The 68,765-nt window shown below is 37.2% G+C and overlaps 1 protein-coding gene across 2 annotated transcripts; it reads left to right on the forward strand.

Annotated features, from left to right (window-relative positions):
* Nucleotides 1-3,943: 3,943 nt before the first annotated feature.
* kcnq1.1 (potassium voltage-gated channel, KQT-like subfamily, member 1.1) lies at nucleotides 3,944-59,449 on the forward strand. 2 transcript variants are annotated; one of them, XM_088004447.1, is made up of 17 exons: nucleotides 3,944-4,808; nucleotides 12,994-13,084; nucleotides 20,600-20,726; nucleotides 21,177-21,255; nucleotides 22,710-22,806; nucleotides 35,471-35,611; nucleotides 41,799-41,909; nucleotides 43,429-43,524; nucleotides 43,707-43,823; nucleotides 45,135-45,273; nucleotides 47,367-47,390; nucleotides 47,557-47,613; nucleotides 50,836-50,965; nucleotides 54,390-54,465; nucleotides 56,117-56,211; nucleotides 56,422-56,656; nucleotides 57,547-59,449. In XM_088004447.1, exons 1-17 carry the CDS (start codon nucleotides 4,453-4,455, stop codon nucleotides 57,811-57,813), a joined length of 2,238 nt encoding a protein of 745 aa, XP_087860573.1. In that variant the 5' UTR covers nucleotides 3,944-4,452; the 3' UTR covers nucleotides 57,814-59,449. The 2 variants fall into 2 exon arrangements, with proteins under 2 accessions (XP_087860573.1, XP_087860574.1); XM_088004448.1 differs by lacking the exon at nucleotides 47,367-47,390 and having other exon boundaries at nucleotides 56,422-56,468; nucleotides 56,595-56,656.
* Nucleotides 59,450-68,765: the final 9,316 nt, after the last annotated feature.

Raw genomic sequence — 68,765 nt, forward strand, 5'->3', positions numbered from 1 at the left:
ATTGTTTTTTATAGTTACAAGTCTAATGCTGGATTTGCCTTGTGTTGAGCCTTTTTCTTCCCATTTTTTACCCTGACAACAGAAAGAGAGATAAAAGGAGGGACTTTTGTTGCCACTGGCACTTCATGTCTAGTTGGTGAAAAGCAAGCCTATAAATTACAATAATGTGTTATACAGCCTTGAAAAGAGTGTTTCTCATGTCGGGTGTTATTTATAACAAAATGTAGATACTTTTTAACCTAAGCCAAGTTTTATCTCAAACTTATTTGGAAAAATCCAAGTTTAGAAGGAGTTTACACTTTAAATACATAGTTGCAGTGTTAGAGGATGTTTTCCACATTTCTCAGAAAACGAAGATTGAATAAATTTCAAATATATGAAATATATTATTTGATAAATAATCAAACTGGATTGAAACAGTAGAATATTCAGAACAGTTGTGTTCTTTCAGGACTGGTAGTGACAGGCTGGTCACATGGATGCAACACAGACTAACAGCGGGGAAAAAATCATTTCTTAATTTTCAATCTAATGCAGGTCAAAGCAGGATAAAGTTGTATTGCAATATTGTTTCATCAGGCTCAAATGGAAATCAATGAAGGTTGACTCTTTGTTTTTTTGGTTTCTAATGTGTTTTTAGCCTGGGGATTCTGCACACTGAATGAGAGTTGCAAAGGATACAACAGCTCTGCCCTTTAGATTCAAGCAAAAGTAAGAACGGTTTCAAGCTGCATTCAGAAAAGTCTTTGGAAACGAATAGTCTTGTCATTTCTGGAGACTTCAAAGAAAACAGCTACTGAACAAGGCCGCTCTAGCACAACAGAGTGAATTTTGTGATGCACATGCTTGAGACACTATCATTATTAACTGGGTTATATGACAAAATAAATAATCTACAGTAAAAACCAATCTTTACACATCATATGCCTCGGCTTTATTAGTTATAGCTTTACATGAATAGGCTTAGTCACTGGTACTTTGTTTATACGGCCATAGAAAGACAGATCCCATTTCCTTAATGTGTTTTCATTACTCATAAATACAGGCACAATAAAATTTGAGATCCCATAATTTCTATTGGCTGTACTGAATATTTGGATAGAGACTGTTTAGAAAGACTCCTAACTCCGAATGTAATAAAACATTTCTACATGGTGCGACTGTTAGTAAGTGAAAATAGTTTTTAAAAAGAAATAATTCAAATTCGATAACATAAATAGAAATTGTGCTTTCTTGTTTGTACTGTTTTTGTTGTTTAAAATGACACTGCTCCTGTTGTTTCTGTGGTTGTTTTCTTCTTCTTTTATTGTATTTCCTAAACTTAGTTAGGAGCTGCAGTCTCAGCTGGCATATGGAATCCCATAATCTCACCTGAACCACACAGTGTAAATACCCGTTAATATCACATTTCCAGCTCCTCGTGTCCTTTAGGAAGGTGGGAAGCATCTATGTTTGCCCATCTATACTGCAAAGGCGTAGTGCAAACTCACACAACCAAGAGTGTAAACAAAATAAAGCTTAAGAAACCTTAAATACAAAAAAACACTCTTAAGAATGTTATAATCTATCACAGAGGAAAGAAATAAAAAGAATAGAAAATGTTAGTATAATGATAGAACTGGCCGTAGTCAAGGCCTGACCTGCCACCAGGCTCCAATGATACCCAAATTTAATTCCCCTCTCGGTGAAGGACAGGACCAATTAGAAGCCTCCTGTTGTCTTTTTAGGCTGAGCCTGGCCTTCCCCCAAGAACCACAGCCCAACCACCAGGTGCTCACTGGCAAGGTCCCACAAATGTCTGACTCTATGGTGGTATAAGAGTACCTCTATTCATGACACAAAATGCAGAGTCTGGCTAGTGTAAAAACCTTTCATATCATACTCTTGATTCACTGTCTATCTGTGTTCTTTATGTCTCACAATCAGCTGAAAGGATCAGATACAGAATAAGGGGATCAAAGTGAATCCTCAATAACATATTTTTTGCTTCACCACTTGTGGAAGGAAGTTGTTGCACACCCATACTGTCAGCTGTAAGGCTAAGACAGGGAGAAGAGGAAAAAGAGTGGTGTAGTGACAAAGCAAAGTCTGCAGTAGCAGCACAGCCCAAGGGTACAAACAACAGAAATGTCAGATGATCATCCAGTGCTCATCTGATCTCATTAATACATTGATCAATAGATCTTGATGTGGATAAAAATGGGACCATAAAACAATGAAATGCCCAACATTTATTGAATATATGTATATATTACTCAAGTGAATGTTGCTCAGCTGCAGATTATGCCCCTTTGGTTCATCCATCCCATGGGAATAGTCTGCAAACACACAGGTCCAGTGAACTCACCAGATCATCTTGTATAATATGAACAAAAAAGATCTGCAAAAGGGGATTTGTGGCTAGGTGTCTTTTTGAGGATGGTAATTCTGAAAGGGGCTTCTGCTTTGTCATGCAGGGGGTTTGGCATAGAGCATGAGCTCGTTCTCATCAAAAGGAGTCAGTTGAGGTGTTTTGGGCATTGACTCAGGATATTTCCATTTGGATGTTTTCCAAGCTTGTCCCACTGAGAAAAGAACTGGGACAGAAAAAAAAAAATCTTCATCTGTCTCTCGTTTTTGGCTTGGGAAGGTGTTTGGATCCCTCCAGAATAAGCTGTGACAAGAAAAATGGATATCTACATTTCTCTCCTGGATGTATTAAACTCAAAACCAAATACTGGATAAAATATGAAAACAAACTGCACCGTTAAAAACATATGTTTTGTGCTCACTATTACAACAGACCTAACAAATAATTATGTTTTTAAACCTTAACTCAATATTCTTGTAGATTGTTTTTATTTTAACCCTCCTGTTGTCCTCGGGTCACTTGACCCAAGGACAACAGAAGGGCTAAAAGAAATGTTACACTTTTTACCTTTCAAGTGGGCTTTTAAATCATTGAATGAGAATTCAGCTTTTAATCCCTGACTAGACCATTTGTAGGTTTTCCCTTTTGTCTGTCATTTAGCTGTGATAGAAATAGTGACTTTCAAGAGCAATGCCCTTTCTGTACAACAGACAAAATCTGAAATGATATGGAAGGCATCCTGCTGCAAAAGTCTGTATGACTGGTGCTTAATACTTACCTGGCAACAGATCCTGTCGTCACATGGACGACACTCGACTCCTATTAAAATGTTCTCCGGGGAGCTTGTTTCCTCTCCGTTAGACTACCTGAGCCAAGGTCACAGTGGGAGAAATCCACACAATAACCTTGATAAACTGACCTCAATGGGTTTCTGCCTATCAATACTGTTATCTGGCAAATAAATCTGGAAACTGGGACAACCAGGGATATGTAACATTAACTTAACTCAAAATATGATCACATTTTTAAACGTCTCTGATAACTGAAGATTTTCTTTCCGTTTTTGTTTATTTATGTTTTACTTTTGAATGTGAGCCAGGCTAAGAAGAAGAGGAAATGTGATCAAATGATAAGTCATAGCCATGTAGACGGGATTCTTTGTACATTTGTGTCCACGTTGATCTTCCTGCTTATTTGCAGCTTTAGTTGTGAACTCCATGGGTGAAAGTCAAGAAGAATGAAACTAAATTTACAGTAGTCTTTCAACCATGTCAAAAACTTTAACTAAAGAGCTGTTTCACAGTTCTTAAGTTTTTGAGAAAATTTAACTCATAGTTGTTAATCAGAAAACCACTTAACAGAAATTGAAGTTGTAACACTACACATGCTTACACTGAATATTTTGAAAATTTTGATTGGACTTAATAAGGGTGATAAGGGTAGTCAAATAATGATCTACAACTAAATACAACAAATATGAAAGTTGACCACAGCAAGCTGTTTTAGAGGTGACAAATTATATCTAAAGTGAGGTTAAGGGATTTTACAAAAGTCTTGCCAGTTTATTTAACTCTACAAAAATGTGACTTCAACAGCAAATTTGAAATGTTCATTTATTGACCCTACTACAAACATCATATAAACAACGTCTACACTTTGGGAGGAAAGTGAAGTATGTAATGCTTATTCTTTGGAGAGGCCAGAGTTCATCCTCTGCATTGCTTTTCAACGGTACAGCCATACAGTTGGCAAATGACCGAACAGCTGGCGGCTCACAGCGCACCGCCTGGTGACAGCACTCCGGGCTGATAAGCGCTCTAAAGAGGTAAGAGACACCCATTCAAGTCTGGGACCTGTCATTTCCTGAACAACCCAGAGAACTGGGAAGTTATTTCCAGGAAGAGAAAAAAAACGTCCTTGTGATCTAGAGCATTAATAACAGAGTTTATAGCCTCCTCTAGTTTTATGCGTCTTGGTGCGATCAGGCGCGCAACAGAAGGTGTGCGCACATGGGCGAACATTTGTCATTTTAACTCAGTGACCGGAAAAAAAAAAAAAAACTGTGAAAAAGTTAAGTTATACAAGAAAGAAGGAAGATCGAGATGTCTACTTCTTCTACTCCCGGGCGGGAGAACACGAAGAACTCCAGGAAGTTTTCAGGAGTGGCACGTGGAAAGAGACCACCGGATCTGGAGCTCTCGGAAACCGCCTTCAATGGGCATGAATCAGGAACAGCTGCGGGCAGCAACGACACAATGCAAGGAGAAGGCAGATCCCGTGTTGAAGCTCCCCCTGTTCACCTGGACCCCTACCTGTCTCATCCCCGGATGTCTGTGCGGATGTCGGTGTACAGCACCGGGGTTCGCCCAGCTGTTACCCGCGCCTACATCCAGGGACAGGTGTACAATTTTCTGGAAAGGCCGTCTGGCTGGAAGTGCTTCATGTATCACTTCACAGTGTAAGTGTTTTTCTTCAAATCTTCTTTATGTATAAGCCTCTGGATCCGCGGGGTATTTCGTGGGGATTATTATAAACAGATTCAAATTACACAGGGAGTTAGTTGCACTTGCAAAGTGTTGCATTGGAAGGTCTTACAACAAAGAGCTGTTAATCTTTTGAATTTAAGAAAGATGCTGATCAGACAGCCATGCAGCTCTAGTTTCCAATGGGAAGGATGAAAGGACTAGGCTGAAAATAAATGTGATCCATTAAAATGTATGAAACCTTGGGAGCACTGTGATGACACTTTTACACACATTTTTAATTTGGAAACATGTTTTTTTTTGTCTAAGCACCAATCTGTATTTAATTTTCCAGAGTTGCTTTAAGGATTGACTGTATTGTACTCAGAGATCCTTTTAAAAACACACATAATCTCTCCTGCCAGATGCAATGTTATTTTTCTTTTCTTTCTAGTTTCTGTACATCACAGATGAAATATCAAGTAAAGTCTCTGTTTATGTTTTGAATTGATGCAATCCACCTCCATGAAACTCACAAGCTTTAAACTGGATGCATGTAATGGTAACCAGCCAGAGGTTTTGGAATGGTTTTCTAGCACACCCCCATGTGTGCTGTCCATCCCTGCTTACTGGCACTGATAGCGGGCAGCTAAACTTGGCAGGGTGCATGCTGTGGAGGAGGCAGCTGCCCGGTCTTGCCCTGCTACTCTGTGACCCTCTGGTGTCGGTGGGGACACAGAGGAACGCAGCCTGTCGGAGCGGGTTAGAATCTGAGTGACTCAAAGGGAACATGAGCGAGCGTAATGCAACTCCAGCATATTTAAACGCCAAGTTCACAGAGCATTTCAGAAAGGAAATTATATGGTTAAACACTGTTCTTTGTTCAGTTATGCATGTATGTAGCCTTTATTCAACCAGGTATGTCTCGTTGAGATTAAAAATGTCTTTGTTCAAGAGAGACCTTGAATTACTGGATTTTTAAATTATATTTCTTAAAAAACAATCTTCCTGCTTTTGTTGCGTATAGTTGTTGGTTTTAAATTATGTGTTTGTTAAATCTACTTATGTTTAGAAAAAATGTGCTTACTCACTAGTTTCATTACATTTCTGGGGTCCAATGTTTCTGTTTGCTGCAGCTCATCTCCTTTTCTCATGACAGCATTCTTTGCCATGTTACTGGAAGGTTCTTGTTTCACTAATGTTATGACTTTATTGGCCTAAGGGTTTAATGAAATTGGCCTTTCTCTGCACCCCCTAAAACAAATATGATGTCAATGGCTTTTGTATTGATTGTAGATGCTTAGCAGTGTGAGAGACTGTAAAAGGTTGGTGAGAGTGATGCAGCAGGTTGTAGCATGAAATTGCACATTTGTGCTAAAAGTGGTGATGGAAGGTCTACATGGCTGATTTCTACGTCTCATATTTCCAAATGTGTTTGTGTTAGCCAGCTGTGGATAGAAACAAGGTCAGAGTTAAATAAAGGATATATTTCATGGCCTCTTCAATTGACATTACGGGAAAATACAGCTTTGGTTGGAGGGACAAAACAATTGAATTCACATTTTCTGTTCAAACATATGAAACCGCATGCGAGACCTGTCAAAAGCATTTATATATCTTAAACTTTTTCACATTTTGTCAATTTCTCACCTCAAACGTTAATACATTTTATTGGAATTTTATGTGATAGCTCAACACAAAATATTGTATAACTGTAAAATAATAAGATAAACAGATAAAGAAATATGGAGGCACATGGTTTTTAAAAGGTTTTTCATGAATAAAGTATACCTTGCATTTGAGTCGATATTATTTAGAGTCCCATTTCAACAATAAAAAATCAAGTCTTTTGACCTATTTTATCAATCTCCCTGCTTTGCATAGACTAAATTGTTGCCCTTTCTTCTTTGCAACACAGTTGAAGTTCATTTAAATAGATTTAGAATATCTGGAAACATCCATTTTGAATGGCTTCTCAACTGGATGGAGATGTGGACTTTGACTAAGCCATTCTGAACAAGAACATGTTCCCATCTAAAGTTATTTGCTGCTATAGATATATGTTTAAGGTGGTTCTCCTGCTAAAAGGTGAACCTCTGTCCCATTCTAAAGTTATCCCCACACTTGAACAGTAGAGGATTTCACTCTATTTAGCTTCCTTCATTTTTGTTTTTATTAGTAAAACCATTTTGAGACATTGCATAACTTTCATTTTACATCCCAATTATGCACTACTTTGCATGTGTATCTTTTAAAATTCCAATAAAATACACTGAAGTTGCATAGAGTCTGAGAATATTTTGTGATAAAATGTGGTAAAGTTCAAATGGTAAAAACATTTTAGCAAGGCACTGTGCAAATACTTATTATATAAATTGTAGCTAGATCATAAACAGATGTGTTGTGATATGAAATCTTCCTGCAGGTATCTGGGGCTCAGTACAGAACTTTGTTTTGCAAATATTTGGTAGAGGAGCAGCTATGAACAACCATGTTCTTGTCATTGACCCAGAACTCAAACATCAAAGTGACCCAAAGCCTTATCAGAGTGTTTCTTGTGTGTTTGCACTTGGATATACATAGGTTCGGTGATACAGTATACCTATGCTTTAGATCTGTTCCATTATGGTAAATATTATGAATAATATGTTTTATGTACAATGTATGTATGGAAAATATGTAAATATGTGCAAGTACATATTTAGCTTCATGGAACAGATACAATCCATTGCAACACTGCAGCATAGAATGGTTATAGATATTTAGTTCTCCTTTTTGTTTCAGCAAAACTTTTTTCTTTGTGGTTCTGTGGGAGTGACAAACAGCTAAATGGGATGTTTTGGTCAGCAGCAGCATGGATTCACCCCACATGCTGGGCCTAGATGCGTCAGCTGGGAGAGTTAAAAGAAAACGGATATCTCAAAGTGTTTTCCAAACTCAGCTCTATTAAACTAAACTACTTATTCTGACAAACAGTCAGAGGCAGGACGTTCAGACATGCATCAATGATTTAACAAAAAGACTAAGAGATCACAAAGCGTTACCCGTCTTCATTAAAGACACATTTTGACTTACTGTTAGTATTTTATTTTATTGTTTACTGCAATTGTGTGATTTCTCTCTTTTCAAATTCAAGGTGCTCCAGTTTTCTCTACACCTTGTTAAACTTAACCCTAAAATATCAGCAACTTATCTCAACAGATTCTCACACATTTTCAGTGAGCCACAGTAACAACATTCTTTCACCTATTATTTACATACTAGCTGCACTTTGGACTGATAATTTGACAAAGACTTACACCATCTATGTTTCAGCCTTAAATCAATTTAGGAATTATTTCTTGATGGATTAAACATAATAGTAGCTAGTGACATGGTCAGTAGGGTAACCCCAAGTTCTTACTCTATGCTTTTCTACACACAGTGCAACAGAGTGCAAGTGAACCTGTCCATCAATAATAGATAGGTGGAATGCTTTGAGCTTTTGTTTAGACTTCAGTGGAGCCTGTGCTGCTGAGCCAATGTATTATTTTGTCTGTTGCTACACCAAGCCCTTGGGTGTAAAAAGAGACAGAGGCTGTATTTTCTAAGGGCCTTGAGGTAAAGGAATTGTAGTATGATGGAGCAGTTAGTGGTGAGGGAAAGACAAGTTAGAAAGTATTTGCTAAATAAATAGTGAAGCAAAAATCAAAGCTCAGGATTGTTTTACTGTTTATGCTTATTGTCATTGCAAATGACAAAAATAAATTAGATAGGGCTTCACTGAAAAAAAAAAAAATAGTTATCGCTACATCAGAATGATTATTTGGAGATTTCCCTCTGCTGTTGTCTCTTTTCATTATTTTTTATTTTTTCACTGCTTCTGTCACACATATAGTAACATAAATATGCATTGACCAGTGATTAAATATGTATTACAGCTATTTTACTTTTCACTTTCCAGAAGACAAACAGACTTTCATTTACATATGCAACATCCTGGGGACAGAATTTAGGGGACTCCAGTGTCATTTTTACTGTGTTGTTTTGTCTCCATGTTTAGTCATTTCAGACAGGACCATCTGCTTTAGCGGTGTTATCCAGCAGCCCTGAGCAGATCCCTCCTCGGTCTTTTATCTGTGTTGACGTGTGGTGTGCACGTTTTTCACTGTGTGTGTATGTGTTAGCTCAGAGGGGGGGCATTTGGATTCCTGGCGGGACTTCAATAAACGGGGAGCAGTAGCAAGAAGTGATAAGGGTCTTCGTGGTGCAAACAAAACTGTTGCTACACATACTTTCCATCAGGCCTACTCGAAGAGGATTAACTCTGTGATGACTTGTGGTTCTTTAGTAAAAGTTGAAATCCTCAAAGACAAGACAAAGGACCACATTTTTATTGATGTCATAAAATGTTATGCTTTATGCAAGTATCACTTTTTGGCTTACAGATACACTATTAGAGTTGCAAAGGTTTATGCATTTTCTCAATTTGACATATTGGCAGTGTTTAAATGGAAAAAAAAAATAAAAACAGGTAAAAAAAATTGATGTTGGGTAAAATTCCTTGACTTTGAAGTATCACCATGTGTCAGGAGATAGACACAAAGTTGAATTGTCTTTTTCTCCATTGTTCTGCATTGAAGCTTTTCTGGATCCATTGTCTTTTCCATTGTTTTCTTTTATAAGCCTTTCTGTTGCTTTTCCTTATTTGCTGCCAATTTCCTGAAATTTATTTTAGTTGTACCTTCAACTGTTGGCGTTTCAGAGATCTTAAAGCTGTTCCCTTGGTTTGACTCGCGGTAATTCAGCCGGCACTTTGACATTTATGACTTTTTACCTTGATATTTCAGTCTTAATTGTGTAGATTAAGTCTGCAGCTGTCACCATTTTAAGCTTCGCTCACAGATGTCATCCAGGTGCACTGAGAGAATAATGTAAATGTTACAATTTGGATGCTCACAGTTATGTATGGGATCCATGTCCATCTGCTCTGCAGTGATAACACAGAGTGACTCTGCAGTGAATCTAGTTAATGTTATCATTTTCAAACTCAGCAGTGTTATAACAGCCACATGTTCTCTGCTCTGGAGAGCAGCAACTCATTGAGATGGTGATTATTCTACTTGTTCAGTAAATTACCATTATCTACTGTATGGGTTAACAAGAGTAATGGGGATCAAAGGGACAATCTACATAGTCTCTTTATTAATCCTGAAGCTTATAGCAGTATGAGATATTCATCTGAAAGTAACATGATCCACAGAATCTGATAATGTTCCCTTAGCTTATAGCTTTTTAGCTGTGTCAGGGTGAAACCTGAGTGTTTCATTATTTTACAATGAAACTTTTCGCTGAGTTTCATTCATATGGGATTTATTTTGCGTAAATATAATGTTAAAAACTGTTACTTCCTAAGACCCAAGTCTGAATGAGCAATGAGAGCAAGAGGTCCAACGCTTACTTTAAACACTGACTAGGGTCAATTTTGACTAAATATTAGAATAGGCAGCAAGTAAAACAGTAGTAAAAATTACACATAAAAAAATCACGCTCACGTTCTGTGAATTTCTTTGTCTATTTCCACATCAATCATAGCTTAGTAATCTCTTTTTTTGGGTTTAACACTCCAAAGACTTCAGCATGGGATAAAATTGGGATGGAGCTACATTTTTTCTGTCAAAATTGGGGTTCATGAAGATTTTGTTTTTTGTTTTCAGAATTACCTTAACAATTCTTTTGGGGGGTTTTCAACACAGCAAGACACTACATCCTCTGTTTTTTAAATGTGTTTTTAAAATGTGATGTGCTTAATTTCTGCCCTTGATTCTAAGAGATGAGTGCATTAATTATATGCAGATAAGACAACCCCTCACAAGTTCAGAAAAGACAATGCTTAAAATTCCAGCTTTTCTTATTCCACAAACAAAGCAGGTATTGAAATGATCAAAGATGAAGGGGGTGAAAATAAATTAAAACAAAGTTCTGACCTGTCTAATAATTGCTGAGTGATGCCTGTTTCTAGTTCACTGCTGCAGATTTAAAAAGGCAGGGGAGTCTATTAGATTGCAAATATATTATATAACCACTTTGCAAATATGTACTGCACGTACTTGTTTTACTTTGTGAAAAAGAAATCTGCTTGTGATTATGACCTGGTAGTATTACTTACTAATAAATTATTGTTGGAAAATATCTGCCTTTGTTTTTAGTTTCAGAATCAGAAGAACGCAGTCGATTAACCAGAGAATTATTTCTTTAGTTGCATTGATTACTGCAACAGTGTCTTCTTAGGTCTGCCTGAAAAGCCTGACAGATCAGACAATTTTCTAATGACTACTTCCACGTCTAAGCTAAAATGGCCTTAAGGTAGCTTCTTGAACATGACAGTGAGTTCACTGCACTCCAAAGGCATCCGCAGTCGACAAATCTCAATCCAACAGAACACCTTTGGAATGTGGTGAAACAGAACATTCCTATCAGGGATATGCAAGCAACCAATCTGCAGTTACTGCATGATGCTATCGAGTCAATATGTACTAAAATATCTGTGGAATGTTTCTGACACTTTGTTGAATCTGTGCCGTAAAGGATTCAGGCACTTTTGAAGGCAAAAGAGAGTCTAAATGAGGTGTATCTAAGAAAGTCAGTGTGTGTGGCTATACCACGTGATGATATGGTAAAGATGATATCCATGAAGATCCTGTGTTTATGATAACTCACAAATATGGGACACACATCATTAAATATTGGATGATTCAACATTTTAAGGGGATGTGTGGAAACCCTAAAGCTAGGATAGGCTCCAGCTTCCTAGTGACCTTGACTAAGATTAGATGGGTATAAAAAAAGAATTGATGATGTCATTACAGTAATTTCTTTTACACTCTTGTCAATAATAGACGAAGAAAAGCATCTGGCAGATCGTTTCTTGTCGGCTATTATGCAAATGACATTTACTTCTAATTCCATGTTAACTGCATGCTGCTTTCTATGTAGGTCAATGAATCACAAGTATAAAACAAGCCTTTGGATTTATTCACAATCTCCTATTTCATTCACTCGTTCAAGCTTTTATCCTCACATTTCTCACCACCTCTTGCCAGCAGAATAATGAGTTTGTCCTTCCTTCAATGTCAACCTTTCTGCAAAATTTCATAAAAAGTTCATTTTCTATTTTACCTGGTAAATAGCTGAACCGCTGAAACACCTTCATCCAAATTTAGCCCAAACCTAGACAAACCTGAAGCAAATGAAATGAAAACAGGAACTCTGGTCCTACTTGGTGGGTTGAAACACATGAGAGCGAGGAAATAAGTTGAGATGGGCTCGTGAGTTATATTGCAGTTCACCCTGCTTGCCCGACTTCCTCTTCTTCGATTGAAATTGAAAAGTATCCCTCATATTGACTTTTATGAACAGCTCTGAAAAATGATATACACAGGGTAGCAGACTGTATTCCGACTTTTATTTCGGGTTGCAAGTTACTACATTTGAATTTCAAAAACAAACTGCTCTTTTTATTCAGATCTCAAAAACATGTTCATAAAAGACTCATGAAATCCAGTTCATCCCTAAATTTGTAATCTCTAAGAGTCAGAACTGGATTTATATTGATGCTACTTCTTTCTGTGGTGAAGTGTCAAAGCAGCTTCAAGCCTTTACTTGAAGAATTGCGTTTTTCTTTTTTTTCTTCTTATAAGTAGCTTGAAGGGTTTTGAACATCTTTTTGTTGTCACATTTGAAGCACTTTTCAACTCAAGAGGGATATTGGTCAAAGAGTAATTTAGTACTTAGAGATAGTGTAAGTGGGTTGTACAATTCAGTATAGGAACATATGACACATTCTGCATGTTCTTTGCATTTATATGCATACATTTTCTAAAAGTTCAGTTTTCCCTTCAGAGAGCACAGTTTCCTCAGTTTTTGTCAGATACTTGAACTAAACACCAAAGTTGAGTTAAGCCTTTTCACTTTTGATCAGAATCTGAAACGTTGACATAAATATGAGCAGGGATTGAGGAGATTCATGTTTGCCTGACAGACTGCAAGCAACATAGAGCTTTGATTTGAGAAGTGTTTTTTTATTGGTGTAGAAGGTTTGCTTCAGCTTAATTATAGACTCAGCTCCCACAGGAATATAGAAAGTGACTTCTAACATAAACAACATTTCAATCAAGACATTTTCTGCTTTGATCTATACAGGTTCCTCATAGTACTGGCTTGTCTGATCCTCAGTGTCCTCTCTACCATCGACCAATTCCAAGCTCTGGCTCACACAACTCTCTTCTGGATGGTAAGTTTAGAGAAATATTCTGACATTCTTCGTGGAAAAATATAGCAAAATGAAATTGCAAGTCAAGTGTCAACAAAACATGAAGATGCTACTAATAACAACCCGTAACCATTAAAAACACAACAGTCATAACATAAAAAAGTATCACTTTTGTGATCTCCTGAAGGATGGAGATTTCGTTCAGGTGAAATCTCCATCCGAGTAAGAAACTATTTTTGAAAACATTACAAAGTGTGACAAACTCAACTTACATGGGATACTCTGGTAAACCTAAGCTAAAAATGCCCAAAAAAGCAATAATCATTGGCATTCAGAAAAAATGTGACAAAAAACATATTAAAAACATATTGGCTTAGCAAGTTTATTTTCTTTGGAGTGATGTTAGTTCACATAGTAGCTAGTTTTGATTCAATCAGTGAAAAAAACAAAGTAGGATTTCCTTTCGATCCGCACATCCACCAATGTCATTCATCTTTGTGAATTTCATCTAGATAATTAGCATCACCTCTAACTAAATGCTGTGTTGTAGAGCAAAGAATAACCCTCTTGAAACAGAGCTTGAAGGTGAATGTTAAAATCTCTGCAAGGACAGAGATTTTAACATTCTGTGAACGAACTTCCCTTTCAATGTAGAGTTTATATCTTTTGTGTGTGGGATTTACTCGAGGTTTTCCGGCTCCCAGCCACAGTCAGACCACTATTTGATGGTTCAAATTGCCATTATGCATGTGTTGACGGTTGTTTGTCTTCTCATTGCTTGGAGTTTGTCCTGCTTTACACTCTTGATAGGATTAATCAAGTAAATAAAAAAGATGTGTGGATGAATACTCTGTAAATATGAACACTCCCTCTGTGATTGAATAAAGCTAAATTCTGATATAGAGTATGCCAGTCCGAGGTAGAAAACTGACTCTCTTCCTCACAAAAAATAATTACCTATTACTTGGATGGAAATTACTTTAATAATTTTTGCAGATATTATTTGCTCAGTTGAGCTAAGATTAAGTTCATTTTAGACTTTTGTCACTGGGTTGTTAATAAGTAATATTTGAATCGTATTATTATTATTATTATTATTATTATTATTATTATTATTATTATTATTATTATTATTATTTTGTTTTTTCATTAACTGTATGTGGAAAATCATCATAATCAATAGAAATAAAGCCACGGAAACATCAGTGTTCAATTAATCTATATGATGTGTTTCATGTAGATAAATGAGCTGCTGAAGTATTATTATGAACTATTCATAACATCCCATCTTAGTGAAATACCATGGCACACAGCGACAAAAAATACACACTTTGAGTGTGAAGGTCTGTCAGCTGAACTACATGAATGAAGAACTAAAGCTCATGTAGAAGGAAAAGTACCAATTTACAAATTGTGTTGGTGCAAATTGATTGGGTAATTGTAATAGTTTAAAATGAATTGGTTAAATGTTTAATATAAAAATTACAAATATCAAATCTCATTTCCCTAAAAGTAATATTAGTGCTTAACAGGCTCAAAAAACTGACTCAAATAGAACTGTTTACATGGAACTGCACAACACATTTTTAAAAACAATTTCAGTGTGTCCTGGTGGCTTGACAGAGCTAACGCGACTCCTCCAAAATCAATATTTAAAGGGATCAACTTAACCCCAATCTTCTCAGTCAGGGAACAGTTGGGTGGTGGCTCCCTCAAACTCAGATGAAAGAAAACCCATTCAAGGAATAAAAAAGAGCTGAGGATTTGCTGTGTGTAGAAATGAAGAGTGCTGCATGTGACAAGTTCACCTTGGACTGAGAATATTTGGATGAGACGAGAACAAGTCCTTCATGAGCTGTTATAATAGAGTGCCAGATCCTAGAAGTATATTATCAGCTTCATGAGGAAAACAGTAAAACATGATTGTGTGAGCGGGATCTGTAATTAAAATGAAGAATTGTTAATTTTGTCATTATTGCACAATCAGGAAATATACATTTCCTTTGCAAAAATATTTTCCACCTTAGGTTCCCCCTGAGGAGATGTTTAATCTTCCTATTCTTCTCGACTCAGATAATGCATAATTAATATTTACGACTGAACCTCTAGAAATCCCAGACAATCATCTGTTTCGTTCTCTGACCCAGGGGGACTGTTTAGTGCTTGGTGCTTTCTAGTTGGGAGATTTTCTCTGACCCTCCACCCCTTTCATTCATTCCTCCTCTGTGACATAAGCCTTTCTTTTTGTCTTCCTTCTTTCTTCCTTCCCACAAGGTTAACACAGACCACACTGCTCTGTGCTTTGAGATGCAGCTCTGGCTGATGTGCTTTTGGTCAGATGCTTGGCAGTCTGCGCCAAAGATTTTCCTTTTTTTTTTTTTTTCCCCCACTTTTTAGGATGCAAAATATGGACCATTTAAATAAATGTGTCAAATTTCAGAGTGAATTGAATGAGATGTTTCACCTCAAATTTTAATTAGTAATGGAGATATTTTTTTACCCATTGCTGATTTCCTTTTCTTCTAAGAAATTACATAAGTGGGAGTATAAACAAAGTTTGCATGTAAAATGATGATTGATTTGGGTCAAAGATGTTGCTGTGAGGAACCCTGGGACTTGGACTCTGTGTGGGGGAAATGACTTTGGGAGGAATCCTAGATTTATTGTTCTCCTTGTGGCTTCTGTAATGAGAGAAAAGAAAGAGCAGGAGCAGGAAAAGGTGGGCCTGTGATCATTATGTGACTTAGAGGTTAGAAAGATGTATTGGTTTTTGTCTTTTTAATTGTTATATCTTTATTCACAAATATGTGTCTTTCGGTGGAATTCTGGAGAATTTTCTGGCACATTCTGAAACTTTATTTTATGTCCACATTTACCACATCACAAACACAAACTTAAATGCATTTTATTTGTATTTTAATTGATAAAAAAGAGATAAAAATAATCAGAGAATGAATTGAAAAGAAGATGATACATGACTTTGAGATTTTTTTTAATTGCATGACTTTTTCCAACTTGATAATTACAGTGAAGTTATTAGCATGGCTGTATATTTTGCAGAAATGCTAAATATACAACAAAATATGCATCAGACTATGAATTGCCCAAGACACAAAGGAACACACAACACATCCCCGATGTTATGGTGATTAAAACGAGGTCAGAAAATCTACCAGACTCCTTGCAGCAACCATGTGCAGTGACTTCTGCTCCAACTTCCTCGATTATCTATGAAACTGCCTTCACAAGGCATTAGTGTAGCTTGGGCACCAGTGTTGTATATCTGTCAAATAGATTTCCTCTGAAATCAAATAAATGGGCCAGTCTTCACAACCTTTTCAGCAAGATGTCCCCCCAAGCTGCCTTTTCTCACACAGCTGTAAAATAATTTCAATTTAAACGCAATGTGAGTTGAAATTCAGCCGTTACAAAAGTTACCCGCATAGCTTAGATCACTTATTTCTTTGTTTGTGTGGAGATTAAATTTGTTACTTTAACACACTTGAAGACAGTTTCATATCGACGTCTTCATTTATGATTTTGGAAAGCAGACACATGTTTATGCAACATACGTCCCCATATATCTATAAAACTGCCATAAAATAAGACACAGAGTTAATGATATAGGCTTCTATTGTCACTATTAGGATGTAAAATACACAGCAAGGCTAAAATAAACCTCAAAACAATCTGAAGTAACTTACATTATTAAAATATACAATTTGACTTTCATTTATGATTAAAAGGTGTTTTGTTTTATATCTAAAATCTCCTCACTAATTTAATAAAGGGTTTTAGATTTTTGAGTTGCTAACCTTTTTTCAAAAACAGCTGCTGCTTTTAAGTTATAACTTGCAAAGAAAGCAAAAGAAAATGTTTGGCCTTTTTCTTTCTTCTGTTGTAAGTTCAAAGGTATCCCTCTATATAACTCATCACACACATCTTGCAGAACATTTTCCTTCTGTGCCTTCTGTGTTAAGTTATAAAAAAAGACCTAATAAAATACAGATGAAGATATTGCTATAAAGTCTCTGTTGGTTTGACTAATTTGGCCATTTGTGATCACACGTTGGCTTTCTTTGATATCTTACAGATTTAAGTGAGTGGAAATGGTTTCTGCATATTTTTTCATCCCTCACTGTTGGTGTGTTGCTTCTTTTTTTTTTTTTTTTTTTTTTTTTTTTGGGAAGGCAGCTTATTTTTCAACTGCAAAGTAAAAACCACCAGTGATTAAATTAGGAAATGAAGCAGTTGGCTGAACATTAGCTTCCGGGAGTACAATTAAACATATTATTCATCCAATTTTCTTTTCAAACGGTGCTATTTTATATTCATTGACTCTGATAAAGAAAGCACTACTAAGAACACTGCTGAAAAAATGTGCAGTTCAACATGGAAACATCATTTGTCAGAACCCTTTAGTGTTCTCCCATCACTCACTCCGTACATGGTGTCATCATAAAAAAAGAAATTGAAGCGGCTATTGACTTTCTCTCAGTTCTTTTTCCTTACGGCTGTCAAATATTAAGACGTAGCTGGATGAAACTGCATTTTACAAAAGATCATTAGTTTCTACTCACTGGACTCATCTAGTGGTCCTTCTTTATTGCAAGGTGGCATTAAACTTGGGTGAAAATAAAATAGCTGAAGTCCGTTGTGTTGAATGTATTCAATCACCATGAATTAAAAAAATGAACAGGTGGAATTAGTCAGTTTTTAGACTGTATAGAATGTTCATGCTATGCAAAATTTAAAAAAATAAAGACAGACTGTCTGTATTTTTCCATTACTGAAAAACCCTTCCAATCTAATTAGTAGACTAATTGCTATAAAGGAAACATATGCAGGGTTTTGTCATTTTCAATCATCCTTTTATTTTAGCTATGCTTACAAAAAAAAAACGAATCCTTGCCGTTTTGCACCAAATTGTTCTAATATATGACAGGAATGTTGCAAAGAATATTTCCTTGAAAGAAATAGTTGCCAGAAATATCAAAATGTTCAACATCAGATGTTAAATTGCATTATGGAAAGGGCTTAAGATTTTCAGTGTCCATCAAAAAGAATAATTACTTTCCACCTGAGGAGGGCACTAATGAATCATGTTTCCACCAATGCAGAGCTTGCTCAGCACTGGCAGCAGGTGGAGTTGTGTGCATCAGCAAGGTGAAGACTATTGGACAATAGTTTTGAGAGACCAGCGATTAGAAAGTTACTTCTATCCAATAAAGTCATCTGGGAAGGACTTGAAATATGCAGTTAGTAAGATTTTACAACAGAAAGCCACTGCAATCTTAATTTCTCAGATAAATTATCCACCTGAATGTTTAGAACATTTTGTCAATCATTTGCCTAGAGAAGAAAAAAGAACTATATGTTCTACCGTAAGTCCAAGAGTAATGTGTGGTCAGGCCTAGGTACTAACATATCATAGCGTTGCTTAGACCAATGAGGACCAACCAGAGAACTGTAAATCTTGTGAGATGTTCCCAGTCTGTAGTGTCCAGTATCAAATGTAGCTCAACAGTATCAAATGTAGCTGACAAAGTCAAAGTTCTCTGCTGAGGCACATGGGGAGAGAAAGCTGGCCCATGTGATCTGGTCCAGCACGTTAGCTTCTGCAGCTTAAATCACCGAATAAGTTAATCATATAAGGGCATCACAATATTTGCATATATGCTTCTGCATAGCTAAGGACCTGTCCGGGTCTTCACACTGAAATAAATTGTCATGGATTTTTTTGAGCAGACTAATGCTCTCTAACGTATAGCAAAAATCAAGAAATTGGTTCGAGGAACGTAACTTTAAGTTTGAAGTCTGAGTGTGATCTCACAATTTCTCAGATCTCAACCCAATATAACAATTTACACGATGTTAACAGCAGATACCATGATGTTATCTGCTGCTAACATCGTGGTATTGGATACCAAAGTGGAGTTCATGCTTTGATGAGGTCTGTTTCCCAAAAATATCAGGATCTCCAAACTACTTGGCAGGTGGTCATTATGCTATGTTTGTTCTGTGTATAAAAGTGTTCAAACTACTTTTGTATCAGTGATAAAATGCTCACCATGAGTGTTCATAATGAACACTTTGGAATCTGTTTTGTTAAATGATGCACAAAAACTTGAATCACAAAGATTCTAATGTAATACAAAGCTTTTGAAGCTTTGTATTACATTCTCATTTTATTATTTCAGATTTTATTGTTAGCTACTAAAACAATCAGAATTGAGACTGTCCATGCAAGTAGCGACCTGCTGTGCAGAAAAAAATGAGAAAAAATAAAGGGCTTAAATGGCAGCTTTAGAACATGCAAGATTTCTGCTTCATTGATTATAATTTTAGTTCGAGTCAAAGAGTTTTGGTTCACATAGCTTATTTTTCCTCTTTTTGCCAGTCAGAAGCATTGTTGTTTACATAATGTTGCCAGTTTCAATTCAGAATATTTCATTTTGAGCAAATTCAGCTTCTAAAATTCACAAAATAGATTGTAAAAAAAAAAAATTAAAACCGCCTCTCCAACAGAGAGCCATCTTGCTTTAGAATGTGAATGTGTTCTCCTTTCCTTGAAGGTCCAATTACTACAAATATTATTTTGTCCCCTGTGCAATAAAAAGCTCTTGATCAACTATGGCCAAGGTTAAGATATTATATAAAGTTTAACATTTAGATTCCTTGTTATTAAGTGTTAGAACTAAACGAATCTAGTTCAGTTATAAGTTGATCGAGAATTGAACTAGATTGTGAATATTATATTTTTTTCCTAATTTTTATATATAACTATATATATCCTCTTTTTCCTCTTATCCTCTTAGTGCTGTATAAATGCAGTCTAAGCCTTTTTCCATGATACCCAACCACAGATGTCACCTTTAAAAATGACCAAGCAGCCACTAGATATCATGCACCAGTAAATCAGAATTAGCTACATATAGACAGGAGATGAATCAAAAGACAATTCTATAATTTGGTGCCAGTTAAACATAAACAAATTGCTTATCTACTGAGGTACACTCAATAATTAGGTCATATTCTGTTGCTCCATCAATCTTTTATAAAATCTATGCCTCTGTTTACATCGGGAAATCACAACTTTCAACGATAATAATTTTCTCCAAGAGGAATCCTGATAGAAAAATCAGATGAAAAACAATCTGAAGAACCCTTCTTTAAAAACAACACAATACAGACAAATTCTTTGAACAAGCATGTCTTAGTCACATATTAATCAGGCACAAGTGCACTGCAGCCGAGTCAGAGAACTCATCAATGAGGTGACACGAATGAAACACTAACGAATGGCGTCTCTTCTGAGGGAGAATCAATAATCCTTAATTAATTGTGTTGACAAGATTAAGACAGTGTGAAAAGCTTTGCAGAGTGCTCACATTTATAATTTAACCATATTTGTTTTAAAGCAAAGGAGGCACAAACCTGAACAGCTGTTCAGGTGCTGTTGCACCAAGTAACCTGCAACAACATCTGATGTTTGTTTTTCTGTCCTTCTGTCCCTCTGCCTCATTTGTCTAACAGGAGATCGTCCTTGTGGTGTTCTTCGGTGTGGAATATTTCGTCCGCGTTTGGTCCGCAGGCTGCCGCAGTAAATATGTTGGCATCTGGGGCCGACTGCGCTTTGCCAGGAAGCCAATATCTATTATAGGTGAAAACACAATCCCCATACACTTGTATATCTCTACCCATGCACACAAGCAGACATGTCACTCCTCACCCACTCTTGCAATTTTTAAACAATAACTGGCAATGTAGCCCGAGCCTCTTCCTAAAATGAGATAGTTAAGACAAATTCGGCATGAAATTAAAACTGTCACTGCAATATTTTCTTGCGTTTAGATTCTATTGTTGAGATTTGTGCCTCCAGGTGCTTATTCTTAAATGTGCCAGTGTGAATATTATTATTACCCACACCTTCGCATTTTACCTGATTAATATAATTACTTTGAATTTTTTAAAAAAGCCAAATGTTTTCTTTTTCTAATCTGTTTCTATCCTAAGATAAACCCCTATTGTCTTATTGATGAACAACTCCAATATGTTCATGTCCCTAACTATGCCAAATTTAAACGGAGATTCATGTGCTTCATTATCACAGATCTGATAGTGGTTGTCGCTTCAATAGTTGTGTTGTCAGTGGGTTCGAAAGGCCAGGTTTTCGCCACCTCTGCTGTAAGGTAAGTAATTCTATGTGTTTAGGTAGAAAATGAAATACAAAGTCTTTAGAGTACCAGTTTAGAGTGACAGCCAGGACCCTAAGCTCTCTTCTACCTTGGTATAAATTAACAAGGTATAAATGTATCTTGTAAATTATACTTGTAAATAGTTTAGTCCTATTATGTGCCTTGCAAAAGTATTAATTTCCCCCAAACTTTCAGGTTTTCCAGATTACATCCACATAATGGGAAGTATTTCAAAGGAATTTTGTGCAACGGATCAACACAAAGTAACATATTTGTGAAGTGAATGAAAAAGAACAAGCAAATAGAAATCTGAGCAGTCTGGAATGCAGCTCCCCAATACTTTGAAGATAATCTAACATTCATGTCCCAGTCGGATTTGCATATCAAGAGGTTGAAGTATTTTCACAAACCCATTCCAGATGAGTGTCAGTAAAACATGCATTTTCAAAACTTGCCACTGCTGTATTTCGCTTGATCCACCTTCCAATCTGATCAGTTTCTTTGTTTATTCTGAAGAAGAGATTACTCACTGGATGATGCTGCCACTACCATGTTTTTTTGTAGGGATGGTGTGTTAGGGGCAATGTAGACAGCAGATGAATCTGCTGTCTACATGTCACATGAAGGCCTCATCTGAGCAGAGTACCCTGTGCTTGGTTTTCTGCATCCTGACTATGCTTCTTCCTCTATTTGGTATTTCAAGCTGCAAAGAGGAGTTCTATCGGTTTTCTTTCAAAAACTATTTTCTTCTTGCCACTCTTAAATTAAAATCCGATTTGTGGCATCCATGACCAATTTTTGTACTGTCAATAGATTCTTCCACCTGAACTATGGACATGTGGATCTTTATCCACTGTTCTTATTGGCTTTTCGACTGCTGGTCTTTTTGTCTGGCCTTTCAGTTAAAATCTATAACTAACAACTTGGTTTGAAATTGTGCCATATCTTTTTGTCACAGCTCTGTAAGATCTTTGAAGTCTGGGGTATTGTTTTAAAACCAAAACATTCTTTACAAGTCTTCAGAATGTTATCTCTGATGTTACCTCTGACCTGTCTGTTAACCGGACATAAATACACCACAGTTTTCAGATTTTTACTTGTAACATATCAAGTAAAACTTTCCTTTTACTTTACAGTTTGGCTCTTCTTTACATTGGTCTACAACATAAAATCCTACATAATTACTGAAAAGTTTGTGGCTGTAACTTGTCAAACTGTGGGCAAGATTATGATGTAGGAGAAGCTTTGCAAGGCAATGTAGAGCCCCAGGTTAGAGTGACAGCTGTCCTCCACATGACCCCAACCTTAAAGTCATTTGGTGCATTTCATTAGAAGCTTAATTTATGTAACATTTATTATTGCTTCCATTCTATTGTCTGCACTGGGATGTCTACTTGCATTTGGCAAACATATATTGTCAGCAGGTAAAAAGTGTTGCATTTTTCCAGAGGGATTCGCTTCCTGCAGATCCTGCGAATGCTGCATGTTGACAGGCAGGGAGGAACCTGGCGTCTCCTGGGCTCAGTTGTCTTCATCCATCGGCAGGTACAAAATCACAACTCTAAATGTGTTGTATATTTCAAGTCCACAGTCATTCCTGTCACTGGGGTTTCAGACTATTATAAATAAGCTGGGGACTCTCCATCTGGGGAGTAATAGCCTCTCCACATCATGTATTATTTTTCTCACTATGCAATGAAATGGATGGTCTTCACATGAATATACATCATACGGTCAAAAATAGTATTCAGAGCAGAGAAGTACAAGAAAAAGCTCAATTATGAACATGGTTGGGTTTTTTAATTTTATAGACACATTAGCTGGAAAGGATTATGTCTTTCTCCAGGGTGTCATTTAACCGAGACACAGAGGTGGCTGTGATTATCCCCAGTGGCCATGGTAGCTGCCTTTAATGTCCATATGAAAGTGATGAGTGATGAGCAGGGTGTCAGGAGTTTTACTCATTCAGGGCCACCTGCTGTTCTTCCTTGCCTTCATGATGGCTACATCACTTATAGCTGCTGAGGATTATCGACAGCTGCTGAGTTTAGATATGAAGACAGTTAATATGGGTGCAGGGAAAATATCAGAGACCTTTTCCAAACAGAGATCGGTGATGTTGACAGCTCTGTAAAAATGTCTAAACATAAAACAAAATGTTCACAAGATGTTCACCCATCCTTTTAAAATTAACAGTGCCAGATGGTGATATAATAAGTACATTGTTGTACTTTTCTATTAATCTTGAGTAATAACTACATCAGGTGCCTTTTTATAGGTTGTTAAAAGTTACTTATTAAAACAGCATAAATGCATAAAAAGCCAATGTAAGATAAAGCAGAAGCACACCGTGTATTAATCTTATTTATACTCATGTTATTCAAGTTATGTTCAAAATAATCATCCTTCAAAAATTGTTACAAGGATGACTCTGTGACACTGTGTAAGACTTATGAAGATGACGATGAAGATCTGCCTATGAAGGCCAGCCTGGGGTTTATTTGGGATTTGCATGATTCTCCATTCATGCGTAGTAGGGCTGCAACGTTTCCTCGAATGATTTGAGTACCTTGATTATTAAAATTCCTCAAGGAACATTTATCTGCCTCGAAGCTTCGTTAAATCATGTTTTACTATTTAGCACACTGTGTTCCTGCTGGATCATTATTTGTGTTGGGCAGTGTTCTCACTTCCACCTATGAGTTGTTGCTAAGTGCTAGCAGCATAACGTCCACTTTTCCATTTTATCATTTTTTGGGGAACAAATAAGCATCCTTAAATTGACCAGTGTGACAATTGGAGAATGACAGCCTTTCTCCTCCTGAGACTTGCTGGTGGCTGGTTCAAGGCAAATGGGGGGAAGAGTGCAGAAGGTGTGTTTATACAGATGAGCGTTTTGGTTGGGAAAAACTGAGCTAATGCAAAAAAACATGTTCATAAAGATGAAGAACACACCAGACAAATCAGAAAAAGATGGAGTGAAGTTTAAAGCAGTTTTACATTATCAAACAATATTTCAAGTTTTGAACACATCGTGAGCACTGCTGAATCCATCATATTAAAAATGTAAATAGTATATCTCAGTGGCAAGGCTACCAAGACATTGTCATCAAGTATGTTTGTTACCTAAGTGACATACATGGCAAGAAGCACATTAATCAAAGAAACAGCCAAGGTCCATGATAACTTAGCGGGATCCACTGTAGTCTGAACATGACATCACTATGCTAAAACATGGTAATGTAAGTGTAGGGAAGTGCTTAAATGTGTCGGCGCATGTCAGTGTTGGATTTGCTCTTTGTGTTGTGGAGCTTTGTGGAGTATGTCCTCTGAAGGACACCGTACTTGGCATTCGTTAGTGTGCGCTGGTAATACAACGGCCAGTTTCTGCTCTGCATTCTAAAGGTAGGCAATACTGACCGCCAGCTCCTCAATGTAACAAAATGTTACTTTTAATGTTCAGCTAGTTAGTTTTGTATCATTGTTAGCTTTGTATCATTTTGTCTTCTTTTCTTCTTTTTTATATATATATTCTGCATCTGTAAATCAAAAAAAAAAATAACTACGTGAATGAAAGTTGACAAGCAGTTTCTGCTCTGCATTCTAAAGGGCGAAGCCGCATCGCTGTCAGGTGGTCCGAATAAACGGTCACAACCACGATCCCAAACCGCAGTGTGTGTCAGAGTCTTGTTTCCTTCCGACGAAAACCTTAAAGAGTACACAACGCAGAGTCCAGGGAACAACGAGGACTCGACTCTCACAGCCAAGGGTTACATCTTTGGTGCCGTGACCCGGATCGTGGTGCTTCAAGATCACCGAGGCAACAACGCCAGCAGCCCCGTTACTCAACGGTTTCGTCCTGGTAGTTTGCAATAGAGTTAACGTGTGAAGCTAAAGCTGCAACTTATTTTAGTGTCACTTTTTTTTTTGTAAAAAAAAAAAAAAAAAAAAAGGGTTCGTGAACTACATTTTGTTTGAAATATTTATTATATTGTGATTATATCCTTCTTTTGTGTATGTAATCAGAATTTTGGGAGTGTGTGAAGATAACTGTTATTTATTTACCTTTGATTCTTCATAGCAACAAATATAGATAATTTCATTTTGTTTGTAATATTTATTGTTATTCTATTTTAATAATTTATATAAGTTTAACTGGAATTTTGGGAGTGATTTAACATAACTGTGCCAAACAATTTATTTATTTATTTATTTATTTATTATTTTTTCATTTACAATTAAACATAAAAAAAAGGGAGAGTTACACATACAAACATACATTTTATTTTATTTGGCTGTCTACCTTAGAGAAATAGATTTGTGAAAATAATGAATAACTATTCAGTTACCCCAATGAGGCAAATGCCCTCTGCAGCAACATCTGGCCACCTACTTACCTCTGAACCAGTACTGAGCCACAGGTCCGACTCCTCGGGGGTGCCACACACCTACCTACCTGGAGGGGGAGCAACAGCTGATGCCAGCAACCAACCACCAGAAGTGAGGCCAAAGTCATCCAACCAACCCACAGGGTTTCATGATCAGCAGCAACAGTACACCCCAGCTCCCCACCGCCATGATGGAGAAGTGCACACACAGCACACCCCCGCAACCCCAATTCTGACTCCCTATATGGATCAGTATACTTCTACACCTTGGACTGGCATGCATATGTCTGCAGTTTCACTACCACCTCAGACTATGACAGGGAGCCAAATTATGCAGCAGCCTACTGCTCCAACCATCTATCCACAGCCAGCAGAGCTTTATCAGCCAGTGAGCCAGCACCCCCCTAGTTATGCTGGCTCTCCCACTGTGCCCCAAGCTCCACTGTATTCATTGGCCAGTGGTCCCTGGGGTGTTCCTCCAAATAAGCCCAACCCTCAGTTTATGAATCACGCAGCTCACAACCATACAGATCCATTCTATGGACACAGCCGGGCTGCATACGGCGGATTCCTGCAGACCCACCAGGTGAAAAGTGTTCCTGTGTTCACCGGTAATGCTGACAGTAGGATGCTGGTGGAGGATTGGATTCGGGACATGCAATATCTCCTGGAAGCTATTGAGCTCCCACCACACCTGCGGTTTTCCACTGTGGTGCGTCACCTGAGTGGCGAGGCCAGGAAATTGGTCCTGAACCTACCTCTATATGACCAAACCCCTGAGAGGGCTTTTGAAGAACTGAGGGCTGAGTATGGGGACACACAGAGCTCCCTAGATCCACTGGCTGACTTCTACGAGCGGAGCCAAAGACCAGGGGAGTCTGCCTGCTCATATGCTATATCGCTGGAAGCTAATCTGAGAGCGGTAGAGGACAGCCAAAGAGGAGGCAAGCCATTCCCAGACCGGGACTACAAACTCACTCGGCAGTTTTTAAGGGGTCTTAATGATGAGGAGGTGTACATGAGAATCGCTCCACTTAAGCCCAGGCTCTTAAGCTTCAGAGAACTGCAGGCTGAGCTCAGAGACATGACCAAAGAAACTAAAAAGTTCCAGTCATTCCACAAATCAAAGCGGGCTCACACCCAGATCCAGACTGCATCAGGCAGCAGCCCATCTGTGTATGTGGAGAAGACCACCCATGCATCAGAGTTGTCAGAGCTCACAGAACTGGTTAAAAAGTTAGCTCTTTGCCAAGCAGAGCAAATGACCAAATTGACCAACCTTGAATCAAGAGTTGCTGCTCCATTGCCTGTCCCAACACCACAAGTCCAGGCACCCATAGGGCCTCCAATCCGAACTCAAACCTCAACTGTGACATGCCACAGATGCGGTAAACAAGGGCACATAGCCAGAGTCTGCAGAGCAGTGTTACCAGACCCCAGTCAAGTGAATGGGAACAACCCCCACCCAGCTCAGCCTTTAAACGGGTAGAGCCTGTGGTCAACGGGGCAACCATGGGCAAGCAGTCAGACCCCCAGCCACAAGACATAAAGATGACTGATGGAGGAGAGAGTACTCCATTAGTGGGCCCTAGAAACGAAGGTGAGGTGGAAATCAGTGGAATGAAGTCCAGAGCACTCATTGACTCTGGCTCTCAGGTAACCACTATTACCCGCAGCTACTGGTGCAGCCACCCCATCCTTCAAAAACAGAAGTTACAGCCCTCTCTGATACCTATAGAAGGTGCAGCCGGTCAGAGTGTAACCCACCATGGTGTTCTACGCATTAACTTGAAAGTGTTGGAAAAAGAGTTTAAGAATGTGCCAGCTTTTGTGGTTGAGGATTCAGAATATCGCCTGTCTGTCCCTCTGCTGATAGGAACTAATATTCTCCGCGCCTCCAGAACCCATCTCCAAGCAACATATGGCCAACAATTTCTCCAGCATGTCAGAGAGAGTCACCCAGAATGGTACACTTCTCTCCTGGAGGTGAGTGACGCAGAACAGTATAATGTGGAGGACAGAGTGGGTCCAGCTGTGTATACAGGCCACAAAATACATATTCCTGGGGGAAAAGAAATGGATCTAATGTGCAAGGTGACTGCCGGCCCGAAGAGAAGAACCTATACAGCACTGATTGAGAGCCACCACTCCCTGAAGCTTCCTCAAGACCTTCTGGTTGCCAAGGTCCTTGCTAATGTGAAAAGAGGATGCACCCCTGTCAGAGTGATGAACCTGTCTCAACATCCAGTCACTATCAAGCCAAACACACACCTAGCAAATGTGTCCCTAGTGGATGGTGTTGTGGATTTCTCAGACAAAAAGCAGGGCCAAAGCCATGAACGCAGGTCCAAAGACACATGTCTGAGTCTGACACAGGTAATATCGAGTTGTTGTGTTGACCTAAGTAAATCTGCGGTCGAGAACGAGGACCAGCGCTCCACTCTTCAAAAGCTGGTAGAGAGGAATGTTGATGTATTCTCCCAACATCCTCTAGATTATGGTCACACAAAGACGGTGCAACATGAAATTCCACTAGTAGACTCTAAGCCATTCAGGCTCCCCTACCGCAAGATTCCCCCATCACAGTGGCAAGATGTCAGGAAGATGTTAATCGAGATGGAGGTGGCAGGTGTAATAAGGCCCAGTAGGAGTCCTTATGCTTCACCCGTAGTGGTGGTCACAAAGAAAGACGGCTCACTACGGTTGTGTATTGATTACCGTAAACTGAACTCCTGCAGCACAAGAGATGCTTTTCCCCTACCAAGAATAGAAGAGGCTCTGGAAGCATTGGGTCAGGCCAAGTTTTTCTCTACGCTTGACCTCACTTCAGGCTATTGGCAGGTGGAGGTGGCAGAGCAGGACAAACACAAAACAGCATTCAGTACACCAATGGGTCTGTATGAGGCCAACCGAATGCCTTTTGGGTTGCAGAATGCTCCATCAACCTTCCAGAGGCTCATGACTTGCTGTTTTGGAGACCTGAACTTCACCCATCTTCTAATATATCTGGATGACCTTATCATCTTTTCTAAAACCTTTGATGAGCATCTAAACAGACTGCAGTTGGTGTTTGATCGGCTCCGGGAACACGGTCTAAAACTTAAACCCTCTAAGTGCCAGCTGATGAGAAAAGAAGTGCACTACCTAGGTCATCTGGTATCTGCTGAGGGAATCCGGACTGACCCAGAGAAGATTCGCAGAGTGAAAGACTGGACCAGACCAACAAACCGCAGGGAGGTGCTGCAATTTCTGGGGTTTGCTGGCTACTACAGGCGGTATGTCAGTGGGTACTCTGTCCTAGCAGCTCCCTTATATAGGCTCACAGGTGGTGATCCGAGGATGAAGAAAAGAAGGGGGAAAAAAGGCCTGGCTTCTGACCCACCATTCTTATGGACAGAGGAATGTGAGGAGGCATTCCTGGCCTTAAAGCACAGACTTACGACTGCGCCAGTGTTGGGTTACCCGGACTACAACCTACCGTTTCTGCTTCAGACAGATGCATCAGGGGAAGGACTAGGCGCTGTCTTGGTCCAGGTTCAAGATGGCATAGAGAGAGTCATAGCCTTCGCCAGCCGAGGGTTGAGTCCAGCAGAGGCAAGGTATCCCGCCCACAAGCTAGAGTTCCTTGCCCTGAAGTGGGCGGTAACAGACAAATTCTATGACCATCTCTATGGGCGCAAGTTCTCTGTCCAGACAGACAATAACCCCCTCAAGTACATCATGAGCTCTGCAAAGTTGGATGCCACAGGGCAGCGGTGGGTCTCCCGTTTGGCTGCTTTTGACTTTGATGTCCAGTACCGGAGAGGACAAAGCAATGCGAACGCCGACGCCCTCTCCCGTATGTCCAATCAGGAGGTCACAGAGACTCTGCACTCATGTCCTCTGCGGGTGAGCACCAAAAAGCCCGAACAGGGTACAGATCAGTCCATACAAGACCCAGACAACTCCTCAAACCAGAACACAGTGGTATCAGCAAACTTGGACTCAGAATCACCAGGATCTAGTGAGCCATACAGAGACATGGGAATGGAGTCACTTCCCGCCATGACAAAGCAAGAGATCCGCGCAGGACAAAAAGAGGATCCTGTTATTGGACCTGTCTGGCATTATAAAAGTCGGAATGTGAAACCCAGTCGCAGTGAGAGGGACAGTGGTGGCCGACAGGTCTGTCTTCTCCTGAAAGAGTGGAAGAGGCTAGTGATCAGAGATGGTATTATGTACCGTCGCAGCCGTGATCATCAAAGAGGAGTGGTGGAACAGCTAGTGCTACCAGAGAAGCTGCGTGAGGGAGTTATGAAGGCTCTTCACAATGACTCCGGACACTTGGGCTTTGAGAGAACAGTTCAGCTGTTAAGAGAGAGATTTCATTGGCCTCAAATGTTCCAAGAAATTAAGAACTGGTGTGAGCAGTGTGAGAGATGCTGCCTCAGGAAAACACCAACTTCGGGAGTCAAGGCTCCATTGGTCAGTGTTCACAGTAATGCCCCCATGGAACTAGTGTGCGTAGACTTTTTAACTTTGGAGAAGTCAAAAGGTGGAATGGAGAATGTCCTTGTGGTCACGGATCATTTCTCACGCTACGCACAGGCATATCCCACTAAAGATCAAAAGGCCAACACTGTAGCCAGAGTGCTGTGGAGAAACTTTTTCTGCCGGTTTGGGCTTCCTGCTAAGTTGCACACTGACCAGGGGCGCAACTTCGAAAGTGCTGTAGTGAAGGAGCTATGCAAATGTATGGGCATCACTAAAACCCATACAACCCCCTACCACCCACAGGGCAATGGCATCACTGAGCGGTTCAACCGCACGCTCATGAATATGCTAGGAACATTAGAGCCACATCTGAAACCCCGGTGGCACGAGCACTTAGATGCAGTGACACATGCATATAACTGTTCACGGCATGACTCTACCGGGTATACGCCATACTTTTTGATGTTTGGCAGACATCCAAGACTCCCAGTTGACATCATCTTTGGGCTCCAGACTGCTAATGAACCAGGAGAATACAGTGCATATGTGCAGAGACTTCATGACTGTCTGTCACAGGCATACGCCCAAGCAAACCAGACCTCCCACCAAGCCAAAAGTCAACAGAAAAAGTACTATGACCAGAAGGCAAAAGGTCAGATTTTCAACCAAGGGGACAGAGTCCTAGTCAAAGTCTGCCATGTTGAGGGACGCCAAAAACTAGGGGACAAGTGGGAGTCGCAACCTTACATTGTGGTGAAAAAGCAACCCAATATACCTGTGTATGTGGTGCAACCAGAAAACGGCGATACTGAAAGAGTGGTCCACCAAAACCTGTTGACACAATGTATGTTCCTCCCAATAGACCAGGAAGAGGCAGGCACAGCAGAGGAGATCATGGAGAACACAGAGGCTATGACAGGACCAGCCTCTGGAGTGACTATGCAGGGGATGGAGGATGCAGAGCCCGAAAAGTTGGAGGAAAATGTGGAGGAAGTTGCAAGCGAGACAACAAATAAACAGGTTGAGCAGCCTGAAATGGAAGGAGTGAACATGCCAAATAGAAAATCTAAAGGATGGACAGAACATGCTACAGATGGGGGCATCATTTCAGCCCCTGGACACAGTGCTCAGAGAAGGAACATGCAGAGGAATCGGCACCCCCCAAACAGATTGTCCTGTGAGTCAGAAGTAGTGGAAAGTGAAGACACTCAACAGAAGATAAAGAGAGGAAGGAAGCTGTGGGAGAAAGCTAAAGCAAAAAAAAAAAAAAAAAAAAGCAATAAACACTTAGAAAATTCCACTTAATGGAGCACATGGCAGCAATTGACACACCACACAGCCTATTTATTTATTTATTTATTTATTCATTCATTTGTTCATTCGTTGTTGTTTTGTATTTAGTCTGATGACTGGGACGCCATCAATTAAACAAGGGGTGAATGTAGGGAAGTGCTTAAATGTGTCGGCGCATGTCAGTGTTGGATTTGCTCTTTGTGTTGTGGAGCTTTGTGGAGTATGTCCTCTGAAGGACACCGTACTTGGCATTCGTTAGTGTGCGCTGGTAATACAACGGCCAGTTTCTGCTCTGCATTCTAAAGGTAGGCAATACTGACCGCCAGCTCCTCAATGTAACAAAATGTTACTTTTAATGTTCAGCTAGTTAGTTTTGTATCATTGTTAGCTTTGTATCATTTTGTCTTCTTTTCTTCTTTTTTATATATATATTCTGCATCTGTAAATCAAAAAAAAAAATAACTACGTGAATGAAAGTTGACAAGCAGTTTCTGCTCTGCATTCTAAAGGGCGAAGCCGCATCGCTGTCAGGTGGTCCGAATAAACGGTCACAACCACGATCCCAAACCGCAGTGTGTGTCAGAGTCTTGTTTCCTTCCGACGAAAACCTTAAAGAGTACACAACGCAGAGTCCAGGGAACAACGAGGACTCGACTCTCACAGCCAAGGGTTACATAAGCATCATGGTACAGGAAAGCTTTTTACTCACCAGGGACAAGGAAGCTGGCCAAAGTTAATGGGAAGATGGATGGAGCTAAATACAAAACGGTCCAGGAAGAAAACCTATTAGAAGCTGCAGAAGACTTGAGCCTAAGATGGAAGCTTACCCTGCAGCAGGACGACAGCTGTAACACCCAGCCATACACCAGTGCTACAATGGATGGTTCAGAGCAATGCATGTTAGAATTAACCAGTCAACGTCAAAACCTCAATCTAACTCAGAGTCTGTGACAGATCTTGAAAGTTGCTGTTTGCAAATAGCATTGATGTGCCTAAGCTTGAACTATTGTGTGAAGAAGAATGGACAGAAAATGTTGCCTTTACATATGAAATGCTGACAAAGACAAACCATAAAAGACTTGCAGCTGTAACTGCAAAAAATGCATCCAGAGATGTTTTCATTCATCTCTGGATGAATGAAAACATAGGCATGGCACCCTTTAGGTTTCATCTTGTTTAATTACCAAATCTTTCCTCCTTTTTTTGAAAACAGCTGAAACCTGATGGTCACACAAAACATGGACATTTAATTCAAAACATGTTCTTCGCAGACAGAAGCTATTCACTATCCAACCCGTGTTTGCAAGGCTGTGGAAAAGGAAATTTGAGGGCTTCAGCGCCAAATTACTCTCACATATATGAGCTGGACCCATAATAGGGCTCAGTCTTCACACACAAACACCAATGGCGTCTGATAGAGGAGTGTGATTACGAGAGTGACTCTCTGAGAGGCCTTGTAAAACTCAGTTCTGATTAAAGGCATCAGCAGTCCATCTGTGTCTTGTGAAGGTGTTGTCTCTGAGAATTGCACTTTATATATATTTTACTCATCATTTCATTTCAAATTACCTTTTTACAGTAACATAATCATATGATATTCCAAAGCCCCATGTAACCCCCAAAAAACACAATGCAGTGTGTGGCTGGTTATGTTGTAGAAGTTTCTAGACTGACAATAACATTATAATGTTTTTTTTTTTTTTGTTTGCAAATATAATTGTCTAGCTTGGTGTCTAGCATATGGAAATGTATGTTCAGTAGAGGTTCCCAGGTGAAAATGGCCACTACACATTGAATAATGGTTAGAAATCTGTTAATCCATTAAGTGTTTACATGTTTTTTTTGTTGTTGTTTGTTTGTTTTTATGACAAGCAACATTTTATCTGGGTTTATTATGTTACATTAAAGCAGATGGAGTAGTTTTACTCAACAGGAAGTCATTCTAAATAATTACTACTGGGGAGCATGATTCCTAAACAGATGTTAAATCGCATAGTAAGTGATTATACGTCAATGATATATGAGAGTTTTGCCTCCTGGGCAGATTGTAGTTAGTTGTTTATTGTGAATACAATAATATGGTTTAAGTTTGTTTTTTTTGTTTTTTTTATTCAATGCAGCACATGGGGAGAGAGGATTGCTCAAAGTTTCTGACTAATTGAGGGCATGAACAAAGCTGCAGGGGTAGACATTGTGTTTCTACTATTCCCTCTTTTCATTTGGTTCCTATTTTCTGCTGTTGCAGGCAGTGGTAGTAAATACTTATCCACTCAACAAGCAATACTGGTCGTGTGTGGTACCTTCCACAGTTTTTTTTTGTTTGTTTTTTTAGAGCTGCAGTGCAACAGCTTGAAAAGACATCAGGACATCAGCCCTGAGTAATTTTAGTCCAAGAGACTCTACACAAAAATCTACAAACATTAAAGTTGCGGAAAGTTTTCTTTTTTGGAGAGTGTGAGGGGGCTCAGTTATCCAGTTCACAGATGGAAATGATGGCAGTACAAACACATGCACACTGATGTTTTCCTCCCTGATGAATTGATAAAATGAGAACATTCTGAGGAACCTCGTTTGCATTCTATAAAACATTTAACTTTACATTTCTTATTCTCTAGTAGTGGTTTATACTCGCATGCAAACAGGTGGAGATAAGGAGGCGATGTTTTGTCTTCTGACACTTTTTGCATGCTGCAGGGCTGTAGAGCAAAACCCAGAAACAGACAAGAAACAAAGTCATTGACATCAATGAAATAATAGCTGCAAAGCTATTTCTAACTATGTTTGGGTGCTTGGTTTTACAGTGACCTAGTTTAAGTCTGGACTGTAAACAGACCATTCAGACTCTAAAGTTTTCCAATGTGGCTGAATGACTACAACTCTGCAAAGAAGAGTGTGGGCCATGATTTCTACACAGCTATGTGAGAGACTCATTGCCAGTAGCTCATTGATGGCAGTTTTCGATGCCAAGGATAGCACAGTATTGAGTTTTAGAGAGCAATAACTTTTGGTGTAGGGTCTTTAATAAATTTAATAAATCAAATAATTTATTTGTGACAATAAAGCAACAAATGGAAAAATCTTCTTCATAAAGCTGTGTTGAAAGCATTGTTTTTATCATGATGTGTTTGTTGGTGAACTCTAAAATAGAGCAGGAGCTGCGAGCATGGATCATGGTGACTGTTCTATTATGAAAGAAAATGATGAAAACTTACAAAGGAGCACAGGAAGTCAGAGCACAACAAAAACAAAAGAATCAAAGAAAAACACTAACAACAGGGTATTACAGGAGGAACCAGCAAGGAGTGTTAGGAAGAGAGGGGTTTAAAAACTGTGAGGGTGACTGCTAGAACAAAAGACCCGGGCTGATTAGCTAACAGGTTGCAGGTGTGAGGGGAAAGAGCAGCTGGCAGGCTGAGGAGAGGGAGAGAGAGTACACAGGGGACTAGGAAATAAATATAAAACTAAAGAATAGCTAGGCATAAGAAACATAATTATACTAGAGTAACGAGGAATAGGGACAAGTTATGCACTGGATCAAATCAGCCTGATCAAATCAAAGAAAGAAAGAGAATCAGGAACACATAACAGTTTTATCTTTTGCCTCATTTGTAAAAGCATGGACATACTTGTTGGGAGAAGTTTTGTCTATTTAGTGTTATCCAAGATAATATTGAAGAACAATTTTCAATAACAACAGAATGACATCTGTCCTGATGTCATTCTGTCACCAGGACAGAATGACAGTCTGAAAATTTAAGTTGATTTTTAGACTGTTGTTTAAGGGTTGGCAAGTGAATAAAATGCCCTTTTGAAAGGGCAGTTTTTTACCTGATGAATGACTTACATGGGATATTTTAATCTTATTCACATACCATGTTTACATGAATATTCAAATCCATATGCCATTTGGATAACACTTATATATGAGAGACCATGAGCAAATAAGCTTAATAAAACTGACACCTATGGGAAGTGATAACTATCAGAGAGTAGTTTACCTTAAAAAGATATTTGGTGATTGAAATAACTATTGTTTTGCTTCATGTGTATTTCAGGAGCTGATCACTACTCTGTACATTGGGTTTCTGAGCCTGATCTTCTCTTCGTACTTTGTCTACCTGGCAGAAAAGGATGCAGCTGATAGCACAGGTTCCACTGGGTTTGGAAACTATGCAGATGCGTTGTGGTGGGGAGTGGTAAGACTACCTCTACTGGTTATGACTGTTTGTATATGTCTATAATTATGACAAAACTTGATCACTCCCTTGTGGTACATACGAAGAAAAGTAGCTGAGTTAATGCATGTGATTATTTGATCATCAACTAACGTAACAAGGAATTACTGTTGTCCATAAATCTAGGAAATGTTGTCAGGTTATTTCTGACTAATTTGAAGTTCATTATTTTGGAGATAAAAACAAATAATAATAAAAGAAATTGAAGTGGATTTCTCAGCAAATTCACACCCAAGTCAGACAATGTAGTATTAAAAAAATCCTACTATGGAATGAAAAGAGAAATGTGCATAAAAAAAAATAACTTCAGCAGAGTGGACTAAAGTTTCCAACTACAATGTGAGATGTAAGGTTTCTCTTTCATTTTTGTCGTAAGATAAATCTTTTTGAACGATCATGGCAGTTTTCATGATCATGTCAGTTACGAGTACACAAATATGAAATGCAGCTTTTCAAATTACTATTTAAAATGATCAAGACAACGTTTCAGTAACCAGACCTTTACCAGTCACTTTTTACAAGAAATACACTGTTTTTCAAAGTGTATTTTTAACATTTGTAATGTTATTTAAGTGACTGCTCATCTGTTGGAGTTTTTGTGCTCCCATGTTACACTTCTTGTCTGCCAGTTCTAAACCCGGCAGCAGGGTGTTGTTCATAGGAGATTATCATCTGCTTAATCACAGAGTCTTCAATTTGAAAACACCATCTCATCATTACAATAGTCTCGTGACTCAACTGAGCCAGAGCCTCATCTTTGGTGCATATTCACTCAGTGTAAAAAGATAATGGAACACACAGAGCTACATTTTAAACTTGTTTCAATTTATACAATGTTTGATCAAATAAAGAAAAATGCTGCAATTAGGACTGCACTGATTTGTAACACACCTTTTAACAAGTACAACAGTTTAAACATAGAAGCTGCTAATCTTTATCGAGGCATTTCTCTATATGACCCATAGCTAAGTGGGTTGATTTAAATAAAGATAAGCAGCATCAAAATAATGTAGTTCCTTACTAATAACTCCTTCCATAATGTAAAATTAATCTGCATTATTATCTCATTTAAAAAGACACACATTAACCACTTGAGGAAATATTGAAGCTGCATCTTCACAGCATCCACTGTCCAAATTATGATTTATTGCAGTGTGGATAACATTTTGTTTTTGCATAAACAAGCTGGTTACTTGTGCGATTCACATTGCAGAGCAAGCAAATAAAATGCCAAGTTGCTAAAGATGTACCGAACAGATTATGTCACTTCGCTGCAGAGAGGCATTCTTTTTTTTTTTTTTTTTTTTTTTTTTTTGGCGATTCCCCATTAAAATTTGCTTTTTATTGCTCAATGAATTTCATTTACTGCCTCTTTCTCACTAGTTTAGGATTTATCTAGTTGCTAAAGGCAAATTGAAGAGTGCTGAATGTCTAATTTTATATGGAAAATAATTTTTTTGTCTGTGTTGAACAGATGGCATAATTTTAAAGAAAGTTTTCAACAGGTTAACTGTCACTGTGAGTGTTTCAAACCATGCTTTGACAACATACATATTAATTATTTGTTGTTAAGATGACATGACTCTGAAAGTTACATCCCTAATTGAACCCTTCCTATAATTATCAGCCAGATGTTTTTATGTTTTAATTGATGAAATTTGTTTGGTAATGAGCTTCAAGGCTTTTCTGGCCAGTTGGCCTACTTGCCATTACCCTAATATTTAGCTGCCTCCATTGATTGTCAGTCAGAATAAAATCAGGACTTTGAAGCTTTAATATTAGTCCCAGTCAAAAGAAACCTGTTGGCTCAGTCATAGATTGATTTTAGTTAACTGACCACTCCTGGGAATGTTCACCAATACTTCACGTTTTCTCTATTTGTGGATTATAACTCCTGCTATAATTCACTAAGTTACAAATAACTTTGTAACTTTTACAAACTGTTAGAGGTCAAGGACAATATTTCTCATCTGTTCTTGAATTCCTTTTGATCTAAGCAGGATGAGGTATTTAGAGATCTTTTTATTTCTCATTATTATAAAGATTCTACATCTGTGATTTATTAACTCCAAATGTGTGGCTGCGTGGCTAACAAAGTTAATATATCATTTATGATTGTGTATATTCATATTAATTATAGTCAATTCATGATTTAGAAGAGGGCATTTCCTTTTTCACATAGAAACAGGGACGTTTTTGGATTGCTCTTTTCCCTTAGTGAGTGAAATTATTTGAAAACCGGATATGTATTCTGTAGCTCATATGGAAGTTTTTTTTTTGATGAACTGAAACATGTAACTGTGACTAAAACAGTCACAGTTACATCTGTTGGAATTACTTACCTTATAGCTGGGAATGGCTTCACTTATATTGTTGAATAATAGATTTACCTCTGATCTTTGATTATGATCATATTTTTAAAATATTGTTCTTTTTAAGGAACACTTGACTACCATGGAGCTGTATTTCTTCAACTGTGAAAGGTCAAACACAGTCTGTGTTTTCTCTGTGGCTTTGTTGTTGAAGTAGGAGTGTGTAAACTCGTGGGTAGATCCAGTGGGCTGCTAATGCAGGCACTAACACAAATAGTGAAGAGAACATGGGATGAACTTCAGCTTTCTAAAAACTTAAGGGACTCTTTTAAAAGCACACACATGTTCAATTGAGTCGATAACCTTTCTTACATAAATACAAGTTTCGGTTGATGGATTTTTTTTATCCGTTTTTACACACAGTGATTTTGTTTTCGGTTCTTCTACAGCAGAAACATGTGAGAGAGAACCAACGAGGTAAAAGTTCAATTTTGTGGTCAGGAAGACTGGGAATTTATTACAAAGAGCAAGAGTTGTCTTGAGTATTTTCCTCAAAAATAAGTTATGCTGTAGTTCTTCAGGAAGTAACTGTAACCTACACAAACAAGCTAAGCCATACAACATAAAAGGAGTGTTAATAATGCAGAACCCATGCTAGACCTTGACAGTTTTGGCCTAAGGCCTATAAACTATTCCTGTTTTTTGCCTTTTGACCATCAATGCAATATTTTATATTTTATGTTTATATCTTCATGGTCAGAAAGAAAAAAATGGTTTAGAGTCTAAGAGCAACCTGTAGCCATGAAGCCATCTAATTTAGACCTTTACAAAATTGACAATTAACTTTGTAATGGTTGGAAGGCCGTTGAAATCAGGTCACCACAGTTGTTACATATTCCACTCTTGCTTCCTTATTCCTCTTACAATACAGGCGTGTGTCCATAATAGCTGCAGACCAAGTAACAAGTAAGTTGTGCTTTTACAATTATGAGAATTCTATACTGAAACCAACTTTTTCTTATCCTGGAGATTTTAATGAGGAGGTACGTGTTGTAACCGTTAACATAAGAAAAACTTTTAATGTAATAACTGCACATGATGTAATAATTTGGCCCTTTTAAATGGAATAAAGTGAATTTTAAAATGCAATTAAACATTTGCTTTTCACAGATTATCTGTCTCATAGATTACTGTCATGACATAGTGACAATTTCAACAAATATCTAAAAAAATATATATTTTTTTTTAATAAAAGTTATATTTTGCGGCTATAACTTGCACCTGTAGTGACATGATAGTATGTTACTTGTTCAAAAAACATTTTACATTATTGGAAAGCTATTACTTTATTGGCCTCGTTATGTTTAAGTCGGCCATGATTATGTTTTTGGTAGTTATTTTACAATATTATCCATTATTATTTTATTTGGTTGTTGCCAGATGTAAGCAGCATGGAAATTTCCCATGCAAACTGCTGGACTGCAGTGTCTCTCTAGTGGCTTGTGACCAAAGTCTCCATCGTTACCTACCGTACTGGCCGACGGGTGGGGGTATTTCCCAGCAGATTACTGTGTTACAGATCCCAAATATCAAGAGGCAATTTATTCAGCACACTGCCTTAGTCAGCTATGGAAGAACTGCTGACAGACAACTAATAAACCCAGTTCAATTCAGAGACATTGTTATGGAAGTGGTCAAAAACAAAATATCTCTTTTTGACATGTGTAAATGCTCCATGTATGCCTAAATAATGAAATATTTTATTGAATAGGAGAAGGTCAGCATTGTAATGAAGACAGGACAGGTCTATTGCCTCTTACAATCAATTTAAATAATTCATAGATGTAGTGAACACATAGGTATTTTAAGGAGAAAGGATATTCAGGTGTTATAATTATCACCTTGAACTAGACGTGTGCTTCTGATCTAGCCAGCAATGTGATTATTGAGAGAGAAAAGGTACAGCATATTTTAAGAGCATTCATTCAGTGTTTTGACCCTTCAGTATTTAAAAAAAAAATACTGAAGGGTTTGGTCATCAAAACCTTTTGGTTTTGATGACCAAAACCAAAAGGTTTTGGTCATCAAAAGGTGATGACCAAAACCTTTTGATCAACATTTAAAACATCTTATGAATGTTGACCCAACCAATAACAAATCCATTATTAAAACAGAGCCACAAAATGTTCACTAAAAGCCATATAAGAGATACAGCAAGCACATAGTCTGGTCAGGTGGCAGAAAAATTTAACTTTTTTGGCTTATTTTCAAATCATATATGTGGAGTAAACCAAGTTTACAGGTCACCCTAAACATAATATTAACATTGTGGGACATGGTCATGTCAGCAAAGTACTGGACAAATCTCTCAGAGCTGAGTAGAGGATGACAGAGCTACCAGGTATTAGAGGCTGTGGAACACCTGAAACTGGGACAGACGTCCTCATATAAGCAGGACAATGGCCCTGGACATGAAGCCAGAGCCAGAATGAAATGGTTCAGATCAATCTATATTTATGTATTTGAATAAGAAAGCCAAGTCTGCGTCTAACTGAGAACATGTTGCAAGACTTGTAAATCGATGTGCACCGCTAATTCTCACAGATGGTATCCAGCCCTTCTGCCATTCAAGTCAGCTTGAGTTGTTTTGCGATGAAGAGTGGACTAAAATGCACAACTATGCATTTCTTTGTGGGAGTTAGTTTATCATATACAATAAAAAGATAATAGACTGAAGTTTTTGGTCATAGTGTAACAGAATGTGAAAAAAATGTCAAGGGAATCCATGTCCGGTGCACTGTAGGTCAACCATGGTGTTGTGACAACAGGCAACTAACATAAGCTGTTCTTTTAATCTTCACTTAGGAAACCTAATGTCCTAGTGTGAGGTAGTGTAGTCAAAGGGTCAAAACAGGTGAACAGAAAACAGCATCTGCTGGTGGTTCCAGGATCTTCTTGTGATTTTTATTGTTTAGCATTTTTTAGGCTCTGAAATCTATCTCAAGCATCTGAAATCTTAGGAGGTGATTCAGTTACTGGATTCAAGTGTGTTGGACCAGGGAGACATCTAAGAGTGGCAGGACACCAGCCCTCGAGGACCAGGATTGCCCACCCCTGGACTATACCATAATAGAACAGGTCAAACCAAATAACACATTCTAAACAAAGAAACAAGATTAAGATTATTAATATAATTTACAAACTCATCTACATAGCTGAATAGTCTGCAAAATAAAACATTTAATACCAGGCAACTCAAAAGCTGACTTTAAAGAAAAACAAACAATATAATACAAAAAAACCTTCCATTTGGTAGAACCCATTGATGCGATCAGTGACATCAGCCACCCATTTAAGCAGGAAATACTGGGCCAGCCCCTCCCACACATTTGCTCCAGCTGCAGCATCTAAAAGGGACAAACAATGGTGAGTGAAGAGAAACAAGGAAGTAATTTACCAGAAATGTACTCAGAAAAAAAAGAAACATTCATATTCATCTAAAGCTTTAGAAGTTGGTTTTAAATAAAACATATGAACGGATGTAGACTACAACATAATACAAACGCAAGATAGTGAGTGAAGAACAGTTATGGCAGAAATAAATTAAAGCATTATGACCAACTATAGACTATAGAGATATTAACTAAATCAGAAATATGTATAAGGGGCAAGAGGAAAACAAAAACTGAACCTCTTTGTCACACGACTGAACACCTGTGAAGAACAACCACATAAGAACCGCAATAAATTTACATGCATGATTGTATTAGTGGTTTTAAAACAAAAACTCTCATGTATAGATAAACATTTTTTTCTTCTATTTTTCTGTTTTAAAGGTGACTGTGACTACAATTGGCTACGGAGACAAAGTGCCTCAAACCTGGATTGGGAAGACCATTGCTTCCTGCTTTTCTGTGTTTGCCATATCGTTTTTTGCTCTGCCTGCAGTAAGTGGAAGCACTCAGTATGATTTGTTGTTTTGTGAAAATGCAAATTATGGATATCTTCATTGTGAGAGTTTGGTAGTTAAATTATTGTAAGCCATAAGCCATAATTATGGAGAAAAGAAAATTGAATACAACAGACAACACAGCTAACATAACTAACAACAGTGTAACTGTCTGTCAGAGATGGATCGTCTATTCCACCGACAGATGACAGCAAGATAAAAACCATGAGTCAAAATAATTTACATGCGACTGAAGATCACAGGTGTTTTGTCTCTCTGTGACTCATAAGTCACTAAATTATAGACTCCCAGGCATGTCAGTCAAGCTAGCTTTGCTCCCAAACATTTCTCTGTTTGCTCTCTATAACGCTGATCAGAAGAAATTTACCTGGGGGAAAAGTGTATTGACATTCATTATGGGAACTTATGGTTGGATATTGGAGCCTGCACTTTTGAGATATTGCATGTAAACACACATTTCCTTTTTTTATTTAGTACAAAATGAACAAAGGCCTATTGAAGTAGACTAATATTGAACAGGAACACTAAATAAGCTGAAACTAATCAATAGCTCAGGCATTTGTGACTGACTGGTTGCTGACCCTTTATGACCATAAATTAATTATACAGCACAGCCATGTTTCTAAATCCCAGACATTTTAAGGTCAATTTCTGTTCATGTACAGCAACTGAAATAATTATTGAACACTCCAAGCTATCCACACTTAAAAACGAATCGAGCAAAATAATCCACAAATTAAGGCTTGGGTAAAAAGTTTTTGAAAACACATGGATTAAGTATTAAAGACATGAAGAATATAATATGCAAAAAGCTATAGAAGGGCTGCTTTGTGCTCTGTTTAACATGTTTTGATCTCACCTTTAGTTTATTCTGTTACAGTTTTTGTTTGGCAGTTGCATTTAAATGATATTCATCTTAGTTTTACAAGCTTTACGTGAACATTAAATGGCTCAGGGGCTTGTCACACATTGCATGAAACAGCTCCAGTTTAAGAGAATCTAGATTTAAAATATCTGATGTGGATTTGAAACCTTGATGTGGATGATATGTTCTGAATAGTTGCTCTCATATGAAGAGTCAGTTGTTACAAAAAATAGCAAAAAACACTATTTTATTTGTTTTACAGTGTCAACTACCTTATACTCAGTTGTTGTTTTTAAAAATTACCAAATGCTTGTCCAAAAGTAATGTAAACTGAAAAGAGATATGTTTTTTTTTCTTTTTTATTTAAAAGAATTATTAAGTTTTTGTCATTAATTATTTAATAGTCATTGTCAAGTCTCTAAAAAGTAAAAAAAGACTTACAAAAGTGTTTAAATCCACGTTTGTGTTCTTTTTTCTATCAGTGTTTGCATGACTAGGAAAATGAAATGTTTTTCCTATAAACATTTCATGTTTTCTCAGTTTTTGGCCCACATTCATGCTCATATCTGTGGGATTAAAATGGAATTAATAAGCAACAAGGGAAAAAAAATCAGTCTGTTGTTGTTCACAGGGAATTTTAGGTTCTGGCTTTGCCCTGAAGGTGCAGCAAAAGCAAAGACAGAAACACTTCAACAGACAGATTCCTGCAGCTGCCTGTCTCATACAGGTATTTAAAAAAACCCTCAAAGGAAACCACAGAGAAGCTGGGGGACTGAATAGTCTCAGAGCCCAACTTTTATTACTGACAGAAAACTTTCCTGCATCTTCTTCTGTCTTTTTTTTAAAAATATGGTCAAGGATGAAGTGTATCAATCATTCCAATACATTTCTATTTCCATGTCTCCACAGACATCGTGGAGATGTTTTGCAGTGGATAACTTTGATTCTGCTACATTCAAGCTGTTTTTGAGAAAGAAATCCGACATTCCTGCATCCTCTCTTTACAGCCCGAAGCAGAAAAAATCGGTTAGTAATCATTTTAAGGATTTCACTCCTCTTCACTTCCTACCATAATTTCAGATACACAAAGTTAAATAATGCAGTTTGAAGGGAATAACCCTGGAATGCTGTGGATTGTGAATTAAGACCAGTTCAAGTGTGAAGGTGTATCTCTTTTTTTTTTTTTTTGCTGAATGTTTTTATTTTACTTCATGAATATTTTTCTGTGCTGTGAAATAAGATAAAGAAATAGGACAGCAAGTGGAGCACCATCACCAACTACATTACATAGACTTCAGGGGGTTGAATAAAAATACTGAGTAATTCAAATCCCTTGATACTCTTCAAACTGTGTCATACATTCCATTTCTTGTGGCTTGGATTAAAAAAAAAAAAAGTCATACTGGATTATGCTGATGACTTGTGACATTTAATTATTTTTCTTGAGGTAGGTGCATGTAAGGGAGCAATGTTTGTATAAGTTTCAAAAAGACAGAGAAAACATGTTTCTATATAGGATTGTTCTGGTTTTGCTTTTATGTCTTAATTACTTATTTAAGCTCATCAAGCAGGTCTTATTGTCACATAGAGATATACTGAGTAGATACAAAATAGTTTTGTTTTTTTATTTAGGTGAAGAAAACTATTGATACCAATTCACTCAATAGCATTCAACTTGTCTTTGTATTCCTTGATACTTTGCTTTTTTCTTACAAAGTAATTTGACATTCACAACTATATATTCGCTTACTGATCAGCCAAATGCTGATGATTTTTTTCTGCTTTTTTTCTTCCTTTTATGACCAAAATTTCTCTGACTAGCAATGACGTGTCAAAAGAAGATCTGGATGGGTCACAAAGTGTTTTGTCCTATAGATCTTTTTTGCCTGGGGGCGCCTGGGTGGGTACTCAGTGGATGTGTTACTTACAGCTTCTGTCATTAGATCCCATCAGGCTAAGCTATTAAGCAGCTTCACATGTCTCATTGATGTCCTGCTGAGAGGGACAAGTAGGGGGTTACAACTGCTTTAGGCGAGTACTGTAAAAGTCAGAGGTGTGACTTATCTTCAAAAATGTTTAAGTGAAAAAAATAAGTGTTGTCTAAGCGTCCTTTCCACTGCAACAAGATATACCAGGCTCACTATATCTGTCAACGGTTTTAATGTTTTATATATTTCAAATGTTGTTACTACTGTGAGTGTTTTTGTTCCAGGGGTCAAAAATGTCACCAGTACATAAGCAAAATGACAAAATAGCTTATTTTTTGACACAAGGTCAACTTTGTTTTGGGGTTATGTCATTTAAATGTCAGAGAAACACATTTGTTTACTTGTGCAGGTGAAGATGAGGAGGAAGCTGAAGAGTACTGACAAGGACAATGGTCCAGCTTCTCCCACCGTCCCCAGCATCACCTGTGACTCTGTGTTTGACAGCGGAAGGGAGCTAAGTTCAGATGTTTACAGCACTGTCGGCACAGGTACTAAAACAGAACATAGAAAACATAAAGGTTACACCACAGCATTTTAAAAAAATTGTTGGACCCCTATTCAAGTTTAGAATATTGAATATTTACTTCAGGCAATTTATTACTGGAAACCTAATGTTTTGACAAATAATATTAATCCATTTGTATTTATTTTCATTGCAATATACACACGTGTCTACTAAAATAGCGTGTTTTGTGATGTAAAAATAAAACCAAGATGTGGGAAAATATGTTACGATCTGATAACACCAAGGTTGGACTTTTTGACCATATTTTTAAATAAAATGTTTGAACACAATTTACAACAAGAAACCCCCAATGAAGCATGATGGTGGCAGCATCATTTTCTAGGGCTATTTTGTTCATGTGCAACTGGGGCTTTAGTCATTGTGGAGGGAATTGTGAACAATCTCAAATACCATTCAATGCTGGCACAAAACCTAAATGTAGTTTTATTTTTCCTATCAATAAGAAGTTGAACACTTTAAGCAAATCATAGGTGTACAGTTCCACAAATTAGCAATATTATTTTGACTGTTCTTACTGTTATAGTTACCTGAGAATCAGGTAATTAATTTGAATATCAATTTGAATATCTCTATGAACATAAATACAGTTCTCAGTAATTCATGATTTACGAAAGTCATGAATACTGTTTTTTTCATATATAACTTGCACTTCATATGAAATGTTTTTTTAATACACAAACACTAATGTTTTATTTTGTGGCCCCTTTTCACTAGAGACATTTTTACATCTGAATTTCATCACCTCTTTTTTTTTTTTATTAAACATCATTTTTGGCATTTAGACACTAACCCAGTTCCATTTGCTGCAGTTTTGAAAGTGAAATGTTTCCCCCATTCCTCTTTGACATTCATTTCTGGATTTATTTATTGCTGCTGTTTTTTGTACCTCAAGCAGTATATGTTTTAAAAGATAAACAAAGTTCAAGACACAGTTCGGTAAACACTGTTCACTTTGAATGACCTTTTGAAGTGATTTTTTTTCCAGTTCTTTGATTTTGTAACAGATGTACAGATGGACATTCTTATCATGTTTTGAAGAAGTTCTTCTCTCTCTTAAAAAGATCCAAAAGGAAAAAGGGAAACATCACCTTCATTATTCACAAACCCACATATAGGGAATAAATGGATGGGTCTCTTCACAGAGGAATAAAATAAGATATTAGAGGGGACTGTCTGTTTCAAAAGCAGATAAATATGGATACTTTTAGCACGTCCATAGCATGTAACACCTAATTGGATGATGCTCTTTGTGGTGCCTAGCTGGCGACCTTTTTCTTTTATGCCAGGCGCTAACATGAAAAGCTGCTTAGATGTCTGACTGCGGCACCAACACCGGCGTGAAACTGCAAATGGTTTTTGCTTTGCACTCAGTTCTCTGTGAAACAGTAGAATTTAATATTCCCTGTTGTACAGATGTATATGCTGACTGAATGTTCACAGTAAATCAGTGTCTTTGATAAGAAGCCAAATTGATGCAAGAGGTCAGGCTCTATGTCTAACATCTATAGCATGCTGCTTTTAACTTTAATGCATTTTCTAAATTACCACTGCTGTGTGAGGATGGATGCTGACTGGATGACGACAGAGCTTCCCATGGCTCTCTGCTAGCAGGACCCTTTTAGGGTATTTTTGCATAGGCTTTTTTGTTTAATAGCAACATAGATATCTGTAATTTCACATTCTGTCAGTTGTCAAGATATCAAACTGGTGCTCAATTCAAAAGATTATAAATGGTGAAACTTTATGTTTAATTATCTGGCTGCAGTAATATATTCTGTTTATATTTACCTCATTAATATTTTCATCTAGAGTTATTTTGGTGTAAAATTTGGTTCAGGAAATAGAGATGAAAAATGTATTTTATCAGTGGTATAATTTTTTCTTTTATTTCTATAACTGTAAAGAGAATTGATGATGCAGAGAGTTGAGGCACCTTTTTTTTCCTTTTTCTTTTTCTTTTTTTTTTTTTGCTAAATGTATTTCTGATTGTTCCATTCTCTTACTTTTGTCTTTCTTCACACTTCTGCTGTTATGTTTGTGTATCTCATTTGGCAGGAAGCCAGCCACTTGGAGGATGTGGTGAGCTGCTGTTAGTGTCTATGTTCTGCATGTGTCCTCTTCTTTTGGCTTTGACTGCTTTCCCTTATCTTATTTATACCACTAATAGAAAAATAGAAATGTGTAGCCAATGCTGTATTTTTAAGCAACACAGTTGCAGTTATGCTCTTGTTTGTGTGTGCCGTAGACCGCCAGCAGTCATGGACATCATTGTCATCTCTGCAGTTCAGCTCATCACCCCCAGGTAACTTTTTGTATTTCCTTTCACATTCATCATCATCAATGACACCTCTGTGGAGGCACGGGTTGGTGGGTTCACTTGACCCATTTGTCTTTATTTCTGAGGATAATTAAAAAAACTCTGCATGTTAAGGACTCTAACACAACCCCTTGACAAGCAGATTATGCAGTTTTCTTGACTCTGTAAATGAGAATAAAAATCAGCTTGTCGAGAGGAAATGGCATGTCAAGTTACGTTTGTTTTAGCTTTCAGCACAATTAGGCCCTTTCCTTTTCAAACTTGGCTAAAGCAGAGGCACTTCACAGCATTTTATTCTTCACACATCAAAATCATGAACCTGTTGTGTCACACTTCTCTAACTGGTGTGGTTGCTCTTAGTGGAATAATCAATGTGTTTCTTTGCAGCCTTCCTCAGCAACAGTCAGAGCTCTGCATTAATTAATACTCGACTAATTAATTTGTGTTTCTATTTTCCACAAAAATGACAACCCCACGTGACCAATTATTGTGATAAAACTGTTATACGTTAGGCTTCATCAAAGAGAAAGACGTGCTTTACTCTCAGTGGGGTTTCTCATAAGTACGGAACCCTTAAGACATACTGACAGGCTTAGTGTTTAGGAGGAAAATAAGCTTTAAAAAATGACTGTTGTTTACTCTTTGACTCCAAACATTCCTAGAATTTTACATTCTACTTTAAATTACTGGAAAAGACAAAAAAATATTGCATGAAATGAATATTTTTTTGCAGAAAAAATTTCTGTAATGACTATTTGCAGAGAAGCTTTTGATCTGAATACTGAGGTTGACATAAGGTCTAGTATGCATGATTTGGTGTCATCTCAGAGTGGAAACGGGAAATTGAAAGTAGCTGAATGCCGTCCACCTACTCCCAAACTGTGGTGGCCGTGAAACATGCAGAAAAAGGGGGGGGGGATAGAAAGAACCACTTAAAAGTCAGTGTTTGTGTCTGTGTATCTTTTTCCTTCTGGGCTGCTGCAGAGATGTGGTGCAGCATGGCAAAAGGCCAAGGAGAGTGAAGGCATCATACAAACATGATGATTTTTACACAATTGAGCATAGTCACTGTTAAATTTGTTTTTTCTTCCAATAACTTACTTTAAATATTACACACTTGTATTTTGTGCTCATAGTTTGGTATCTAAATCAACAGATTATTTAAGCTGATGTTTATCATATTTTGTTATTGCATTAGCTGTATTTGAACAGCTCTCAATGACTTCGTCTTTCAAATGAGAGCGATATGAGGTGAAAAAGATCAATTTCCAGCATTATTTCATTGTATATAGCAGATGGAAATAAAAATGATTTCCCCTTTCTGTAGCATCAGGTTCTTAAAATTAAGATGGAGCTGTAGAACAGTGCATCCAACTTACTGCGAGATATTCATAAAATAGGACAGATTTTAATTAACAGAACCTAGATATCTTGATGGGATACATGATATCATGAACTCAATCAAATACCTCATCTGACATGCCAGATTAGTTCCTACACACAAGCATTCTGGAAGAACCCTGAGGAAATGTCCAGGACAATAAAGTACCCCCCAGCAGATCCAGTCAGAAAATCCAATTACTGAGGAAATCAGTCAGCAGAAGATCAAAAACACAACTTTTCTTTACCGCTACAAATTCCATTTATACACATTTTTAAATAAGCTGGAGTTTCCCTTTTTTGAATGGTACCTATATATTAGTATTATACCTACATAACACATTTTGTATGCTATTTTTATTGAGATTTTTCTTGATGACTGTAATTAAAGTGTATTGTTATCATCCGTAGTAATAGTAGTATTACAGGCTTTCACAGTCTGTTACACCTAAAACTTCCCTGTAGTGTTACATATTGTAGCAGAACATACTGACTGATCAACACTGATATGCACTGATGGGATTCTAAACTTATTGATATGCAGGATGGGTTCTTCAGTACAACTGGCAACCCTTACAATTTGTCCAGATATGAGTTATAAATGTAATTCAAATCCCTTTTGATCATTTTTTTTCTTAAAATGCTGAATGCAGATGTGGAGCTGAAAATCTGTCTGAAGTCTTGTCAGCCAAAAGGTTGTCAATTTTCAAATGGCTTAAATACAGAAAAAAAAGAAGAAAAAAAAGAAGGCCGAAGAGCAGACAAGAAGAACAGATCTTATAGATCTGTTACATGTAAAGCATGCTTTCTACATCTAATGTGCACTTGTTTTTTTATAGTGTATGTATATTGGGATGTCAGTAGCAAAGTTTACATAAATTGCTCCATGCTGACGCAGCAGATGCCAAATGCTGCCAAATTACATTATATTGTTATATTTTTATTTTTTTCATACTTGATCATTTTAAGATGCAAGTTTAATGGAGTTGAGACCGTTTATGTGGGGTGTCACATTGTCAAATAATTCCGAGCGGCACTAATCAGAAAGTTGGTGTCAGTTGGAGCTTATTTAAATGTCTGCTGTCTATGGAGAATTTTCAGAGATGCTGAAAATGTTTTCCACATTACCAAAAACATTTGATTTTTTTTTTTTTTTTAAATTAGCTGATGATAATATTGTGTGCTATAATGTCAAATCTGTAGGGAAGCAAAGTTGGAAAGTTGTTTTCTGTCTTCACTGAAATTGTTTTAATTTATCCAGGATTTCCTGTTTTGAGATGCTGTATGTCACTGAGATCTTTCTGGCTAATTAAAGGCTTTCTCCAGGTGATTTATTGTTTCTTAAAGATAGGAACCTTCCTATGTCATTCAAACACAAGGGAGATATGCATTAGTGTGACAATAGTGTAAGGCAAACAGGTCAGAGTTGTCACTGCCTTGTTTTGCTTTTTGAACTAGATCTTATTTCTCAGTGGCAGTTCTGGAATAATGCAAAGCAGCGCTCTGCTCTAAACACGCAAGGTCACATGTAGTTATAACTTTGCCACAATGAACAGGTCTCTTCCCATATTATTTGGGATTTTACAAATGTGCTGTAAATGTTTTTATTTGTCTTTCATTTTTGTTCTTGTTGCCTTTGTGTACCTTTTTTGCAAATACAAACTCATTTTTTGTCATTTCAAGTAGAACATCACATGAATATCTCTTAACAAAATATAAAAAATAAATAAATACTGAAAAATGTGTATAAATACAAAGCTAAGCAAAGCTAGTACAGAAGATGTTGCCCCATAAACAACAATTAACTTAGTTTTTGTGAATTTACAGTAAAAAGAGGCCCCAGCCTAATGGATACCCAGTCCCCCATTGCACTGCCAAGAAACTGCAGCTTTGCTGATGACCTAGAGCTGGAGTTTGAGCGAGAAAGTGATTTGGCTCCAGCCAGCACAGTATCACAGTGAGTCGCCATCACTCTGTTGCATTGTTATTGCATTAGATCAAACTACACAGTGTTAATCAGTGTTTATGTGTGAGTGAATCTTAAGCATGAGCCAGCAAAAGATGGTCTGCTTGTATTTTATTTTTTATGCTGTTTGTAATTAACCTTTGCATTATGCCAACCCCAAAGGGCTCATGATTGTGTGCTAGAGAAAATCCCTTGTGTTTTCTGAGGCACTTACACAGCTAGAGACTGCCACTGATATAAGGAAGTGAGTGTTAAGTAAAGGCAGTATAATGTAGATGCACCGTAAGTGAAACAAATGGAGCGACAGTTCTGACCCATGGGATTCACATTCTAAATGGTGGTGTAATGATGCAGAGTGAGAACTGCACGCAGCCGTGTTGTTGGCACGATAACTCTGTGCTCTGCTGGCTCCAAAATACGTAACCAGCTGTTCTCACAGAGCAACGCCACATCAAATCCCATGCTAAATTGAATCATTATGAGGCAAACTACTATTTCTAGTAATTGTGGTGAGAGAACACAGTGAAAAAGAAATCCTTATTGGGTTCTTTTTAGTTCCAACATACATTTCCAAAATGTCCATATTGTGTAAGCTCAGTACATAAGAGGAAGAAAAGCTTTGCTAAGTCTCTTACAGAAATTTCAAGGATTCTTGCAATGCATTGATCTAAAAAGGATTCACATTTATTACAGTTAATAACACAGTACAGCATAATTTTGAAAGTAAAGACCTCTGGGCTACTGAGAGCTTTAACATTTCTTTTTCTAGAAACAAAACAAAAATGCACCGACATATACTCAAAGTGCAAGAAGTAAAAATGTAATAAATTATAATTCAGAATCTAATTTGTCATTAGATTAATGTGAGATTCCAATGTCATAGGAATCGAATTATTACTATTACTGGTAGTAGTTGTAGTATTTCACGTGAATATTTTTGTCTGTATTTTTCAATGTTCAAAACAAAGCTTTGTATCATCTTCTTACAAGGGTATAATATGAAAAAAAAATAAATAAATAAAAATATATATATGTATGTATATATATATATATATATATATATATATATATATATAAACACAGCCATAATTTGTTCACATTTGTTGCTACCCCATCAGAGAAAACTGCAAAGTTCCCCTAAGTTTCTAACTTCTGATGCTTTATTTATTTTATTGCGGTCTTGGGAGATAATTGTGACTTTTTGACAATGTTCAGTAAATTAATGTTTAATTCAGTCAAGTAGCAATTTATAGCTCTGCCGTTGTTTCAACTTTCTTGTTGTAGTTATAAAGCCTCGCTTTTCCATTCAATCTTAATGTTCCATCTGCAGTAATTTAGTTAACCCTTTTTCATTGTTCCTTGAAAATGATGAAAGAAATTCAGTTTTTGATCTCATGAACTACGGCATCATGATCAAAAGCCTGTCTTGTGTGAAGCATAGCCTATAGATAAATCCCTGTTTTCTTTTTTATCCAAGTAAGCAAAAGGAAGATGTATACATAACTGTTGCCCCTAGTGATGTACTGTAACATCCTTGTCAAACTCTTGTATAGCTCCCTTTTTTGCTTCAATGCTGAAGAAGACACAATGTCATAGAGATCTAAGGCTCCAGCATCTCTAGTAGGCATTTGACACTTTAGCAGACATTGCATGATCACTAGATAAGCCAGGTTGCTGTGGAAATATTTTAGACAAGTCAAAAAATGTTGCCACATGAGCACCACAGCTCTCTCAAATAATTTATATGGCACATATGTGCCACTCATACAGAACTGATATGTCTGTGTCTTATGTATCCCAGCAGTGACATAATCATTTTTGTTTAATCTCACACTATTTGCAGATCCTCCACTCACCTTAGAATACCAGAAGCTTGAAACTGAAAGCTAAACTGATGACATTTGTGATAAAATCTGTTAATAATCCGGACCACCTGAGGGAACTCTGAGAGAAATGAGCAGCTTCCCAGATACTCAGTTGATCTTTAAATCTAAAGAAAAAAAAAAGACAAAAACATAAAGGTAAAAGCAACCTTTTATGTCCTGACATATCAGAATTCCACATACATGAACTATTTCCATGCACTACAGCTTAACCTAAATAATATAAGATGTATTTGATGCTTATTCTACTTTGGAATATATCTAGAATTCCATTTGTTCTCAAGGAGCATTGTATATAATATTAAATATTAGGTTTAGTTAAGGCTAGGCACTTGTCATGATCGTATATCCCTAGTTTCCTTTAAACATATTAAATACCTTTTGGATAATTTTACCTAAAAAAATGAAGCCATGTAATTTGTTAAAAAAAATTAAAAATATGCTTATTTCCTTTTATCATTGATCATTATATATACGCTTTTAAATGTGAGTACTCCATTAGACCTGAGCATGTAAGACAAATTCCTAATGACTGAAGTTGATTATACTGCGAGGGGGAGGGGGGGCATGTCTGTGGTCAAACATGCAATAAATACAAAGAAATTAGTTCTTTCATTTTCACATTTATCACAAGATAAATCAATAGCCATCAATAACATAATCTCTGCAAGGTTGTTGAGATCTATTGAACAACCTGAACTATTGAACTACTTCTTTAAGGATGACGATGTCCTTAATCTTGGCTTAATAAGTGCATATCACAACATTCATTAGAGAGAGATGTCTTTACTATTCAGACAGCACTTTGAAAGCATTTCAATATCTGCCTACTAAATTAATAGAAAATTGGATTCTCTGCCTGGGCTTTCATTATATCAATAACCCATATTCCTTTTTATGATGGAAATGGTTTCTATAATAGCTCAGAGATTAAATTATTGACAGTTCACTGTTAATTTGACCAAATGTTATTATAGCCAAATGTGAAAATCCAGTCTTTTAAAAGTCCATAATGAAGCTCTTAAAGACCTTTTCCTACAGCAAATGCAACTCAACAAAACATGCACAGTTCTCCCACCTCACATCCTAACTCACTGCTTTTACAGAGTAATGAACACTGATAAGTAACAGCTTTTCAATAATTCCCACAACCTAATAATGCAGGCTAACTGCCTCACAATCACTCTGGGCTTTTTACTATTTTTCACCTGCCTTTGTTCTCACTGTTCATCACCTTGGTAACACCAAAAGGAAGCAAGGTAATGAGGGAGAAGCTTTGATGTAGACTGTACAGGGAAGAAGAGCATGCTTGATATTTTTCTCTAACCTGATGAGTTGTGGCATAATGTTCATCTTTTCTTTGTTTTTTTGTGATGCCTATTTCCCTGAAGAAAAATCAACGGAAAAGCACAGAGGATCCGGCTTTAATTTAATGTTTTGTGCAGGAACTTTTTGTGTGATGCATCCACTCACAAGGTGTGTTGAGATATCAGAACTAAGAAGCTAAACAGTTTTCAAACATGTTGTCACAGATTGACGGAGTCACACCGAAAAGCCATTCGTGTCATACAGAAAATGCGTTATTTTGTGGCCAAGAGAAATTTTCAGGTAAGAACATATTTTTTTACTATACTACGTTTCTTTTTTACTCTTGGTATCTTTATTTTATCATAATGGAATACAGCATAAGGACAAATAATCTTTTCAGCAGCTATTTTAAATGAGTCCAGGCTCTAGATATTAGAGTACGGGAAGGGCACGAGTCTGGAAAGAGCAATATCAGTGACATATCTGATCTTTGGGATTACGAATAGATTTTGCATTGAGGACCTAAGAACTGAAGTAAAAGTATATGACTTTATTCATTAATATAAGAAAAGTGTTGTCCTTGCATGATCCTGAAAGATAAAATGAGAATTGTCAAAGTAATTCTGAAATGAACAGATGACAAGAGTAAAAAACAAAAAAAACAGGAGAGATGTAGGTGGTTTTGTTTGTTCTTGTCTTGTTTGTTCAGCAAAGATTTGAACCAGCAGAATGTTTTCAAGGGCTTTTTGTTGACACATGTGAAAAGGGATCTAAAAGTAGTGTAGGTAAGCCAAAACAAGCACTGGGTGATAAAATCCCCAATGCAGGAGCCAACCAGATTAAAAACAGAGGTTGGGAGAATATGAAGAGGGTTTTATGTTTTTTAGAATAATGCTGATGTCTTCAAACTTTACAACTGTGCAGGATGACAATATTAGGAAGCAAAGCACTGTAAGCACTTCCAAAGTTTATATAATATTATTGAAAGAGGTATTATAAGTTCTTTAAAGTGAAAATGTTAAAAACTACTTTGTAATTTAACTTTAACACATTCTTCTTAAAACTAGAAATATTATCATTTATTCAAGGACTGTTCTGTTTTTGATGAACATGACTGATTAACCAGACCCACTACATCTAATTTAGAGCAGCACTTGTGATGAAATGATTGAATAAAGACGTTAGGATCATTGCCATGAACTGAGTTCAGGTCAATTAATGCTGGAAAAACATCAGTTGCTGACTAATTAAGAATCTGTTTTTCTATCTTCAATTTGCGAAGAACATCAAGGTGCTCATCAGAAGAATTTAAATTCAATGTCTACAAAATAAACTTCTTTGTGAATGCATCATACTCATACTTGATTGGCATTAAAAAAAGAGTTTAAATTGTATGTTGAGATGATGGTAAATCGTATCAGTTTGAAATATAAGAACTCAAAACTAGTGATTTATCTGGCTTATTGTAAAGCCGCATTTCTCGAAGCAGAGTTGAATTAAACAAAGGTGCTTCCATATATTCGGCCTAGTTTTGCAATGCTATAGCTACAATGCAACAATCACATTATTGTACCTTATTACCGATGTAGTTGTGTGAGCAGTTTACAAGGCCCACACATCAAACAGCAATGACCAGCATTTTTCTGATCACAAGACCTCATCAGCAGCAAACTGTAAATGAGCTCTTACAGGGTTTCGTCTGCACTGGCCAATTAAAGCAAAACTGATAAAAAAAAAAATGCTGTGTGTACAGAATTAATCTTTAGTGTGTGGGCTGTAAATGTCCCCAGCGCAGTAAATACACACCAGTCTCAGCAGCAAAAAAAAAGACTAAAACTTTTACAGTGCTTTAAAAAAAAAAAACTGAAACTAAATTAATAGAACTGTAAATTAAAGGTTTTAAGTGTCATTTAATCAATAATTCAATCAATGTTTGTTTGTTTTTTTTTAGCAAGCTCGTAAGCCATATGATGTCCGAGATGTGATTGAACAGTACTCTCAGGGTCACCTGAACCTCATGGTGCGGATCAAGGAGCTCCAGAGGAGGTATCCTCTTTAAGTAAAATGAGCTTAAATTAATGAGTTCCCTTGAGTAATGAAATGTGTTTATGATGTATATCTTTTTGCAAGTGTATCAAGAAAAACAATCCTTCCCGAAAATATCTTGGAACACGGAAGAGTGTGAGGGTGACAGAGGAAACACAGAGGGAATCTATAAATATTCTTCTGACGTTAGCTCTCTATTGTTTCTCTCAGACTAGATCAGTCTTTGGGGAAAATGACTTTGTTCCAGACGGGTTCAGGTAATAAATCACTGCACTTCTACCTGAAAATGGATTATATTAACTGTGAGAAAAACATTTCACTTAATGGTCTCTTTTATGTATTTATTCTTTTTACATTTCATTGTCTAATGTCAACCTCTGAAGACCGCGCCAGAGATAAAGGAAACAACTCAATTGGATCAAGGCTCAACAGGATGGAGGACAAGGTAGGAACTGTGTAATGTCAGTAGAAATTTACAACCCTACTTTTACTTCAAGTGGTTTGCACATTTTTATTTATTTTTTTTTAGATAAAAGTCTTATATTTAAATCGGACAATGTTCATTTTGTATTCATAAGTTGTGGACTTTTATGAAAGAACAACTTATGAATGTCCTCTTGAGAGAATCTTGACAACACAGTTAACTTATTAAATGTTAAACAATTGAAAGTGGTTTTGGATATGACAAAAGGTTGCTTTTTTTCTCTCTCATCATTTGTTATAACTAAATATGAAATGTGTGTTGACTCTTTTTTTTCATTAGTTCAAGTAATAAACTTGAATATTGCAGATATTTTACAAATATGAATTGAATTCACTACCCATAATTCACCTTACAAGAGTTAACAGACACACTTAATAAAGCAATGCATGTCAAATAATTCATAAATCAGATTTTCTAGAATTCCTTAAGTTATGATGGTTCTTGTTGTTACCTGACTTATTGCTCTATCTTAATATTTGCTGTATTTAACATTTTCTCTAATACATTGTAGACAAAAATGGTTTATGTCTTAGCAGAATATATTGTGCAATCCATAATTTTAAGCTTTATTGATACTTGGATGTTGCTGTTGAATATATATCAAAAATAGTGTTAGTTCCTTATCATTTGACTTCTTAGGAAGCCTTTTGATAAGTTAGACACATTTATATAAATTAATTTAACTATGAAACATAAACTGTTGATGTTGCATACTGGCTAATCATTCTGGCAATAAAATTATGTGGCATTTATTCCCATGTTGCTTGAATGTAATCTTCTGTTATAAACAAAATCAACCCATCTAGTTCAAAATGTTTCATTTTATCAACAATGTTTTGAAAATCTCACAGATAACGCACATGGATCAAACGCTGAACCACATCGCAGAGTCCCTCACCTTCCTGCTGGACCAGAGAGATGTCGGTGGGGGTGAAGTCAGAGGCCGGCTGAGACCTCGGCTCAGACGAACCTGTAATGTCCTCCACAGCCAGGACAGCCTGCCGATGAATGACCAGCTGTCTTCTTCCCCTTCATCCTTCTCCTCCAACAACACCAACACCGTGCTGTGCCCCAACCCTCCACGCAGCTCCACTGCCAGTCAGGATGAGAGCTGCTGAAACTTGAAACCAGACATCCTGAATGCGCTTCACAACGTTTGCTCATCTGTTTATGACGGGCAAAGACGCACTGGACATATTCTCCTGCCTGTGATGAGCATATGTAGCTACAGCTGTTTGCTGAAATACTGACATGATGACATTTTGGTAAAACTCTTACCAGGACATGTGGCATGTGTAAGGATGAAAATGTATGAAGGGAGTGTAAGAAACCACTGCCTTTCAAATCATATCTGTTGGGCAACTTCAATATAAGGTTTAACTTAGATCTATTTAAAAGTATTAAGATTTCACATCTTTATTCTAGCTGTTTTTGTTTCTGAAATTCTAGTGAAAAAAATGAAATCTTGAATATTTAATACTGAATATTATCTGTATCATTTTTATTTTAATCTTAGAGTTTTCAAATACCATAAAAGCAAATGACAAAAAAGTTTTAAAATGTTTGTATAATCATTATTTACTATTTGTTTCTGCAGCAGAAAAAAAAAAAAACTAAACAGTTTTGCTGTCAGCAAAGACTTGTTCAGTTATATTTAGGAATCTACATTTTGTGAGAAATTTGAGGGCATCCTGCATGCGTTGCACACTTAAGGTGGACTTAGGTTGTCACTTAGGTCAGGGGACAGTGAGGATCAAGATACTGCCATGCATTTGCTCCTTGGTGGGACTCTGATAACAATGACTTTGACAAAATCACAAAATACTATCAATCCACCTTAGTACTTAACAGGTACAGCCTGAGGTGAACTGTTTAAATGTTGATACTTTTATAAGCAAACTTACCTCTTGCCTTATTTTCTGCTAAATGTGATGCTGAGGTTTGTTATATTACTACAATAAAAACTGTCACAGTAATGAAAAAAACTATCCAGAAGGCTAATCGATCTCCATGTAGGGATTTTATGTTAAACAGAAGCTTCATAGCAGCCTGAGCAGTTGTCTCAGAAGGGCTTTTGGCTCACTCCCCTCACTTTTCCTTTCTGTATAGTAATCATATATAAAGAAAAACTCCTTGAACACCCTTTGCTATTTAATTTTATTTTTTTATTTTATTTTTATTTTTTTTACAATTCTCGGTGGCACCTTAAAAAGAGTCTGTAGCTGTTGATTACTGAGGGAAGGTTTTGTAGCATTACCTACTCTCTCCTAAAGTTTGGCTATGACAAGAGTTTAGTTGTAGCTAACATTCTGGGTATTCCCAAACCTGTTTTTATTTCCTTTTTCCTCTGAATAATTTTGAAGTTCACAAGCTAAGACAATGTTTCCTTTTCAGGTATCAGCTTTTTGAAGAACATTCATCTGCTGGAGTCTCCCATGCGGAGGACTGTCCGAGTGTCATGGCCAGTGCTTTTTTTTTTTTGTTTGTTTTTCTCAAATGTCCTTATCTTAATAACAATTGAAAACGTACTGAAGCGGAAGGGGCACATTATTTTTTAAACACTTTCTTTATAAAGGCTTTTAAGTTCAATTATACCTTAACATTAATAAAAAAACTAATATAAAAATATAAAATAAGTAAATGTAAAGCAGGAGCCAAGTTCTTATCTGTGAAACCTGCTCAAATGTACAGCTGATCATCTTATCTGTAAAACACTTGTGTAAGGTGGTTAAATAAAGGGAGCATCATTGGTCATTCATATGATCTAATACTGGATTTTGTATCCCAGAAAACTCCAGAATGGCACAAGATAACTTGTATCTTAGTCTTTCCACATGCAGAATGCTTATGAGTTCAGTCAGCCAGGTCTTCCAGAGTTTTAGAATAAACCTCTTAACAATCCTCATGCAAAGAGTTAGAGCTTTGCATATGATGCAAGTTTTTCAAAGTGCTAAGTAGTGACAGAGCAGAGTGATAGATGAAAACCACTGGAAGATGAACCAACAAAAGTTATGCAATTTTGGACAAAACCAAAAAAGGTGTGCATGAGGACCTTCACCCGCCTTGCATCTATTATGTAGTGAACATGATTAGGACATTTCTTACTTAATCTAATTATAGAGTAATTTCATTCATGTACTGAGGCAACCAAAGACAGCATTAATTGAACAAGACTTGATGTTCGTTAATATTTCATCCCATGTTTCATCCTCAATCTCAATATCAAGCTCACCTTCCCAGGCTTGTTTTATTTTTTTTAATCTTAAGTACTTAAGAAACGGACCAGCACTGAGATCAAATGTTTTGCTACAGGGGGACCTAGGAGACATTTTAAACATACATTATTCTCAGATGGTAATTTATGCGATTTCATTATAAATATCTAAAATAATTTTGATTTTGATGAGAGGAGAACAGAAAGAAGTCTTGTGGGAGACTTTTCTTAGTAGAGGGGGATGAACCAGTCTGCCTTCTTAAAGCCATATTGCCAGTACATCATATTTCTGACATTGGTGGCAGAAACGGTGGGTTCAGTTATTTAGATGTCGATACAGGCTTCTGTCAGTTAGTGGTATAACTGGCATTAAGCCAGTTATAACACTAACCTTTCCTAAGGAATTAACAAGCAAATGTGGTTGTAAGTGTTCAGGGTCTGATCCAAACAGGGCAATGTTGTCTGCATATAAAGAAATGCTATGATTAGCTCCAACTGATCAGTGTGAGTTCTATTTACATATTTAGCCGTTTTGCTAGTATTTTAGTGATTATCTTAAAATCTATGTTGAACATGGAAATTGGATGGTATGATGAAGGCTCTGTTTCATCCCTGTCTGGCTTCAGAATTAGTTATTTGATTTGCAAATTTGTATTAAAATTCACTGCCAATTCGATCTTGTTCTGGGTTTTTCTACTTTGCATTGACCTGAAAGAGTTCAGTATTTCTGCCAGAGATATTTCCGCGTAAAGGGCTTCACGAGAGGCTTCGTCCAGCCTCAGTACGTTTACATTTTTTAGCCCAGTAATCCACATCACCCATGTCATCAGATCTGTAAAGCTCTTTCGTTCATAGCTCTGCTGGCTTGTTACCCCCTAAGCTGCCAAGCTAAAAGTGTATGAGGTTTGTTTGAAATTCTGCCTCCTAAAATGCCAGACTTGGTCGCAGACCTTTTGTGATAAAATCATGTTATACTTATATTTAGGTTTGAAAATATTTTGCGATGTTTGAGAGTTGCCTAAACTAATCCTATTTGATTTTTCCAAAGCTGACTCGTATGCAATAATTTGGCCTCTTATAACAAATTTGAGCGCTTCCCTCAAGTGTCACTAATTTCAAGATATTCTGTAATTTTTTTTAGCAGACATGTTTAGAAAGGTTTTGCTCTAACAGATGCACAGAAATCCCATGCGGAGGACGGTCCGAGTGTCATGAAGATTGGGGCGTGATCTGAGATCAAAACGTCATGGTATTTGTTTTTTTTGGTAATGTTTGCTATAAGCTTGGCATCCAATGAAAACAAATCAGCACAAGAAAATGATTTGTGCTTAAAAAGAGTATTTTCTGTATATCGGGTTCTGGAGTTGCCAAATGTCAACTAAATTAGTAAAGGTGATAAGATTATTTAGAACCATAAGAGTGACTCCATATTTTGTCTGCTGAGCTGTGAGGATTGAGGCAAAGTACTTTATGGTCCCCAGTTACTATTAAATTTATGTTTGAAAGGTCAGATGACTTTCAAAGGTTTTTCTAAAAAATGCTGGCTCATCAGTTTTGGGCCTGCAGATACTCAACTTTGTTACATGAGTGGAGTAAAGATAGCCCACAGATGCAATGAGATGCAATGATGGATTGACCGTTTGGTTCACATATTGTTGAAATGTGTTTAAAATGTATGCTTTTCCAAATAACTGCAACACAGTAAGTCTTGCTGGAAAAAGTGGATTGATGTATTTTATCTGTTCTGTGAGACTTCTGTTCAGATGCTCTTATAGTATGAGTCTCTTGAAAGAACAGCACATTATCAGCTAGAGATCTAAGGCGTGTGAAAGCGTAATGTTATGCACATAATTTCTGTTTACTGTAGGAGAGGAACAAGGCACAACATGTGAGGATGGGATGTCATGACTGAAGCCACCTCTAATCACATCTCCTTGGCAAATGGTGTGATGACGAGTGACAGGCCCCACCTGCACCATATACCTGACTAGTCACTGACTTGATAGCCACTCTTTACCAAACCACACTGAGGAGCAGAGTAGCCATGTGTTGTATCTTGTTCGTCTCCTTTAGGGAACAGTAGTTGTGTGCTACTAGCATTACTTTCCCTTTTAGTTAAATCAGTCAAGTACAACTCAAGTATTGGACATTTATAAATGCCCTGCAGAGCAGCCATCAAACCTGGGCCGAGCATAGCAAGCTACTGCAGCACTTCACATGCAGCGGAAAATACAGAGTGAGTTAACGTTCAAACAATAAAACTGAACAAATGTGTACAGCAAAGACCAGCTGGCCACAGTTCACATATCACTCGTCAGCACCCCCCAAGTAGAGCCCAGGAAGTTGTTTTGCCCCTGATGGAGTGAGCCCTCACACCCTGGGGCATCAGTAGATCCCTGCTGGTGTAAGAAAGAGAAATGGATTCCACAATCCAATGGGAAAGTCTGTCTGGACAGAGTCTCCCCATTGCTGGGTTAACAACACAAACCGTTGATCATGCAACCTCAGATTCTGTGTGTGGTCAATGTAAATGTGCAGTCCGCAAACAGGGCACAGGAAGTGTGACCTTTATTGTTAGCCATGGAGCTGTAGTCCAAAGGTTTAATTGTTGGCAGATGTGCTGGTTGTATTAGGTCAGAAGGTGAGGCAATGGTAGCTGATGCATATCAAATGTACCGGTGCACAACAATCACCCTATTCATTGGCCTGGTAGTTGGGCAGAAACTGATTATCTCCTGGGTGCTGAACATCTTTTTAGTGTCAGTAGACTTGCAGCATAAATAAATCCAGTGTACATCCTGGGCTCATACAAGTTTTTCTTCAAATGGCTGGTGTCGCTTCATCTCCACTGGAAATTTTCAGTAGGTCTACGTGAAGGTCCTTCTCATGTTATGTGTTGGAGTTGTTGTCTTGTGCCTGCCTCAGTATTTTCTCCGTAATCCAAAAGCTGTGAATCCTGGCTATCTAACACGGGTGCATAGTCCGCCATACGGTGGTTGTCCCAGTCTGTGTTCTCTATCAAACTCTGTGGAGAAGAAAAAATGGAGAAAAAAAAATCTACAGATTTACAACCTTTTGCTTTTTCAGGCAACCCTGCCACTTTTAGATTTTAGTGCTGACGGTGCATCTTGAGGTCAATGCATTGGTGTAATTTGTGTCTCTCCACCAATTGTAACTATTGTAGTTTTTAGTTGAATAAGCCTAGTATAATGACTGCTGCCAGCCGCCTTTTTAGACACCATAATTATTTTTTTTTCTGATTCTATTTAAAACATTTATTTAGCCTTTGTACTAGAGAAGTGATTTATATGTCTAATGGTAATTAGACACTTGACATTTCCCGTATATTGTAACTGTCAGGAATACTCTACAACAATAAATGATTGAAGATTTAAAAAAGTGTATGGTGAATTGAAAGTAATCGCATAATGTTTCTTTGGCTTTTCATCTTTTTTGTTACTTTTCATTTTATCTTATTCAAAAGAAAGACAATTTGAAGAATAGCTGTTATTCAGCAACTATGCAAGCTTGCATTTGCAGCAATATTTCTTTCGAAGCTACAACAAGGGGGTGGATTCTTATACAAACGGTTAATAGTCTGTTTTTTACATAAGTAACCTTTAGGCAGCAGATGGTGACCTTTCTCCCGCTGGCCATCCATGGGGTGCCGAGGCATTCCTTCACACAGCTGACCATGTGGTGAAAGAGCCTAAGTGACCATCTGCCTCTGGTGACCACAACAATAGGCAGCACCGTCCTGAAGTGTGCTATGGGATTTTGGCCTTTGTACTCACTAGGAACTGGTGAGAGGAGAATTTTATTACCTTGATTCCAGCGTGGTTAAACGTTCTGTTTTACCCCTTTAATTGGTGCTGTTTAGGTAATAAATAGTCAAACAAATGTACAGGACCAGTTTGGATGGAGATTACCAGACAAATAACATACAAAGAATATTTACACTAAAACCTACCTTGTTTTACAATGGGCTGAAAGTCAATGACGACAGCTGCTTCCCTTTCGACAGTTTATTTATTTTTAAATTGAGGTTATTTGACAATGTCTAGTTGTTTTGTTTGTATTGAATTTAAATTCAGTCTAAGATACAATATGTCCAGCCATTTTTTTTTTATTTGCATGTATGTATTGTGGTGAGTCTGACATTATGTACTTAAACAGAACACCAAGAAAAAATTTTGGTTTATTTACATATCACCGATTCACAACAGATTTCATCTCAAGACACTTTAACAGGCAATATAGAAATATGTTCAATTTAGTCCAATCATAAGTTCAGGTTTAAGAAAAAAAACATTTGATTTAAATAAGTACTCATTGGTTCAATCATATTTTTAATACTGTGTATTGAAGTTGAATCTGACATGACAATTGGTAAAGGAAAATATTTTGTTTCAGGAAATACACTCAATTACGTCGAGTCATTGGCTTTGCAACAGTTCCTTTTCCTGAACAAGCATGTTGCAACAGTGGCTGGTTGATTTCATGGGGTTGTTAACTTTGTCACAATCCTTCATAGTAATCATACACGTGATGATGGTGTGAGAAAAGACTCATTTTTAACAGGAACAAACCTCTACTGGAGCCTGGCTCATTGTGAACAGTCATCTGCTGTGACTGAGGGTTTAATTATATAGGGCAGACATAGACAAACAAATGAACAAGACCAAAAATGTACATGTTTCTAAAAAATAGATATTTTCTCAACAATATTAATATTTCATTTCATTTCAAAATTTCAAATTTCTGATAAGGTTACAAATTAGTTTGCACCTTTGCTGGATGCTCCCCCCATTTCATACCCATGTGTTAAAATTTTAATATCAACTTACTCCCACTTTGTATACATAAACCTATTTTTGTACCATTGGGTACAAAAATGGTACAACATGGTAAAATTTCTCCTGAGAAATTTTAGGAAAACATAATAAAAAAATGGACACTTATGATTTAGTTGTAGATCGTTTTCTGAAGATTATATAGTTTTTCTTTTCCCACTGAATGTAGTTCTTACTCTCTCTTTGGTTCAGTTGACTCCTCTGACATATAAGTGAATATGACACCAAAATAACTATGAGTGACCTCCTTCTGGTAGACAGTATTTACCTGAGCTGCACAACCATATGTCCTTGCAGCAGAGTATCTGTATGTGATATGTACATGACATTGCATTAAACTGCTGGTTGTCAAAGGGGAAAACATCAAGATAGGTGCCACTTGATGCACTGCTGGTACAAAACTCTGTTTAAAGTAACCAAAGCCACTAAAATAGTAATGGGGCAAAATGACCAGGTTTTCAGGTTTTGGGGGTATATGAAGATGATGCATTTAATTTCTGTTAATAAAAACAATTGCCATTGTTCCTACATCTAATTTTTTTCACTGATGATGCACGAGGCTTGTTGTGTGCATCTTTAAGCAATTAATTATGGTACTTTCTGGGGAAATGCATTACCTAAGGGAATTTTGACTGATTTTTGAAATGGTAAGAAGAAAGTTTCTTCTGTCCTCATTCATAAAAACACATTGAACCTTTCATTGTGTGGATTAAAATGTGTTTCTTATGAACTTCTATGTTAAAATGACCACAGTCTTCTCACAAAAGTAGAAAATATCAGGCTGAGCTGGGTCTGCTTTGGGCACATGTCATTTCTTTGAGCTTGAAAAGAGACAAAAACTAAAAAGAAAAGAGAAAAAGAAGGTCCCGAGAGGGGGTGGAAGGACGTGAGAACTAATTTGCAGGTGAATTAGATGGCACACTCTCCTTTGTGGCCATTGTGCTGCTCTCTGGCCAGATGGCCTCTTCAGACTTCTTTCACAACTATAACCCAAACATAACAGGAGCAAATACACAAATACACTTATGAGGGATTTAGCCTCTCTAATGGACTAATTTGGAACTCACAGTTAATGTTAATGGATATAATTTTAAGCCTGGCAGCACATTCCTTATAACTGTGATTATGAAATTTTGCATAATAAGACCCAGAAAATGCAATTACTGTATAGTAAATTTCTTCCTTTGGTTTCTAAACATTCAGCTTCCTTTCCATTTTCCATCACTTCAGAGCGACACTTATGAACCCATTCATCTGTGGCTAACACAGAAATACTGCCTTATAAGCCTGCAGACAGCCTGAAAAATTATTGAACTGAAAAACTGAGCAAGGGGAAAAACTATGATGCTTGCATTTCAGCAAGCTAAACATTATCTTATAGATACAGGTCGCTGGACTATTAATTATCAAGTTAATATAAAAAAAATAAATAAAAAAAACAACTCACAAAGGTTTTTGGCTTTAAAGGGCAAATGAAAAAAAATTATCATTTCAAGATGCAATACAAATCTTACTTTAGTAATGCTTTAGTTTATTTTACCTGTTTCACATTGATTGCTCAAGTTTAGCAATTATTAAATTCATTGTCACATATTGCACTTTGTATTCTAATTTGGTGTAAAAACTCAAAACAATTTTGAATTTCAAAAATAAAAGGGAACAGCATAATCTTCGTGTGATTTATATATATATTTTTGTAAAAATAGGTGTACAAAAAGTCATGATTAAAACTTGTTAATTAGTAATAAAACTTGAAGATACACTCTGCATCGACTCATACAGTTATTTATGAGTTGATGGAGAATGTATTTGTAAATTAGTGAAGTGGAACATTGTTTTCTCTGAAGACTACAGGGAATGTTTCAGTATGCCAAACTAGATGGAAATGCAATCACAGAATCTGAAGCATCTGCGCTTTCGTCAATTACACCGTTTTATTAGATCTGCAATGACTGTACAAATTTACAAGTCATTAATTTATCAATTTCACAAAAGCAGCTGAGCTGATCCAAGAAATTCAACAACAATACTGACAAAAACAAAACACATGCAACTTTATTTAAATTAACATACCCATAAATAAAATAAATACAGATAGACACGACTAAAAAATAAAATAAAATAATGGTTTCCCTCTTAATTCTTAGTTCTGGCCATCAAAAGTAGTCATGTAAACGTTTTCCAAAGCATGTTCATCTTATGGTCTGGCACTGAGTTTCCTTGTTGAAATTGGTGTGAAAAAGACTGATGATGCTCTGAGCTTCTACTGACCGTCTTCTCTTTGCAAAGTAATCTGCCAAACAGAAGAAAGAACATTTTATTGATTTATAGCTCCTATTATGTAGCTATAATAGTTAATATTATAGAAATATTCACCATTATGAATATGTACTTTCACCTGTAATTCTTGCATCATTGGACTTTGCTACAGGTTTGGAGAGTGACCGCTTCCTTCTTGTAGGCGTTTTTTCAGCAGGATGCTTGAGTGTGTTGGACACACTTAAATAGTTCTCTTGGTTTGTGCCAAGGTGTTCATCATTATTGCTCTCACTACCATCATCCTCAGTTCTTGGAGAATTAACTTCAACCACTGGCTGTGGGGACTCCTGATAGAAAGATGGAGCACGATCTGCAGGTATTTCCTCCCACTGAAATCTGCCAAGCTGCGGTGTCTCAGATTGGAAGTTGAAGTTCCAGCGCTGGCTGTCCTGCGACATGATCTCCTTCAGTTTCAGCTGTAAGTCCTGACGCAGCTGGTCATGGTCCACTGGACCGAAGAGTTTCCTGCAAACAGACTCTCTGCATCTGATGTTCATTGTGCAAGTAATTTTGAAGAAGTTTGGATGGAAAAACGCGTCTGACAGGAGATGCTGCTGATGGTCTACACATGTCCATGGGGTCCTGCAGGACGATTTAAAGGCTGCAGGGCTCACAATGTTTTGTTTGTACACAATGAATAGAGACTTCTGATTGGCTGCAGCTGTCTATACCAGGGAGAAGCAACAGAGGGGGTGAAATTGGATCATTGTCTGTTGAAAACCATTGAGACCCCAAACTCCTCCAGTTCTATCAAAGTCTGCCTTGACAAGTAGAGGTCAATTTAGAATTATCATAACAATAGTGATGTTTTTCCTGCTGAATGCACCGTTACATAGGCTGGGTACACTTTGAATCAGGTCATTGAGAGTCACTTCTGATACTATCTAGATCTTCTGTGTTACTAAATAAACAATGAAAAATGCTAATTAACAGATGTATTGTTAAAGACCATTATAAGATGCAAACTTTGGTTGTTGTCAGACTGGTTGTTCAACAAAGCAAACCTTCAATGCAAAAATTTTAGTATTGTAACTGTTGGATGGATAATTGGTTGATTTAACCTGGTATAAATCACCAGAAATAGTAGTTAAATTTTAAAAAATGTTTAAGCTCCATCTATCTCATCTAGGGTTTGAAAAATTGCTACTATTGTAACACAATGTTGGGTAAATACGTGTTACCGTAAAATAGGAGGTTGTAGGTGGAGAAAGAGCAGAACACTGAGAGGGAATAGCATAGCTGTCCAGACTTTAATTCAACTTCAATTAACAGAAGATAACCCGCCTCCTAAAAAAAAACAGCGAAGAAGGAAAGAGCTCCCCAAAAAGGCACAGCACATTTCCTTAGCTATTGATCAACTTTAGTAAATAACTGATCTTGTATGTAACTGCATTAACTGAAAAGGGAAAAAATAAATAATCTTACACTATTAAGATGTGTCTGAATCCAGAAAGGAGAAACAAGCAAACCAAACCAGGAAAACCACCTTCTTCTCTGTTTGAGTGTCTCATTGCATATTACATGGAGCACATTTAAAACCCTCGGCACAACACAGTTTAAATCAATGCACAGCAGACATAAAGGGAAATATCTAGAACTATAGAAGAAAACAAAGAAGTAGATGAATTTCAACAGAGGGCTGACAAGAACATTTCAAAAGGTGTAAATGATTATATACCACAAC

Source organism: Poecilia mexicana, unplaced genomic scaffold (genome assembly GCF_051168715.1).
Source record: "Poecilia mexicana isolate PSO_F unplaced genomic scaffold, ASM5116871v1 scaffold_3, whole genome shotgun sequence".
NCBI classification, from domain to species: Eukaryota; Metazoa; Chordata; class Actinopteri; order Cyprinodontiformes; family Poeciliidae; genus Poecilia; species Poecilia mexicana.

What these genes read in the sequence shown, in the direction of transcription:
- kcnq1.1 (XM_088004447.1), top strand. Translation starts at nt 4,453, where the DNA reads ATGTCTACTTCTTCTACTCCCGGGCGGGAGAACACGAAGAACTCCAGG. An exon ending in TTGTCTTCATCCATCGGCAG is followed by an intron (nt 22,807 to 35,470) that starts GTACAAAATCAC and finishes TGTGTATTTCAG; the next exon opens with GAGCTGATCACTACTCTGTA. An exon ending in ATCAAGGAGCTCCAGAGGAG is followed by an intron (nt 56,212 to 56,421) that starts GTATCCTCTTTA and finishes TGTTTCTCTCAG; the next exon opens with ACTAGATCAGTCTTTGGGGA.